General features: G+C 47.8%; 1 protein-coding gene across 2 annotated transcripts; it reads left to right on the forward strand.

The window, feature by feature from the left end:
* The first annotated feature begins 3,640 nt into the window (after positions 1-3,640).
* On the forward strand, positions 3,641-32,594 carry ILF3 (interleukin enhancer binding factor 3). Of its 2 annotated transcripts, XM_073654189.1 has the most exons (20): positions 3,641-3,807; positions 9,124-9,190; positions 9,277-9,506; positions 9,602-9,785; positions 9,877-10,024; positions 11,235-11,326; positions 11,772-11,867; positions 14,504-14,615; positions 14,710-14,807; positions 14,929-15,040; positions 15,196-15,306; positions 15,923-16,122; positions 16,225-16,368; positions 16,450-16,587; positions 17,047-17,220; positions 17,305-17,431; positions 17,519-17,578; positions 28,328-28,735; positions 31,959-32,081; positions 32,163-32,594. In XM_073654189.1, the coding sequence occupies exons 2-20, from the start codon at positions 9,188-9,190 to the stop codon at positions 32,297-32,299; spliced, it is 2,697 nt and encodes an 898-aa protein (XP_073510290.1). In that variant the 5' UTR covers positions 3,641-3,807; positions 9,124-9,187; the 3' UTR covers positions 32,300-32,594. The 2 variants fall into 2 exon arrangements, with proteins under 2 accessions (XP_073510290.1, XP_073510291.1); XM_073654190.1 differs by lacking the exons at positions 28,328-28,735; positions 31,959-32,081; positions 32,163-32,594 and adding an exon at positions 18,781-19,299 and having other exon boundaries at positions 3,642-3,807.
* Positions 32,595-71,310: the final 38,716 nt, after the last annotated feature.

Raw genomic sequence — 71,310 nt, forward strand, 5'->3', positions numbered from 1 at the left:
ATCAATTACTTTTATATTGATGGCCTATATTTACTTTTATATCAATCATGTGCTGCCAGTCAGTGGCGTCACAGGAGTCCAATGGCCCTGGTGTAAAATTTGGACCTGGGCCCCCCGCATGTTGGTCAGATGTATGGGCCCTTGTAGCATTCTAAATCCTATAAGGACATACGAGTTGCACACCCTCCCCCATTATGTAGTAATGTCCCCCATCTTGGGCTCCTTCCTAGTATATATGTCCCCCATCCTGGGCCCATCCTAGTATATATGACCTCCATCCTGGTATATATATCCATGTCCTCCATCCTGGTATATATGCCCCTCATCCTGGCCCCATCCTGGTATACAGAGGAAAAATAAATCCTCCATCCAGGTATATATGTTCTCATCCTGGTATATATATCCCCCATCCTGGTATATATCCCCCATCTTGGTATACAGTACAGACCAAAAGTTTGGACACACCTCATTTAAAGATTTTTCTGTATTTTCTTGACTTTGAAAATTGTACATTCACACTGAAGGCATCAAAACTATGAATTAACACATGTGGAATTATATACTTAACAAAAAAAGTGTGAACCAACTGAAAACATGTCTTATATTCTAGGTTCTTCAAAGTAGCCACCTTTTGCTTTGATGACTGCTTTGCACACTCTTGGCATTCTCTTGATGAGCTTCAAGAGGTAGTCACCGGAAATGGTCTTCCAACAATCTTGAAGGAGTTCCCAGAGATGCTTAGCACTTGTTGGCCCTTTTGCCTTCACTCTGCGGTCCAGCTCACCCCAAACCATCTCGATTGGGTTCAGGTCTGGTGACTGTGGAGGCCAGATCATCTGGCGTAGCACCCCATCACTCTCTTTCTTGAATATAAATTCCCCACCCTGGTATATATGTCCCTCATCCTGGCATATATATATATATATATATATATATATATATATATATATATATGTCGTCCATCCTGGTATATATCCCTCATCTTGGTATATATATCCCCCATCCTGGTATATATATCCCCCATTCTGGTATATATGTCACTCATACTGCCGCTGTTCTTTAAAGGGGTTGTCCACTACTAGGACAACCCCTTCTTGATCTAAATGTTTGGCCCTGATAAAATAAAAAAGCTTATATTCACCTCCCGTGCTGGCGCTGTTCCAGCGGTGTCAGCACTCACGGTCCCGGGACTCCCATGTTGTTGTTATGACATGCGACCCTGGCGCCCCAATCAGCTGCTGGCCTCTGATTGGCCGGCAGTGTGTATTGCCGTGCACGGACCAGACGGGTCTCTGCGCCACATTACACTTCAGCTGAATGTGCGCCTGAGGAAGTACATCCAGTTGAAGTTTGTGTTGGCGTCGGACGGCCCCACACCCGCTCGGGCCTGGTTGTGACCTCTACAACAGACCGCGGTCGTTCCGCCACTGTTGGCAGTAACCAGATGTGCTCAGCTGCAGAACTGTACAGCACAGCTCAGCTGTATATTGGCCGCGGCAGGGAGCTGCATATCATCCCCTATTCAAAATTAATAAAAAAAAAATGGCGGAATTCCAGTTTTTTTCACCATTTCGCCGCACTGACGATTTTTTCCCCTTTTTTCTGTATATTATATTGTAAAATGAATGGTGTCATCCAAAGCTACAAAAAAAGAGTCCTCAGACGCATATAGGAAAGGGGGGTAAAAATGGAAGCGCAAAAATGGAAGGTACAGGGGTCAAAGCTGTTGCTTAGTAACGAAGAATGTATGTTGTGGGTGACAACCCCCAGAGATTTTGCTCTTGTGGAGATCTTAGTGTTTTTCCTTTATAATAATTAAAAAAAGAACATACTGGGACTTGTAATGCTACAATCACAGTGTAATCCATTGTCTAATTATTACAGCGCCATTTATTACATGGCGCTTTACATGTGAAAGGGGTATACATACAAAAATAATTGCAATAATCTTGAACAAAACGTGACGGCGGCTGGTACAGGAGGAGCGAGGACCCTGCCCGCGAGGGCTCACAGTCTACAAGGGATGGGTGAGGATACAGTAGGTGAGGGTAGAGCTGGTCGTGCAGCGTTACGGTCGAGCGAGGGTTACTGCAGGTTGTAGGGTTGTCAGAAGAGGTGGGTCTTCAGGCTCCTTTTGAAGGCTTCCATGGTAGGAGACAGTCTGTTATGTTGGGGTAGAGAGTTCCAGAGTAGGGGAATGCACAGGAGAAATCTTGTATGTGATTGTGGGAAGAGGAGATAAGAAGGGACTAGAGAAGGCGATCTTGTGAGAATCAGAGGTTGCATGTGGGTATGTACCGGGAGACTAGGTCACAGATATATGGAGGAGACAGTTTGTGGATGGCTTTGTATGCTGTGGTTAGGGTTTTGAACTGGAGTCTCTGGGTAACGGGGAGCCAGTGAAGAGATTGACAGAGGAGAGACCGGAGAATAGCGGGGGGACAGGTGGATTAGTCGGACAGCAGAGTTTAGGATAGATTTGAGGGGTAAGAGAGTGTTAGAGGGGAGGCCACAGAGCAGGAGGTTGCAGTAGTCCAGGCGGGAGATGATGAGGGCGTGCACTAGTGTTTTTGCAGATTCATGTTTGAGGAATGTGCGAATCCAGGAGATATTTTTGAGTTGGAGTCGGCAGCAAGTGGAAAGGGCTTGGATATGTGGTTTGAAGGAGAAATTAGAGTCCAGAGCTTGTGGGACTGGGAGAGTGGGCAGCCATTGACGTTGAATGATAGCTCAGATGGGGGGGTTGAATGAGATGGTGGAAAGATTATGAATTCTGTTTTGTCCATGTTAAGTTTTAGAAATCTAGCAGAGAAGAAAGATGTGATAGCGGACAGACATTGTGGGATTTTGGTTAGTAGGGAGGAGATATCAGGTCCAGAGAAGTAGATCTGTGTGTCATCAGCATAGAGGTGATAATGAAAACCATGAGACTCTATGAGCTGTCCCAGGCCTAAGGTGTAGATGGAGTAGAGCAGGGGTCCTAGCACTGAACCTTGGGGGACACCGACAGATAGGGGGTGAGGTGAGGAGGTGGTGTGTGAGTGGGAGACACTGAATGTCCTGTCTGTTAGGTATGAGGAGATCCATGATAGGGTCAAGTCTGTGATGCCGAGAGATGAGAGAGTCTGTAGTAAGAGGGAATGGTCCACTGTGTGGAAGGCAGATGACAGGTCCAGGAGGAGGAGGACAGTGTAGAGTCGCTTGGATTTGGCGGTTAGTAGGTCGTTGGTGACTTTGGTCAGGGCAGTTTCAGTGGAGTGGTGCGGTCGGAAGCCAGATTGTAAGCAGTGGAAGAGGGAGCAGGAGAAGAGGTGGGAAGACCATTCAGTCTAATACAAATCATCCAAACAAAAGCCATTTTTGACCTAATTTATTGTGTTTTCTGATTTCTCACACATATCCCACATAACACAGCTTTTTCCGTTGAGAATTCAGTAAATCCTCAGCGATCACTGTGGGAGCCTCCATTGTTCTCTCAGCCGCACATCGTGATTATACGCCGCCATCTTGGCAGCAGCATCACTAATCCTCTCAGCCAATCACGATCCTCCATGCGTTGCACGCCTCGACTGTGATTTCTTACCTACCAATAGAATTTGCCGACGTCATCGCTGAGGGGGCGGTGGCCTGACCCTGTACTATATATGCACTTGCAGTCTGCCGCTTTCGGTCTAACCCACATTGCCGGGCGCTTCCATTCTTTCGCGCCAGTCGCTGGTGTCACGTGAGTGGGATTGGCCAATCACGCTTCAGCTCCGCCTCCTTCCACCGACCGTTTAGCTGCGCAGTCAGGCCGCACATCGCCGGGTAAGTCGGAGCTGTTGTTCCGGTATTTTCTGACGGTAATTCACGAATTCCTGAGGTAACTATCAGCGTGTTCTACATGAGGGAGCAGTGTGTGTAGTCAGGCTTCCAGAGAGAAAGAAAAATGCTTATAAAATGGCTGCCGCCATTTTCTCTTGTGAGGGGATCGGCGCCATTTTGTTTTGTTCCGCCGGCATTGTTATCACCGGTGCCGGTTTAATCACGGTGTTCTCTCCGTGCTCTGGTATATTTAACCACTTATAATCTGTTTTTATCTGTAGACTGGCTGAGGGGGAAGGGGGTGGCGGTGCGGGGTTTCCGGCCCAGTCTGGCAGGGGCTTTGTCTCATTAGCTTCCTGTTCACACGTGCGGCTCTTTTGTGCGAGCTCTTAAAGGGGCACACCAATTTTCTTTCCCCATCTCCCACTGCAGTTATTAATAGTAATGATCCCTGCCTGTCTCCACAACCTGGGGGGGGGGGGGGAGGGTTGTATTAATGCAATTTATTATTATTTTTTTTTTTCGAAAGGCCTTTGTGCCTCCACTATCTTTCTGGGTCTGCAGCCCCTCTCCCCCACACTAAAGAAAATAAAAATTTTTTTTTTTTTCCTGGGTCCATTGATTGCTGCAGTCAATCACAGAGATCGACGACTTGTTAATTCTACATCAGAGCTCTGGGATTGTCTGCAGTGGTCAATATTACGCAGCAGTCAATCACCTGACTACTGGTGCAATAAATGGTCCCCTCATATAGTAATTAAGTGGAGGGATTGAGCCTCTTGTGGTGATGTCCCAGCACTGCAGTCATCACCAGTGTCAGAGGTGGGGTATCACCGCATCTTGGGCAGGGAACGTCCACAGATCCGTCTCCCCCTGCCAAGAAAGCGGTGGGCTACACCTGTGTTGTGGTCGGAGGGTTTATTCCTGACTGTGTCCATGGGATGGGAGGAGGCGCTGCTCTTCATTGTCTATAGGGTTGCACTGTCTGGCGGTTCTATAGTCAATGAAGGAGCTGATGAGCTGCCCTCCTTCCCCACGTACAGGGGGGCCGCGGTGTCCGTTGTGTGGAACAGTCGCCATGTTGGGTGCCCAATCACCTATTTTTCTGGGTTTTCAGCAGTCGAATATAGTGAGATGAGAATCCTGTGTAAGATGGTTGGACCAGGTATAGTCTGTATTGTGACGGGGGTTAAGTTGTACTGATTGCTGGGGGTCCGACCTCTGATCCTGACCCTCTGGGCTTGGATTGAGCTGAAGAGACCCCCCCCCCTCCGTGCTCCTCCTCTTCCGCTCCGACTGTGGCAGAGAAAACAAAGCGCTGTACTTGCTATATTGGGACTGGTCCTTCAAAGATGTGCCCCCAGCAAAAATGTTAATTGATAATTCATTAAAGGGGTTGTCTGCTACTTTTTATTGATGGGTTATCAGTGTCCAATCGGCCGGGGTCACACACTAGGCACCCCCACTGATTAGCTGTGTCATCGGTTGGATTGCGGAGCTGCGCAGTCTTCTGATAGTGGTAGCGGCTGGTACTGCACATCTGCCTCCTAATCAATTCTATGCAGGGCGGAAGTGTAGTACCCTGATGTGGCCACTATTAGAGGTAGGAGCAGCTCTGCAATCAAGCCTTTCCGGTCGAGAACCGCTGATCGGCAGGCATGCCAGCCCCCAATTTGTCAGACTTTGGTTACATATCAGTGAAAAGTAGTGGACAACCTCTTTAAAGCACCACTCCAGCAGGTTTTTTTCAGCTCTGGAGTGGCGTTTTCCATGTAAGTCCCCTGCCCCCGTTCATATACTTGCCTTCCGGTGGCTTCACCTTTTGCCGATGCCGCTCTGGTCCTGCGGTGCCATCTTGTACCCATAACGTCTGACTGGCTGGAAGTTAGAAGTTATGTCACAAGCGCAGTGCCAGTCTTGGAGCCAGAACCAGGGTCTCATGGAGATGTATTGAAAAGCGACCTTCCTGAAACACTGGAGCTGCCGGCAGGTCACTTCTCGCCTGATGCTGACGGGAGTGATACTGGGAAAGGATGAAGGTGCGGCAGGGGAATTGCATTTAAAGCGACACTCCAGTGGTGCAATAAGAAACCCGCTGGAGTGATGCCTGAAATGGGTTGTCCACTACTTGAACAGCTCCTTGTCGTGCCCCTGCTAAAATAAAAGCCTATACTTTCAACCTGTGAAGGCGCTGCTCCTTTGATGTCGGCACTCGCTCTTCCAGAGCTCCTGTACGCTTGTTGTGACGCCAAGGGCCTCCTGTTGAATTGAACATGAGAAGGAAGTTGGAGCAGTCGTAGCCTTCATGTTTGTTTTGTCCAAAGGCCAAGACACTGACTCCAACGCTGATTGGGTGCAGGGGTCATGTGTCAAAACAACCGCACGGCAGCCCCGGGACCGCGAGTGCTGACACTGCCGGAACGGCACCAGCACGGGAGGTGAGTATAAGCTTTTTTTTTTTTATCTGGGCAAAGCCTTTAGTTCAAGAAGGGGCTGTCTGGGTAGCGGACAAGCCCTTTAATGTCAGCAACTTACTGTAGTTGTACTGGCATACTTAGCCGTCGCCATTGTCTGCTTACCAGCATCGCTGGTCTTTCTGGGTCATGTGATCGCTTCTCCTCATCAATGTAACTGAGGCTCCATAGACTTACACAGTGTAAGTGACTCCAGTCTACACACAACCCCCTGCTGAGCTGCTGTCTAATGTCTAGTTCTGTGGGTCAGAAGACGAGCTGGAAACGAATACTTGACAAACACTTGTGATATAATTGGCAGTTTTTTTTTTTTTGCTAGCAATCTTTAAGGGACTTATTCAGCCGATGTGTTCACCAGTCCTGATCTGCAGTAATGGGCACCATATAAAGAGGCTCTTACGGAGTATAAAAAAAGCATCTGGGCTGCCCAGGTGTGGATGGGGAGGCGCACCTTACTCCACCAGCAGCAGCTTCCTCACTAGTGAATCTGCCCCTAAGCGTCTGATCGCTGTGTAATGCCTGGGGCGTCCTCTACAGCAAAACTCACTTGTAACACGTGCAGTTCTTGTGAGTCATAACTTCCAACTTTGTAGTAAGCTGACCACATCTTCTATGGACTGCCCCCTCAACCACTAAGGGCTGAGACCTATTGCTCTAAACACTTGCATAGGGTTGGCTCCTGCCACAAAAAAAGCCAATTGTCCATGGAGTTGGTGCTGATTATAACCCTCTTCATTTGTATTAGAAAGCACACGAATCTGCACATTACACATCCTGGGGGCTAGACCAGGCAGCAAAAGATGGGGCACACTTGCATGGAAACAATTGTTTTATTCTCCCACCTTAATCTCTGCTTTAGTGTAGTCATGTGCCACCTAACTTGGTGCCTATTGGGGGGGGGGGTATCCTCAGTTGTACAGACAGCGATCTGAGCTGGCATACTTATTCTATAATTTACATCAATTTTTGTTACCAGCTTGAGAATGTGAAAGGGGCATGGCTACTGATCCCTGCACAAAGTGGCTTGCTCAAAAATACATGGTCCTCTATTACCCCCCCCTCTCTTTTTGGGATCCATACACTGTACCGCAGTTTGATTCGCAACTGATCCTGTGATCAGGTAGGTCATAGGAGTATGAGTTGTGCCCCATCAATGTTGGGGAAAGCAGGGGTTGGGTATACTGTTATATCTTGCCCAATTGTTCTGTTCCTGTGAGATGGGCAGTTATAGTCTGGCAGCTGCTTTATTCTGTGTATAGACCGTTCAGCTGTGCGTACGTGTTTAGTGGTGGGGGGACAGGAATTTTGTGCTGCAGATATGTAGAGTCCGGTCTTGCCCTAAATCCCTGCAGTTTTTTCCTTTTACTTGCTGATGGGGTGTTGTATAATCTGAATGTCACGGCCCTTGTTCTGTGAGGTTAGTGAGGATGAACAGACCTTGACAGTGTCCTGTCCTGGTATCTCTCCCCTGCAGTGTGCACTGCAGTATGGAGGCTGTGTGAACAGGGGGGTCTATAAGACCCTGCACATCAGCCCGGCCCCAGCGCTTTGCCTGTCCCTGGCTGCTCATCTTGTCTGGCTCCCCAGTGAGTAGATTAATTTCTTCACCTTCATGATCGTCCTACAGATAAATGCGTCCGATCCTGGTAATCACCTTATATTCTAGTAGGGTATTATTTTTACTGGCGCAGACAGCTCTGGAGGTCATAGCAGCTGTGAAGTGTGTGTGTGTACACCAATGGATTACCGCATAGTAACAAATGTTTCAGAACAAAGACGTCACCTCTTAGACATACAGCGGCAGTGGTGCATTGCTAGGCTGCTGAACAGTTGTTGGTCAGAGGGGTTCTGCTGCCAGTTTCCAAATTGTCATTGGGTTGAAATGTATCTGACTATCTTATGTGCCACCTATTATGCAGGTTGATTGTTAATAGTATCTTTAACCAAATAAATTGAAGCCTTGTACAGTCCCTCTATTGCCTGACATTGTGGTGCTGACTAAGGCTTTGTTCACACTAGATATATTTTCAACTTTTTTTTTTTTCTGCAGCAAAGAAGCAGTGTCAAACTCAGGATTTTCTTGCAACATTTTTTTTTTTTTTTTGCTGCATCTTTGGTGTTTCAGGATCCCAAAGTTCAGCTTTGCGTCCACCACGGAAGCATGTAAACAGGTCACCAATGCAAGGCATGTTCATGAAAAATACTCATTGCAAATGTAGTAATTTACTTACTTGGCAGTGCATTTAGTTTGTAGGGCAATGTTTACTTTCACACTTTGAACAATGCCTGACAACTCAATGGCAGACAAATTTCACACCTTGGTCGACCACGGTATTGTTCAATCTGACACCTTGGTCGGCCAATGCTTACTTTGTACACATAGCTAATTTAATTAAACTGTAGTAATCCAAACTGCCATCTCAAGTGAACAAAACAAGTTGGTGAACTTGGGGAAAATACCAAAAATAAACGTGTTGCACATACGGCAGTACTTGCTTGTTTAGTGAAAAAAAGCAGTAAAACGTTCTGCTTTTTCAGGAATTTTTTGCATCACTCAGCGCTTTTTAAATCTATTGAAAGCAATGTAAGTGACATGCTCTATTGTGCAGAAAACACAAAGTATGAAAAAACAAGCTGTGTGCATGAGATTTCTGAAATCTCTGACTTTGCTGGTACTGTAAAACACAGCTGAAGAACTGCATAAAAAATGCAGAAAAAACCCAATGCTAGTGTGAACATGGCCTTATAGTGCATAACTCGCTTGGCGGCTAGAACAATCCCTATGGAAGTATAATAAATGGATCTTTCCCTGCTCCTATTTAGAGATTGCATTTGATCATTTCAGATCTGTGAACCCCCCTGTTAAGGATCCTGTAATCTCATCTTTCCCATCTACAAAGGCTGCCACTATGGTAAGTGGTCATACACGGCAGCGACTTGTGGTAAGGATCTGTAACACCCGGGATGTGCTCCTAACTTCTCGCCTCCACACTTCCAGCGTCCCATGCGCATCTTTATGAATGATGACCGCCATGTCATGGCCAAGCACTCTGTGGTGTATCCAACCCAAGAGGAGCTGGAGGCGGTCCAGAACATGGTGTCTCACACCGAGAGGGCTCTGAAGGCTGTGTCAGACTGGATCGACCAGCAAGAAAAGGTGAACACTGGCGAATCTGTCCAGCCAGAACCTGTCGTCGCTGAGGAACCTACAGAAGAGGGCAAGGAAGGGTAAATATCCTCTCCCACTGTGTATCTTCTGACCAAAGCAGGATCAGTTGTGGTCATATATATTTTATCATTAAACTTATTTCCCCTTCCCCCAGCAATGAATCTAAAGCTGCTGAGAACTCCACGAGGACTCTTCGCGGTGTGATGAGGGTAGGACTTGTTGCCAAAGGCCTACTCTTGAAGGGGGATCTCGATCTGGAACTGGTTCTCCTATGCAAGGACAAGCCCACCATCTCTCTCCTGAAGAAAGTCGCGGACAACCTTGTTGTGCAGTTTGCTGTAAGCCAGTCTATTGTGTCCTTGGAAACGTAAGTCCTTTATCTCCGCTGAAGATCGGGGGGGGCTGATCTGTGGTCTTATATACTTCTAGACGGTTTCTGAGGAGAAATATGACGTTCTACCCAACATCCGAGAGGCTTCTATTGTCATAAAGAACACCAAGGAGCCGCAGCTGACGCTCAACATCCGCCTGACGTCCACTCTGGTCCGTGAGGAGGTGGAGAAGCTGAGTGCAGGAGGTACGAATGGTAGAGAAATGGCTGTAACCCAACACTTATCCCCCTCCCAACCCCACACCCTTCCTTTCCTGTCAAGCCCATCCTCCTCTCACCTCTACAGACCCATGTAACGTGTTTTACCCTCCCACATAATCCGTTTTGATTGCACCTGATTGATTTATAACAGCATTAGCTGATCAGCATCTATACTGTAATAACCCCCCCCCTCTTCTGGGCCTTGCTGTAAGTGTGTTGTAACTTGGTGGCGCCCTCTGCCAGAGACTGTAATATCCACATACAGTGGTGACGGGGCCTGCCTTAATTTATGATCTGTATGCCCGGTTGATGCTGTAGTTGAGGATGTATTTCTAGTTGTTGCATGTGGTTTTTTTTTTTTTTTTTTATATATATACAGGCCGTGTGTGTTGCTGCAAGAATACCCAAAGGAGTCTCTTTAGCTGGAGAAACTACTTGGGGTGTTTAATTCCAGCAGGTTTTTTCATTTTTGCTAAAGTTAGAAAGAGAAAATAATGTATGGGTCCTATATGAAGACGTTGCCAGTAAATGGGCGAGCCTTATCTAAACCCTGGTGTTGTGACATGGTCTTGCTGCAGCACAGACGGCTTCCGACATGTTGTTGTTCTTCTGATATGTTGCTATTTGGTTCTGACATGTGATCACGTATCAAGACTTCTAGTTTGTCGATTTTTAGGGACGCTGGACCTTTGACCAACAGGACTCTCTCTGTCATGGGCTGTGGCCAGGGCAGTCGAGCTGGGTGGAAGGTTTAATTTAGTTCCTGCAGTCAGCCAGCAGCCGAAATCATTATTTTTTAATCTCTTATGTTCTTGATCTATCCCTCTCTTTGCTTTAAAGCAGCATTCTGACATTGTTGCCTTTTCAGCACCAAACTAAACTGCAAATGTGTCGTGTGAAAAACTCAGATTTGACTTTGCTCTTATGATTCTCTGTGATTTTCAGTCGTGTTTTTTAGCTTTTGCTGCGATCATATGCAGACTGCTGCTTTATTGCATTAGGCATGTTATTAGATAGTTGAAAAGCAGGAGACGAGGGATGCCCGAACTCCTCTTCTGTTAGCGCAGGTCATAGGGTATTATGTCAGCAGTAGTACAGAGAAGCCCCACTGCCCTCTGGAAGCTGCCTCATCCCCTGTCCGCCTGACAGACAACCCCTTGGTCAAACCGTGCCTTGTCTTCTTATCCATGAATAGAGACGCTATCAATCAGCGATCCTCCGGACGTTCTGGACAGGCAGAAATGCCTTGCTGCATTGGCGTCACTCCGACACGCCAAGTGGTTCCAGGTTTGCATTTTATTATTTCTGTCTTTAAAAGTAGTAACTTGCCATTTTTTTTATTTTTGTATATTTATTTTTTTACGTAAAGCAGCTCACATGTTTGTTTTTTTTAGACGATAATATAAGCAAACACCAGAGCAGTAGCTGTGCCGAAATGGCTCCTGTCACCTCACGGGCAGCCATCCAGGAGCGCAGTGACCACTACTACACCTTATCACAAGGATACATAATGCTTAGATATTAGTTGCTGCTTTGTTCTAAGAGTAATCCTACCATAGCTACACCGTAATTGCTAATGTAACATACATAAGGCTTATCCTTTTTTAAACATAGCTTACATTTACCCTTGACAAAGTAGCACTATATGTCTTTAATATATTTTTATTTTTTTATTTTTTCTGGCTTGTGCTGGTGTAACTTTGAATACTAATCGGCATCTTCCTTGTCCCAGGCTAGGGCAAATGGGCTTAAATCCTGCGTCGTTGTAATCCGTGTGCTGAGAGACTTGTGCACTCGTGTACCAACCTGGGAGCCTTTAAGAGGATGGGTATGTATCCTAATGTTTAGTTAAATATGTACGGTGCAAGTCTGTAGTGGGTGTAATGGGGTGGTCCCTGCCCATATCCAGCAGGTGATAGCCTGTATTACAGGCAGGACCTGCTTGTTAAACTTAAACAGTGCAATATCCTAGGGGAGCATAATTTCATGTGCAATCGAAGGGCACGGATGGATTGCGGAGACAGCCGGGGTTTTGCTGAAGACCTCCTTGTTTGTCATTCTGGAGCTCCCTTGTAACCCGGGTGGGCAGGCTTAAAGGAGACTGACTATTACTATGTGCAGCAATACTGTGGTACTGCTTTATAAAGCACAGGCCATCAGCTGATAATTGCTTCAAATCCCCTAAAGGGACTAACAAACACAGAAAAGTGAGGGGGAAAAAGTTCTAATATATCTATAGATCTCATGGCCCTCCACTTTTCCTCGTATTAAACAAATAACAGTGTGGTATTGCTGCATTCAAAACAGTTCAATCTATTAATACTTAACACTATTCATTAACGCCGTAAACAGAATTAAAAATCAAATTTGCGTTTTTGTCGCTGTAACAAGCGATCAAAATGTCTTGTCTGTCCTAACATTCAGGCCATATTTGGCCTTTCTGAAATCTTATTTGAGAATACGAGCAGCCCGAGTTCCAAAACAAATACGTTTCGGAAGCTAAAAAAGTGCTCTACATAATAAAAACTAACTCCAATCACCCATGTCTATTTACTTTCAGCATTTCTACACTATAAACAACAAAGTTGTCATAATTTATAAACAGCTGTGGAGTCAGTAAGCCAAACCTCAAACTCCTCAATGTCCCTGACTCCACAACTCCCTCATACACGGCTCATGTTTAAGTGCTAGATTTACTGTAGTGCAGATTAATCTCAGCTAAAAGTCTAGACCCCTAGATCAGGAATAGGACAGACATTTATAGGACGTTTCATACTCTTCCAAAATACTTATGAAAAAAAATATTCCCCAAACTGCATTGAACTACTGTACCCAATTTATTTATTTTAGGAGTTGGTCTATTTTATACAGACTCCACCAAAATGGACACAGACTCCACGACTGACTCCATAGCCGTGATAATTAGTAAATGGCATTATGGGAAACAAAAATAAAATTTAGACTATTAGTCGTTCGCCAATTCAAAAAGCGAATTGCCCAGGGCAGATCGCTTGGAAATCTCTGTATGCCAGATCACCTTCAGTTGATCCTGTTAAAATCTCTGCCTCAAGAACTTTTCTATTCAATGTTACAACTAATAGAGTACCATTGCAGAGTCCTCATTTTGTATTCAAATTTCTCTACATAATAATGCTGCCCACCTTAAAGGGCACCGGTCACATCCTAGCTACCCCCTACACTGCCTCCATAGTGTTAGTGATGCCATGTGCATCACTAACAAGCTTTTTATCATTAAAATTGGTGCAGCTATAATTTTTTAACATTTAATATATTTAGATCCTACCTGCTCATTCAGTTATAGGGGTGTGATTCTCGCGTTCAGTCATGGCCGGGCGCCGCATTCAGTCACTGCTGGCGCTGCCCATGTATTTGAATATTGCTCCCGGCACATGCCCCACAATAATAGCGCCTGTACAGTGAGACTCTGTGACTACCAGCTTCACTGTGCATGTGCTGTGACTATCTGTTCCCTGCGCTTGCACAGTGAAGCTGCAAGCTAAACAGACTCGCTGTACATGCGTGAAAATATAGCATGTGCTCAGTGAAGTTGGTAATCACACAATGTTCCTGCCCAGTGAGGCCGTGTAGCTCGCAGCTTAACTGCACACGCATGGGGAACAGAGCGTCATAACGCATGCAGTGAAGCTGCGAACTACACAGCCTCACTGCGCAGACGGCCACACATGTACAAATGCACCTGCGCCCCACAATATCAGTGCTTGCCGGGAGCAATATTCAGATACATGGGCGGCGCCAGCAGTGACTGATTGCTGCGCCCACCCCTGACTGAATGTGAGAATCACACCCCTATGACTGAAAACAAGCTGGTAGGACTAAGTGTATCAAAGGTTATAAAATCATATTACCAACAATTTTAATGAAAAAAGCTTGTTAGTGATGCACATTGCATCATTAACACTATTGGGGCAGTGTGGGCGGTAGCTAGGACATGACAGGTTCCCTTTTAAGTCTAAGGCTATGACTTGGCATGCCTGATGGGGTTCATCTACAACAGAGTTGTCGCTCCAACGTCAGCTGAAGTTTTCCCGGGACTCACCTCAAGATTAAGCTCTTTATGTTGTAAGATACGCCAAGGTCATTTTTACCACAAAATCTCTGCAATGGAGTGACTCTGCCCAAAACTGAGACAGCTCTGATCTTTTGGCCCTGCCAAAGTATTACAGGTCCTGCTATAAAAATAAGCCTTCCCCTTAAAATTATATATATATATATATATATATATATATATATATATATATATATATATATATATATATATATATATATATATATATATATATATATATATATATATATATATATATATATATATTGTGTCGCACTTAGATTTTGTAATGCCTGCATGTAATATTTTTGTCCACACTGGTTTTGCTAAATAGCAAGGTTTTATGTAACCTGACTCTTATAAACATTATATTTTAGCCTCTTGAGTTGCTTTGTGAAAAAGCTATTGGAACAGCCAACCGGCCAATGGGTGCAGGTGAAGCCTTCAGGAGGGTCCTTGAATGCCTTAGCTCTGGAATATTGATGCCAGGTTAGTTTTATATTTTTTTTTCCCCCAATGCTTGCTGAACAGCACATATTTTAAATGATTGTGACCAAACCCATAAATGACCCTGTGTCTACAGATGGTCCTGGATTACACGATCCCTGTGAAAAAGAATCTACAGATGCTCTTGGACACCTAGAAAGACAGCAACGAGAGGACATAACCCACAGTGCTCAGGTATGGTGGCTGCTTTCTTTGGAGCATCAGTCCTTGGCTACTGTAGTGGAGGATGAGTTTTCCTACAGAAGTTTTTTGCTTTGTCATTAACACTTGTATCCATCTTACTCTTCCACTACAGCATGCGCTCAGACTCTCAGCATTTGGTCAATTGCACAAAGTTCTGGGGATGGACTCTCTGCCATCAAAGGCGCCTAAAAAGTTAAAACCAGAGCCTACCATTGACTACACAGGTATGTAACTAGTAATTACAGCCTAGACTCGCCCGCAGGTTGTCCCATACCACTTGGCCTTGGCTTAAACTGCAGACGACTCCCATAATTTCATTGCTTTTCAATAGGCTTTGCCATCATCTTTTATTGACCTCATTTCATCCTTTACTTTACAGTCCAGATTCCTCCCAGCACCACTTATGTTATACCAGCCCTGAAACGACCCATGGAGGAGGACGGAGAGGACAAATCGCCAAGTAAGAAGAAAAAGAAGATTCAGCGGAAAGGTATTTGAGGGGTGTTAGGCAGGGTGCTACCGGTTATGTAACTTATAACTCTCGGGTCAGGAGATTTCAGCTCCACACCTCACTCACTCCAGCAGGAAGCTTAGTATTAAGATCTAGGAAGTACATTAGCTTTTTCTTGGAAGGCTTACAGTATAAAATTGCCTTTTTTTTTCTTGGAACGCAAGGGCATCTCATTGGTATGTACATGCATAGCCCCCTAGAACTAAGGTTGCCACAGTACCTTCATTTTAATATTAAACCAGTGTCCAGCTCTTGAGATGCACCCACTAATCCCAGGTGATCTTGTAACCCAGTTATACAGCAGCTTTTAAGACGAGGGTGTGCCTTTAATCAATTGGCCTTCCTTTTTAATATAGGTAATGAAAAGTGGTGGTTCACTGTAGTATTTTGCTGAAGAGACCATATCGCTCTGTAGAGATGTCTGATTGATCCATTGAAGGGGATCTGTATGAGGATTAGGCTGTTGTGTATATGGAGAACCTGTAGTGTTTCATGGTTAGAGCAGATGGAAATGGTGGTCCATCAGACATAGGGAGCGATGCCGGGAGGTGGGCATTGTGGTGAGAAGCTGAGGTAAACATTTCCTTCTGTACAGACGAGAAGAGCGAGCCACCACAAGCCATGAATGCCCTGATGAGACTCAACCAGCTGAAGCCAGGCCTCCAGTACAAACTCATCTCCCAAACCGGCCCTGTCCACGCGCCCGTCTTCACCATGTCTGTGGAAGTGGACGACAAGAACTTTGAGGCTTCAGGGCCGTCTAAGAAGACTGCAAAGCTTCATGTAGCGGTGAAGGTATGTGCAGGCATCTTGAGGCCTCTGGGCAGTTGTTTCTACCTCGTGGGTGGGCCGGTGTAAATCATCCCGAGTAACTTTTCTTTTTTTTTTTTCTTTAAGGTTTTGCAAGACATGGGACTTCCTACAGGGATTGAAGAAAAGGAGGAAGGATCTGAGGAGACTGAGCAAAAGCCAGTGGTCCAGACCCAGGCTCAGAATGACTCTGCTCAGGGGGATGGTGCTTCCCCTACAGACCAAAGCGAGGTAAAGAGGGTCATGGCTGTAAGCCTCTTTTACTTGAGGCTTTGCTGTTTGGATGCTGAGCTGTATCTGATGCTTTTTTAGAGTGCGAAACAGCAAGGACCTATACTCACAAAGCATGGCAAGAATCCAGTCATGGAGCTTAATGAAAAGAGACGTGGTCTGAAGTATGAGCTTATATCGGAGACTGGAGGCAGCCACGACAAGCGATTTGTCATGGAGGTAACAAGCGTATAATTATGGTGGTTAATAAAGGATAGAATGTCTACATAACATGGATTATGGATTAACTTTTAGTTGCTTCTAGTGAAAATCGTGTATGTAAAATATATATTTACATGTTTTTCACTTAAAGCAATAATTATATGAATTTGACAATACTTTTCTTGAGTTGTTTGTTGAACCATGGACTGCAGCCATGGTGGCTAATATAGCCTAGGAATAACTAGCAGAATAGGTAGGATTTATTAACTTGGTAATCAGAGTGCATATATAATACAGGATCACTTGTGATAGACCTTTTTATTTAAAGAAGTCCTGTTTTTATAGTCTCTTAAATTTTCATCCCTAAAGGGTTGTTTACACCTATTGGTTAGCTGCACAAGGCCTTGTTGTAGTGGCATCTATACATTTTTTTTTTTTTTTTTTTTTTTTTTAAACCAATTTTGTTCTCGTTTAAAGGTAGAAGTAGATAGCGCGAAATTCCAAGGATCCGGCTCCAACAAGAAGGTGGCCAAAGCCTACGCTGCCCTGGCCGCTCTAGACAAACTCTTCCCTGACTACAATACATACCCCGAAGCTCCCAAGAAGAAGCGGCCCCCAATGATGCCCAGGGGCGGCCCCAGAGGAGGAAAGGTAAGATGCACAGGCTTAATGGAAGCTTTGTGCATAGGGTTAATATAGCTCCTTTCTAAACTCTTTTACCACCCTCGTAACCAGGGCTTTAACATGATGTACACTGAAGTGCCCCCACCTCAGGGCATGCGCGGACGAGGCAGAGGAGGGATGAATCGCGGACGAGGAAGGGGACGTGGCTTCGGAGGCAATCATGGCTATATGAATTCAGGTAATTGAGGCTACCTTCAGATAACCTTATGCTGGTGATGTGTCTGCAGATGACAACTGCTTACTATATAAAATCTGTCATTTTCAGGTGGTTATGGCGGTTACGGCGGAAACTACAACTATCAGACTTCTGCAACAGCCGGATACAGTAAGTGTCTTGTGAATACCAAACCGGCAGATCTTTAATGCCTAGTGCAAAATGTTTACTTTCCTGTGAAGATGCGTGAGTGGCATTGCCACTGTATGCCATGCTGAGTCCCAATCATCTGCTTCATGTGAACAATGGTATGGGGTTTGTTTATTCTTCCTGCTGCTCTTCATATTGGGAAAGTTTCTCAGTAGCTCTCCTTACACTTCCCATACTGACTCATGAGCTTGGCAGAAAGTAGGATCTGGCTCTCCTGTGTACCTGTCAATCCCAGAGGATATTTTTATTTTTATTTTTTTTCTCCCTATATAGTCCTCAAATTCAAGAGGGCAGGAATCCTTCTGGAAAGGCCACTTCTGTCATGGCATTCAGAGCCTATGTTTTGTCCTGAAAGTAGACGCGTTACTGCACTTTATTACACCGGATGTTTTATGGCTACTCGATTAAACCTCCTGTTTTCCCTTTGCATATTTGGCTGCACTAAAACTCTGCCCTTTATGCAAAGTGTAAAACTGGCTAAAAATAAGCTGCTTTTACTGTGAACGGTTTGACATTTTTTGGCAGAACCTTCTGATATGTCGTCATTATGGTGGTGGCTTTGTTTGCATTTGACCGTTCCCGTTGTCCTCTGTAGGGCACAACATGGCTTCACTGCAAATGCTACCGCCATACTGTGACATATGAAGCTCCTGTCACCATATCCATGTCTTACAAATGCTACAGAAATCATATAAGGAGCAGCTTATGTGTAGGTTGGCTCAGTCTGCCTTCACATCTCAGAAGCAGTCCTAGATGGTAGCTTGTCCATCCACCAGTGATTGCTAGTGGCCTGCATCATGTTCACACTGGTGCAGCCCTCTTCACAACTGCTTCTCCAATGTGCAGGCGCGGGCCATATTCAGTAATAATGTGCGTTAATTCTGTCAAACCTCTTGTTCCTTTTTTTACATTTCTCTGCTTTGGTTTAACAGTGTGAGAAATCTCTCCTCACACCCACAATGTAGAAAGGCAATGCGCTTTCCTCCATACCCCTGTGACCCCCTGGAGGAGCCCCCCACATAAGACTTTTTCTTTTCTTGTGGTGGGGGGGAGACAGGAGCAGAGAAATCTAAAAGAAATGAATACATAATTTATCTGGCACAATGGCCGATCTACAGAGGATTCTAATTTTATTTCTCTCTGCTGTCTCCCCCTTTTTGTAGGTGACTTTTTCACAGACTGCTACGGTTATCATGATTTTGCATCTGCTTAGACCATCTATAGCGTATTGCACCCACCCTCTCAAATACCCACAAACCAGCTCATTATTCCCGACCGTCTTGAGCTCCGTGATGAAAAGCTCTGCTGTTATGTTTTTTTTTCCTCTAATTTTCACACGAAAATATTTTGGGAACTGTTCACTTCAAGCTTACAGACCGTAGCCTGCGACCTCTTAAAATTGTGCCGTTTTGAGCCTTTTTTTTTTTTTTTTTCTTGAACTTTTTTCACAAGTGGAACTTGCTTTGTTCAAGTCAACGGCTGAAGTGTCACTTGGCCAGTCATTTCTCTGTACCTTCATGATCGGATGTTGCCCCCACATAATTACTGAAGATCTCCTCAGCCCCCCTCCCAATTCCTTGCCCCAGGCAAATATAATTTTTACTTAGTGGTTTTTATTGTCAGAAATTTGCAGTTTTTATTTTGCGTGTTCATAATGTTTTAATAAATCTTGTATAAACTAGTGTCAGAGCTGCCATGTCATTAAGATGAAGTGATGTGAGATCAATTGACACTAATCTGTGACTTTATTGGGAAAATCTCCTATAAGTAAGAATGCAGCTCCATAGGTCTGGCCAAAGGCCCTGTGTCCTGCTGCCGGACTGCTGGCATCAATGTGTGGCAGGAGGGTGTCATACAGCTGAAGCCTTCTCCCTCCATCTAAAAGGATTCCTAGATTTTATTATAGTGCCAATTATTCCATGGCGCTTCACATGTGAAAGGGGTATACAAGGCAAAAGCAATTACAATAATTTTGAACAATACAAGTCTGTAACTGGTACAGGAGGAGCGAGGACCCTGCCCGTGAGGGCTCAGTCTAAAAGGGATGGGTGAGGATACAGTAGATGAGGGTAGAGCTGGTCAAGCGGTGGTTACTGCAGGTTGTAGGCTTGTCGGAAGAGGTGGGTCTTCAGGTTCCTTTTGAAGGTTTCCACGGTAGGCGAGAGGCTATGTTGGGGTAGGGGGGGATGCACGAGAGAAATCCTGTATGCAATTGTGGGAAGAGGAGATGAGAGGGGAGTAGAGAAGGAGATCTTGTGAGGATCGCAGGTTACACGCAGGTATGTATCGGGAGACTAGGTCACAGATATATGGAGGAGACAGGTTGTGAATGGCTTTGTATGCCATGGTTAGGGTTGTGAACTTGAGTTTCTGGGTAATGGGGAGCCAGTGAAGGGATTGACAGGGGGAATAGCTGGGGGGCGGATTAGTCAGGCAGCAGCGTTTAGGATGGATTGGAGGGGGGCGAGAGTGTTAGAAGGGAGCCCACAGAGCAGGAGGCTGCAGTAGTTGAGACGGGAGATGAGGGCATGCAGTATTGTTTTTGCAGATTTGTGGTTGAATGTATGGATCCTGGAGATATTTTTGAGTCGGCAGGAAGAGGAATGGGCTTGGATATGAGGTCTGAAGGAGAGATTGGAGTCCAGGGTTACCCCAAGGCAGCGAGCTTGGGGGACTGGGGAGAACTGGCAGCTGTTAACTTTGATCGATAGCTCAGATGGGGGAGATGAATGAGAAGGTGGAAAAATGAATTCTGTTTTATCCATATTAAGTTTTCATAATCTGGCAGAAAAGAAAGATGAAATAGCGGATATACTTTGTGGGATTCTGAGTAGTAGGGAGGAGACATCAGGTTCACAGAGGTAGATCTGTGTGTCATCAACATAGAGGTGATAATGAAAGTCATGAGACTCTTATGAGCTGTCCCAGGCCGAAGGTGTAGATGGAGAAGAGCAGGGGTCCTAGAACTGAACCTTGGGGGACACTGACAGATAGGGGGGAAATCATGATGAGGAGGTGGTGTGTGAGTGGGAGACACAATGTCCTGTTGGGTATGAAGAAGATCCAGGATAGGGCCAAGTCTGTGATGCCAGAGATGAGTCTGTAGTAAGAGGGAATGGTCCACGGTGTCAAAGGCAGATGACAGGTCCAGGAGGAGAAGGACAGAGTAGTGTTGTTTTGACTTGGCGGTTAGTAGGTCGTTGGTGACTTTAGTTGGGGCAGTTTCAGTGCCGTGGTGCGGTCCGAAGCCAGATTCTATATTCGACAGAATGAGAAACCGGCGACCACTGAAGAAATCGCCTGTTCTTCCCACCCAATGTTGATGCCAGCTGTCCAGTGAGTAACGCAACTGAGGGTGGTGGTGCCTTTTTCTGTTCAAAAGCAAAAGTAGAGGGGTGTCTAATTTTAGATTAAATATATACTGTGTTTTTTGAACCATGAGACTCTCCCCAAATTTTCAGGAGGAGAATAGGGGAAAAAAATTGAATGAATGCGTCAAATGAGGGTCAGTCTCGTGGTCAGAGTTCAGCTTGCCGGCAGCAGTGGTGGACCGGAGGTGTGATGCTGGTCCCATCTGTGGCCGTGGTGCAGGGGCTCTGCCTGCATTTGTGAAAGCCTGGAGCCCCTGTTCTTGCATGGTTTCAATGCAGCAGTCTCTGGGGAAAATGGCCACCGGAGGCAGTGGTGCATGCGCAGATAGAGATCTTATTGCCAAAAACTCAATCTGTACATGCGCCGCCTCCAGCAACCATTTTTACTGGAGACTACCGCATTGAAACCATGTAAGTGCAGGGCTCTTGGCTCTAACAAAATGTCGGCAGAGCCCTGCACCGCCGAACACCCTCCTTCTACCAACCTGTGATGGGACTCGAATCATAGCCCCACTGCGTTGCACCTCCGAACACACCCTTCTCGCAGCCCAGGGCCCTCAGTCTCGCCCGACTCCTCCCGCTGCCCTTCACCTAAGGGAAAGCTACATTTGGTCTATAAGACTCGCTCCCATTTTTCCCCCAAATTTGGGGGGTGGAAGTAGATCTCATAGTCTGAAATATGGTGGTTCTTTTTTTTGGGACCCACCCTTTTTAAGTACACCCTTTGAGCCCATGGAACTTCATTCTTGATGTGGTGGGAAGACTTTTGCAGAAGTCAATTGCACAAGTGGAAATGAACTTCCTTTCATTCCAGCATTGATCATTTTATTCTCAATTCACAGGTAAAATCTGTAGTCACTGAAGACAGATGTTTACCTGACAGAGCAAATGTTATCAGCATCTGTCATCTCCAATGTAGAGGGGAGAAAAAAGGGCACTCGGTCTGCCCCTCTTTCTCCCCTCTACACAATAATCTATGTAGAGGGGAGGAGAGAAGGGAGGTGCTAGACAGAGCTCCTCCTGTCTTTAAAAAAAAAAATACCCATTTTACCCATGAAATAAAAAAAAATTGAGTGATCAGTTCTGGTAGAGAATGAAGCAGATTTCCCTGATGAGATATTACACATGAAAATAGGAAACTTTGTAATATATTGATTTTATGAAATTGAAACTACAATTACTCTAAATTTAGACATAAATTGGAAATCTAGTAATTTAAACAAAACCGACAACTTAAATTAACCACCTTTTTGTGACAGTTTCCTCTGCCAATCCATAATCTAAATATTTTTGCCATTTTGACTTATTCCCTTCATATTGAACATTATCATCTGTGGTCCTATATCAGCCGAGGAGCTCAGAAAGCGGTAACCTTTTCAGTTGGTGTGATAACGAGCTCAGAGTATTCTCGGGTAGGTCAGCTGCCGTCTGTTGGCGCAGCTTTCATCTTACACCGACCAGCACTTGGTCATACAGTGGCCCCTGTGGGTTGGTGGGTCATGTGACTAGACATGTACTATTGGTCTGGTCACATGCTCCTTATCAGCAGCCAATGTATGGTCACAGGGCTAGTCAGTTTGAGGAGAGCTGCACTAACCAGAGGCAGTAGCCGACCTCTACGTGAGAATCAGTGAGCTCGTTCTGGTAGGGTAACAAGAACGTTTGTATCTCGTGTCCTGTTGAGCGTCTTGGCTGAGACACATGCAGGTGGTCTGCGATCTAATCTGCAGTGATCAGTCACTGCACAGCAGCTATGATTGTACCGCTGCGGGAGGCGGCTGTCGCCTGCATTTCTGCTTTAACTGGGGCTAATATACCAGTTACAGGGGAAATCTGGTAGTGTTTACATACATATGTCCCCCCCCCCCCCCCATCTCCTGTGATACAACGTGTAAGATGGTCACTGTCAAATCCCTTACTAGCTCCACCCCTGTCACATAGCTGTCATAAATTGTTATAGACGAGAAAAAAAACTTACATTTTAATGATCCTTTGGTTTTATATGAAAAAGTGAAAACCAGGCACTAATTTCCTTTGTCCCACCTATATCTGCAAAGAAAGTGAGTGATACGAAAAAAATGCAGAAATTATATGTAGGAGAGAAAAATGTACAGCTTTTAAACTAAAAGTATAAATCTCCCCTTAAATAAATATGAGGAGTTGAATGTTCAGGGAAGCAATACTTGTAATAAACAAAAATGAATTTTAGTGCCAAATACACGAGTATCTTCTGACTCCCATTAGGTAAGTACTTTTCTTGCGTCACCATAACTCTTGTGTTCATTGATAGAATGGGCTTTTGATGGTGCAGGGATTGGGGAGCATAGATTTGGGGTGTGTAGGGCACTGGCTTGCTTTCCAGAAGCTTATTAATGGGGTACAGTACACTGAGCTTCATATCATCTTTCCTTTTATGATGCAGAACACAAAGTATTGGCACAGCCATGGATTTATTCCCGGCCTTTAGAGTAAAATACTCTTCTTCCGCTTGGTCTGATAATATCAAGCTATAGAGCACTATTTCCTTTCTAGCTTGAGTACATGGTTATTGGACATATTGTGGGGACAGTGTCCTATCCTTTTTGGCTATAGAGGCTCCTTGATAAAAGGCACTTGGTTTGCTGCCTTGGGCAATCTCTGAAGATGGCCAGGATCTGTTGTATCAAAAGTGATGTAAAAGGGGATATTCCTATCTCCAAGATCCTATCCCAAAATGTAGTAGGAATAATCATAGAAATAATCAAGTACCTCCAATTAGATATGTAGTATAGTTGTTTTTATTTGTCTTTCCTCATGTGCGGGGCATTGCAGCAGCTTAGGTATCCATGGTTACAACCACTAGTAACTAGCTAACTGTTGGTGGTAACCATGGATACTGCTGCAGTGCCCTGCATGGGGAGAATGACGTGGTGAATCCAAAGAATTATACTAGATTCCTAATTTGATGTCTAATATTAGCAAATGAATCCAAAGAGTTGTAAACCCAGGTAGGAATAAGGTGTCCCAAAAGGCACTGATGGCCATAACAATCCCAAAAACAGAAGGAGCCAGGACTAGAATAACATGGATTAAAATTGAATGTAGTTTATAAAACTCAAATAGGTAAAAACATCAAAATCCCAAATTAGACACTGACAAATTGGATGAGTGACTATAGGAACCCACCACAGTAATATAAAAAATATTCTCAATTACAGAGGGACATGATGTATTAATTGCGTATGGTATACAAATAGTCACCCAATAACTGACCATATGTAAGTGGACCGTTATAAACCGTGCAGCTGGCAGATACATATAGTAAACCGTATCTAATACAAAGTGTAATAAGTGGTAACTATGTTCACCCACCAAATACCCCACTCGTGTTTCACAAATGCCTTTGACGAAGCGTCTGGTGTTTGGGTGAGGATTGTTACTAGTTATTACACTTTGCATTAGATGCTGTTTACTATATGTATCTGTAGACTGCACGGTTTATAATGGTCCATGGTCAAATGGTCAGTTATTGGGTGACTATTCGTATGCCATATACCTTACCCAATTATATCATGTTCCCCTGTAATTGAGACTTTCATTTTGCTGGGGTTCCTACAGTTAGTCATCTGCCAATTTGACTGTCAATCTGAGACTTTGTTTTTATCTTTTGCATTTAATAAAGTTCATTAATTAAAAATTAATCATGTTCTAGTCCTGGTCCATTCTTGTTTTTACTACACCCACTATATATTGGTATGATATTGAAGATGGTAATACCCAATTACGTTTTAAAGGTGTTTCCCCTCTCGTACCCCCACCCTCCTGCCTTTGTTGCAGAAATATTGGTAATAAAATATTAGGCACTTGAGTTAACGTTTAGTTAAAAGGGTTGTCCAGTCCAAATCAATAAAGACTTGTTAATCTTTCCCCCCAGGCACTGTGCACTGCTGGGATTTGCCAGTTTCTGACCTGGGACCAGAGGGTATGCTTGAGTTATACATATTCCCAGCCAGGACCTCTCTAGTGGACATGGCCTCTCTCCATACACTTTGTGAGGCTGCCCTGTCTAGTGATCTGACTACAGCCTGCAGCCTCTTTCCATACTGTGCCCATTGCCCAGGAGTATGTATAACGCATCCATACCCTCCAGTCCTGGGTCAGAAACCAGTCAATCCCCACAGTATGTGTGCTTGGGGATTCACAGGTCTGCAGTCAGTGACTGCAGACTTGTTGCTGTGGACCAGAGTACAGTAGTTAAATGCAGGATGTGCTGCAAATGTTTTCATAAGAATTTGGGTAAGTTGTGAAATGTCCTATAAATGTCTGTCCTGTTGCTAATCTAGGCTTTTAGTTGAGATGAATCTGTGCTGCACTGTGTACTCAGTAGTGAGGCAGAGCGGAAGTCAGGGAAATTTGAGGCGTTGAAGTCAGTGGTTTGGTTTGGACTCCACAGCTCTGCGGACAATTCCTTTAAATCCAATGTGAGTGGTGGTAGATGTATTCCACTGGGGTCATGTACTTCTGCCTCCTTTCTATGACACTGACCAATCCTAAGCAGGCGGCAACATAGAAGTGCATAAGGACCTAGGATATCAGCAATGTCACATCACTGGAGTTCACAGGTCCTGGCAGGCAGAGTATAAATTAGGACTGAAGACATACTCCACACCTCTCTGCTGTGTAATTAAATTGCACAGAAGTGTGGAAATTTTATCTTCAGTGCTAATTTAGTCTTATACTCTGGCAGGACAAGTTTACTCTGGTCATGTGACCCTGATGACATCGCTGGTCCTTCTGCACTTGTGTGTGTTGCTGCCTGCTTATGATTGGTGATTGTCATACAGGAGGCAGAAGAACACTCCCCAGTGAATAATATCCAAGTCCAAGTGTGGGTGTTGACTCATTAGATGCCAAACTTGATTAATCTCCAACAGAGGCATAAAATTCTGCTCTGCAGTTCTACTTAAAGTTTGAGAGGTCCTCATAAATCTTTAATCACTACTTTGAGTATGTTAAATTGACAATGTAATGGTATAGCGGCTCCAGAGCTGCATAAATATTTCTCATCTGCAGATATATTAGCTTGTAAAAATTTTGTTATAATTTGTTGCCCACAACTGGTTACTAGAGATTTCTTGGGCTCTTTGTACTGTAGTCAACATCATACAGAAGGGAAAAACGCACTGATCTGTGTAGTATAGAGCCGTTATGAGGGATTGTGTGTAGGCAGAGGTTGATCATACACAGGTTGTCTTGTGATGGGGTGTAGGGAGACTATAGCATTGCTGAATGCCGTTACAGACTTGTCTGTTACTGCAGCTCTGTCCTCTCCGTACTGACTGCTAGGAAAGGAGATTTGGGAAGTGTTTCTAATCAGCCTCAGCTCTGCTCTATACAGCTCAGACTGTAGAAATCAGGAAGTGAAGGTGTTTGTGGAGTGAAGTTTTTTTTTTTTCTTTTTTTACAGCATTGAGGTATATTGACTTTGGAGACAACATCTTTCTGGATTGCAGGCATTAAATGCTGCTGTAAGGCTGTGTGCCCACGATGCGTTTCTGCAACGTTTTTGCAGGCAGGAAAACGCATGTACAATCCGCATGCGTTTTTTTTCTGCCAGGGAGATGCAGAAACACTCAGGAATAAATCCTGAGCATTTCTGCATCGTGGGCTCATAGCCTTAGTGTAGTTTTAAAGGGAATCTGTCCCCAGGTTTTTGCTACCTCATCTGAGAGCAGCATGATGTAGGAGCAGAGACCCTAATTCCAGCAATGTATTATGTGGAGGTCAGCAGAGCTCCAAAAGCAACCCCCACCAACATCACAGCTCTGTGTACATTGTCTATTGACTGGTGAGCTGCTTATCACAGGAGTGGGCAGACCAGGGCTGTGTGCCCTGTAGTCTGGGCAATAATGTGTCAGTGATAAAACCTTCATTTTAAGTAAACATCACCCATCCTGATGAGTGACACATCGCTGAATTCAGTGTTTAAACTCCTACATCATGTTGCCCTCTAGATAACATGACAGAAACAGGATCGCTACAGCTGGCAAAGTTTGGCTGCAGAAAAAGTAAACAAAGATATATAAAACTTCACCAATTTATATTCATGCAGTTTAAAAGGTTCCAGGTACATAAATATTGCATCAAGGAAATAAACTTGCTTCTTGTATAAAGGGTGGTGGACGTGGCTGGACTTGGAGGCACGTGGCACCTAGTCCTGTAGAGATAATGTCCTGCTGATAAAACACTGATTTGTATTAAAATGGATAAACATAGCCCAGTAAGTGACACATCCCTACAATTTGGGTCTCTGCTCACTCTGATTACATGATTACATAAAGGGTGGCCTTTTCCTCCATGAATGGCAGATGATTAAGAGAACTATAAAGTACAGCCCCATCTCTGCTATAACACAGCAATCAGCGGTTTGTGTAACAATAGTGATATCAGACTCAGAATATGGAGAGAACGAGGCATTTGAACAAACAGCTCAGACATTGAGAGCAGTGATTAAACCTCTTGAAAGCTGTGGTCTAGTGATATGGCAGGTGGTCAGATTACTGCAGTGTAGAGATCGATGGGTTGGAGAGCGCTGACTGGGATGTTAATCCCTGAGCAAGCGGGGCATGATGCCACAGCTGTGACCTTCCCTACTCCAGAAATCTTACTCCAGTCATTGCCAAGAGTAAGATTTCTTGTGTGGTGCAACACCACTGATCAGATGTTCCTGTATCTTCATAAACCCAGAGTGTCTGACTTCTCCTCTATGATCCCTCACAAACACCGGCCAGAAAATCGCCGGTCTTAATGAATCTTGATGGCGGTAGGGAAAAAAAGCCAGTCAATTACTTTTAGTTGGGTTCTCTAATTGCAAACTTGTTCTGTTTTTTTCAATTTTGTCTGAACACTTTTCCAAGCTCCACTTGTGTATCCAATTGAGCACTCAAAAGTAGAAAGCGTTTACCTTGTGTTACTAGGTTACAACTTGCTGCAACACATTGGAATATATATTAAAGGGACATACCAATCCAAAAATGGACAGGGTGAGTGGCCAATACGCCCCACATTGATTAAAATGCAGTTAGTCTTGGGTGATGTGTAACTCCGGGAAGTCATTCATACAGACAGGTTTCTCCTCCAGTTATCCTGCCCCTCAGCTCTAGCTTCTGATCCTAGTACCTGCAGCAATTTGGAGGTGCCACCTTTTGGCTGGACCTGTGCCTGTTTAAAGTTTAGGCACTTGTGTGTTTGTAAGTATATTTTTCTTTACTATGCACGCTCGTATGGAGGATTGATGATATTGTGTTGTACCGTCAGACATTTTACCTCTTAAGCATTTAATAATTTTTACTCTCTGCAGGCCAGTTCTACAGCAATGGAAGTAACTCTGGTAATACCGGCGGCAGCGGTGCTGGCTCTGGTGGCTACAGCTCCTATTACCAAGGAGAAAGTTACTCTGCACCCGCTCCCTCCAAACCCTTTGTGCCCAAGAAACCTCCAGCGCAGCAGCAACATCAGCAGCAACCACCACCCCAACAGCAGCCACCACAGCAACAAACGCAACCACCACCACCGCAGACCAAGCAGTCGTATAACCAGGGCTATCAGTCACACCAGCCGCAGTCTCAGCAGAGCTACAACCAGGGCCAGTATGGAGGCTACGGCACGCCACCCAAGCCAAAGGGAGGCTACAACCAAGCGTCCCAGGGAGGTGGCAGCAGCTCTTATTCAGCTTACTCAAACTCTTATAGTGGTGGAGCGGCCTCAGGTACGTAAAGCGGCCTTCTAAATGTGCTTTTCTAATGCTGCGGCACTTTGCCCACTTCCTCACACAAGCATATTGAGTCCTAGGCATGCAGTGCGCCCTTCTCTAATGATACGTGTTGTTAGGCTACGTGCCCACGATGCAGAAATGCTGCTGATTTTTTTTTTTTTTTTTTTTTTTTTCTTTCTTTCTGCATCTCCCTTGCAGGAAAAACTCGTGTGGATTTTACATGCGTTTTTCCTGCCAGGGTGAAGCGTTTCAAACGTTGTTGCATGCATTTCTGCATGCGGGTTATCAAGCTCTTCTCCAAGCGATTTTAGCATCACTTAGAAAAGTGCTTGACAACTTGATCACACTATATAAATCCATGCAACCGGCGTATATAGTGTGACCAAGTTAATACACTGCTCACAAAATAAAGGGAACACTGAAATAACACATCCTAAATCAAAGTGAATGAAATATTCTCATTGAATACTTTGTTCTGTACAAAGCTGAATGTGCTGACAACAAAATCACACAAAAATCATCAATGGAAATCAAATTTATTAACCAATGGAGGCCTGGATTTGGAGTCACCCCCAAAATTAAAGTGGAAAAACACACTACAGGCTGATCCAACTTTGATGTAAAGTCCTTAAAACAAGTCAAAATGAGGCTCAGTATTGTGTGGCCTCCACGTACCTGTATGACCTCCCTACAACGCCTGGGCATGCTCCTGATGAGGCTGAGTATTGTGTGTGGCCTCCACGTGCCTGTATGACCTCCCTACAACGCCTGGGCATGCTCCTGATGAGGCTGAGTATTGTGTGTGTGGCCTCCACGTGCCTGTATGACCTCCCTACAACGCCTGGGCATGCTCCTGATGAGGCTGAGTATTGTGTGTGGCCTCCACATGCTTGTATGACCTCCCTACGCCTGGGCATGCTCCTGATGAGGCTGAGTATTGTGTGTGGCCTCCACGTGCCTGTATGACCTCCCTACAACGCCTGGGCATGCTCCTGATGAGACTGAGTATTGTGTGTGTGTGTGTGGCCTCCACGTGCCTGTATGACCTCCCTACAATGCCTGGGCATGCTCCTGATGAGGCTGAGTATTGTGTGTGGCCTCCACGTGCCTGTATGACCTCCCTACAATGCCTGGGCATGCTCCTGATGAGGCTGAGTATGGTGTGTGGCCTCCACGTGCCTGTATGACCTCCCTACGCCTGGGCATGCTCCTGATGAGGCTGAGTATTGTGTGTGGCCTCCACGTGCCTGTATGACCTCCCTACAATGCCTGGGCATGCTCCTGATGAGGCTGAGTATTGTGTGTGGCCTCCACATGCCTGTATGACCTCCCTATGCCTGGGCATGCTCCTGATGAGGTTGTGGATGGTCTCCTGTGGGATCTCCTCCCAGACCTGGACTAAAGCATCCGCCAACTCCTGGACAGTCTGTGGTGCAACGTGACGTTGGTGGATGGAGAGAGACATGATGTCCCAGATGTGCTCAATCTGATTCAGGTCTGGGGAATGAGCGGGCCAGTCCATAGCTTCTATGCCTTCATCTTGCAGGAACTGCTGACACACTCCAGCCACATGAGGTCTGGCATTGTCCAACCGCACCAGCATATGGTCTCACAAGGGGTCTGAGGATCTCATCTCGGTACCTAATGGCAGTCGGGCTACCTCTGGCGAGCACATGGAGGGCTGTGCGGCCCTCCAAAGAAATGCCACCCCACACCATTACTGTCCCACTGCCAAACCGGTCATGCTGAAGGATGTTCCTGGCAGCAGATCGCTCTCCACGGCGTCTCCAGACTCTGTCACGTCTGTCACATGTGCTCAGTGTGAACCTGCTTTCATCTGTGAAGAGCACAGGGCGCCAGTGGTGACTTTGCCAATCCTGGTGTTCTGTGGCAAATGCCAAGCGTCCTGCACGGTGTTGGACTGTGAGCACAACCCCCATGTGTGGACGTCGGGCCCTCATACCACCCTCATGGAGTCGGTTTCTAACAGTTTGTGCAGACACATGCACATTTGTGGCCTGCTGGAGGTCATTTTGCAGGGCTCTGGCAGTGCTCCTCCTGTTCATCCTTGCACAAAGGCGGAGGTAGCGGTCCTGCGGCTGGGTTGTTGCTCTCTTACGGCCCCCTCTACGTCTCCTGGTAGCGCCTCCAGCCTCTGGACACTACGCTGACAGACACAGCAAACCTTGCCACTGCTCGCACTGATGTGCCATCCTGGATGAACGGCACTACCTGAGCAACTTCTGTGGGTTGTACTGTAGACACCGCCTCATGCTACTGTACCTCTAGGGGTGGGAGCTATGGCAAAATGAAAGTGACAAAAACAGCCAAAAAGGATGAGAACAGATATGGTCTGGTCACCACTTGCAGAACCGCTCCTTTATAGGGGGCATCTTGCTGATTGCTGATCATTTCTACCAGTTGTCTGTTCCATTTGCACAACAGCAGGAGAAATTGATTCACAATCAGTGTTGCTTCATAACTGGACAGGTAGATTTCACAGAAGTGTTATTGACTTGGAGTTACATTGTGTTGTTTAAGTGTTCCCTTTATTTTTTGAGCAGTGTAGTTTAAAGAATAAAAATGGTAAAAAATAAATCATAAAAAAACACCACTCCTTCCGATGGCCCCCGGTCTTCTCTCTGGTGCATCCTGGCTCCCCGGCGGCTCGTGATGGTGTAATAGGACCTTCCATGACGTCATTTAGTCGTGTGACAGGTCGCGTGACTAAATGACGTCATGGAAGGTTAAGCCGCTGGGGAGCCAGGACATGCCATACAGGAGACCGGGGGAAGGTGAGTACTGTTTTTATTTTTTATTTTAAATTCTTTTTTTTTTTTTTAACAGGTTCTATGGTACCTGGGTCTGGATGAGTCTCCTCTTTTCCAGACCCGGGTACCATCCGCATATTGAGTCGCTTAATATCCGCATGTGCATATGTAGTCATGCTGATATTAAGCGATTCAATGCAGAGTCAATGGCGGTGATTGCGCCACATTTCCGCAAAAATAATGGACATGCTGCATATTTTTCCGCAATAATCCGCAGCGGAAATTTTCGCAGCATGTGCATAGCGCATGCGGATTATCAGTGGGGACCATGGGGCACGGATTACCAAACGTTTAAGCGTTTTCGCTGCGGAAATTCCGCAGCAAAAACACTTGAAAAAAACGCATAGTGGGCACGCAGCCTTAATGTTTTAAATCTTTTTCCCCAGGCTATTCCAGCGGAGATGGCAGTGGGAGTGGGGGTAGAGGTGGCAGTTCCTACACACCTCAGAGTACCGGTGGCTACAACACAGGAGCGAGCTATGCTGGTGCCAACAATGCCTCATACCAAGGTATGACAGCCTTACCCTAATATATAGCTACATTAATGGGGGTAAAAGGACGGGATAACCCATAGCTGTTTCTCTTCTTAGGATACACACAGACCAGTTACAATCAAGGTCCTGGACAGAGCTACAGCGCTCCTGGCTCCTACCAGCAGCAACCCCAAGGAGGTGCCGGCAGCTACGGCAGGGGTGCGGATCACAGCATGAATTACCAGTACAGATAGACTTTCCCCCCTCTAAACAGCCCCCTAGCCCTAATTCTGTGAAGTGACTTAACAAGCTTTATGTATTTTAATGAGTTAGTGTTTTCAACTTCATGTTGCATTTTTTTTTTTTCCTCCATTTTTTTTTTTTTATGTTTGTTCCTATTTTTATTTTTTGGTTCCTGTTTTATAAGTGAAGATTTTATTTTAAGACTGTGGGATGTGTCCAAGAGGGTTTTTGGTATGTCTCGTTTCATTCAGGTGTTATCTAGAGTGAGCCGACACATAATTAAAATAAAAACAAACTTTAAACTAGTTTCAAGTTACTGGTGGTATCAATTTGCTTCCCCAGGATCTATTTACTTTTGACTTTTTGTTGTCCCACAACTCCTAGCATGTCCTGACAGGTTTCATGGTATGCTGGGAGTTGTGGTTTGTGACTTACGACTGTGTGTCCCAGTTGCATCACTCTTGCAGTGGCCGTGAGTGCCTGTCCATCAGCACACAATGTTCACCACCCCTGAAAACGGAACTGGGGTCAACAAAGATGTCATACCTTTGAGATATAATGGTTACTTCATAGAATCATAGAATCATAGAATGGTAGAGTTGGAAGGGACCTCCTGGGTCATCTGGTCCAACCCCCTGCTCAAAGCAGGATTCACTAGATCATCTCAGACAGATGTCTGTCCAGCCTCTGTTTGAAGACGTCCATTGAAGGGGAACTCACCACCTCTCGTGGCAGCCTGTTCCACTCATTAATCACCCTAACTGTCAAAAAGTTTTTTCTAATATCTAATCTGTGTCTCCTCCCATTTAGTTTCATCCCATTGCTTCTAGTCTTTCCTTGTGCAAATGAGAATAAAGATGATCCTTCTACAATGTGACAGCCCTTGACATATTTGTAGACAGCTATTAAGTCTCCTCTCAGTCTTCTTTTTTGCAAGCTAAACATTCCCAAATCCTGCAACCGTTCCTCATAGGACATGGTTTGCAGACCAGTCACCATTCTGGTCGCTCTTCTCTGAACTTGCTCCAGTTTGTCTATGTCTTTTTTAAAATGTGGTGCCCAAAACTGTACACAGTATTCCAGATGAGGTCTGACCAAAGAGGAGTAAAGACCGATAATGACTTCACGTGATCTAGACTTTATGCTTCTGTTAATACATCCCAGAATTGTATTTGCCTTTTTTGCTGCTGCATCACACTGTTGACTCATGTTCAGTCTATGATCTATTAGTATACCTAAGTCTTTTTCACATGTACTGTTGCTTAGCTCTATTCCTCCCATTCTGTATATGCTTTTTTCATTTTTATTGCCCAGATGTAGTACTTTGCATTTTTCCCTGTTAAAAACCATTCTGTTGGTTGCTGCCCACTGCTCCAGTTTATTTAGGTCTTTTTGAATCCTCTCTCTCTCTTCTCTAGTATTAGCTATCCCTCCTAGCTTTGTGTCATCAGCAAATTTAATCAGTTTACCCTCAATTCCTTCATCTAAATCATTGATAAAGATGTTGAACAATACAGGTCCCAGGACGGAGCCCTGTGGTACCCCACTTGAGACATTCATCCAGCTGGATGTGAAGCCATTTACAACCACCCTTTGAGTCCGATCACTAAGCCAGTTATGAATCCACCTAACAGTTGCCTGGTCCATTGCATACTTGGTCATTTTTTCAATAAAAATGGTGTGAGATACTTTGTCAAATGCTTTGCTGAAGTCAAGATATACTAGATCTACAGCATTTCCCTGATCCACCCAGTCAGTGATTCTGTCATAGAAGGAAATTAAGTTAGTCTGACATGACTTGTTAGTTACAAACCCATGCTGACTCTGGTTAATCACTTCATTCTTATCCATGTACTTACATACATGTTGTTTAATAATTTGTTCAAAGATCTTTCCTGGTATAGAAGTCAGACTCACCGGCCTATAGTTCCCTGGGTCCACCTTCTTCCCCTTTTTGAAGATAGGAACAACATTTGCTCTTCTCCAGTCTTCTGGGACTTCTCCTGTTCTCCAAGAATTTTCAAAGATTATGGAGAGTGGTTCTAAAATTTCTTCTACGATCTCCTTCAGTACTCTGGGGTGTAATTCATCTGGACCTGGAGACTTGAACTCATTTATGTTAGCTAAATATTCCCTCACAATCTTTCTGTTTACAGATAACTTGGATTCCTCTATTCCTTTAAAAGGACAGTGAAGATCAGTTGATGTTACATTTTCTTTCTGAGAGAAAACAGATGCAAAATAGGAATTAAAAAGTTTGGCCTTCTCAACATCCTCTCTTACCATTTCTCCATTTTCATCCTGTAAAAATCCTATAGCATCTTTGACTTTTCTTTTACTTTTGACATACCCCCAAAATCCTTTTTTATTGCTTTTGACATCTCTTGCAAGCCTTAATTCATTGTCAGCTTTAGCTAACCTGATACGTGCCCTGCAGGATCTGCAGACTGCATTATAATCTTCTTTAGATATGCCTCCCTCTTTCCATTTAATAAACATTTCTTTCTTTCTTTTTAGCATGTGTTTAAGTTCTGTGTTCATCCATCCTGGTTTCCTTAAATGCTTCCCATTCTTCCTACTTTTCGGGATTGTTAACGATTGTGCTTTGAGAATCTCATTTTTAAATATTTCCCATCCTTCCTGGACATTTTTGTCCTTAAGGACATCCAGCCATTGGATCCCTCCTATTCTCTTTCTGAGTCTCTTAAAATCTGCCTTTCTAAAATCTAACCTTGAAGTTTGAGTCTTCACATGTCTTCCTCCTCTAGTTATCCAAAATTCTATAATAGCATGATCGCTGCCTCCTAGGGTCCCAGCCACCTTTACCTCCTCAACCATTTCCTCCCTGTTTATAAGGATTAGATCCAAAGTAGCAGATCCCCTTGTTTTCTCCCCTACCTTTTGGAAGATAAAGTTGTCAGCAAGAGAGGATAAGAATTTGCTTGACCTGTTAGTTTTACTTGAGAGAGATTCCCAACAAATGTCTGGATAGTTGAAAACTCCCATGACCACTACGTCATATTTTTTGGAGAACTTGGTCATTTGATACATAAAGAGTTCATCCATATCTTCAGCTTGCCCAGGTGGCCTGTAGTAAATGCCTACAATGGTGTCCTTTCCGTTGTTCTCTCCTTGTATTCTTACCCAAACAGTTTCCACAGAACTCCCAGTCTCTGAAGCTTCAATCTCTGTGCAGATATACGCTTTTCTAACATACAATGCGACACCTCCTCCTCGTTTATCAAGTCTGTTTCTTGCAAATAAGTTGTATCCTTTTAGCCTTTTATTCCAATCATGTGTATCGTCCCACCAAGTTTCAGTGATTCCAATGACATCATATTTCTTTTCCTGCATTAGTAGTTCCAATCCTCCTTGTTTGTTGCCCATGCTTTGTGCATTTGTATAAAAACATTTTAGTTTGTGATTGGTTTCTCTTCCTCCCATATTTTTATTTAAATTGTTTTGTCTTTGTTCTTCCTTTCCACTTCCAGTAGCAGAGATCTCAATAGTATTTGTCAGCTGTATGGCTTTTTCTGGCCTTTTGCTTCCCTTCCCACATTGTTCTAGTTTAAAGCTCTCCTGATGAGTGTAGCAAGGCGACTTCCAAATACATGTTTTCCAGTCTTCGTAAGGTGCACCCCATCTCTAGCAAGTAGTCCATTGTATAGGTAATTCATTCCGTGATCCAGAAATCCAAATCCTTGTTGACGGCACCATCGACATAGCCAGTTGTTCACCTGTAGAATCTTATTCCACCTCATTGTTCCATGGCCATCCACTGGGAGGATGGATGAGAAGACCACCTGCGCTCCCAATTCTTTCACTTTCTTGCCTAAGTCTTCAAAGTCACTGCAGATGGTTTCCAGGTCCTTTCTTGCGGTGTCATTTGTCCCCACATGTATTAGCAGGAATGGGTAGTGATCTGTAGGTCTGAAGAGTCTTGATATCCTGTCAGACACATCTTTAATTTTTGCTCCTGGAAGACAGCACATTTCTCTTGAGGTTATGTCCGGTCTGCAGATAGCGGCCTCTGTTCCTCTTAACAGGGAATCCCCCATGACCACCACTCTCCGTTTTTTCTTCACAACATTCTTCTTTCTCCATCCAGGAGGATTCTGAGGGCTTACAAGGTTATTCATTGCTGGCAAAGTCTTATTTTGCTGTATTTCTTCATGGTTCTCCTGCGTGAGAGCCTGGTACAGGTTCCTGAGCAGTATGGGTGCTGACTGCCTCTCGATCCTCCTGCTTCTGTGGGTCACATGCTTCCATTCCTCTGTTTCATCAGGTGCAGTTTGAATTTCTTCTCTTTCTGAATCATGAAGAGATAATTCTGCTCTATGTAAGAACTCTTCACCTTCCTTAATGATTTTCAAGGTAGTTAACCTCTCTTCTAGATTTCACAACTTTTCCTCCAACAGGGACACAAGCTGCATTTCTGGCACGTGAAGTTTGGCTTTTCCACTGGCAAGTCTGTGAGCATATAGCAGGATATGCAGCTCACCAAATGGCTCCTGGACTCTTCCATGTTCTTACTGTTAATGTTCTGAAAACAGTGAAAAAAGCTTAAAAAAAAAGCTACCGATGTCCTCTTTTCAGCTCCAACAGCCAAAATCCAGTGTTCTTTGAGCTCGCGGAGACTCTTCACTTACCCCAAAATGCAGTGGAAATATGCAAATTATCTCCTCAGGACTCCTCCCCTGTATATATAGTGTATATAGTATATATATATAGTATATATTACTGCGGTTGTGAGGTAGCCAAATATTCTGACTAATGGAGTACCACAATTCAACAGAAGGGTCACACGGTCATATAATTCTGACAGGTATCTCAAAGCTTGGACTGACTGCCAGCTTTCCTAACCCAAGCGTGACCGCTTGTATTTCTATGCAGCTGTCATTCTCGGGAGAGTAAGTCTAAGCATGGTGTTGCCATCCTTGTCAAGCTATACAGCCATGTGACTTCCCTTGGGGACATCTTACTGTGACTACCTCGTCTTCCGATGATAAAGGTATGTCATCATTTCTTACTGGCATATGTACTGGCTAGTTAAATCAGTAAGATCCACAATAAAGAGAGGGCATATATTATTATAGCGCCATTTATTCCATGGCACTTTATATGTGAAAAAGGGGTATACATACAAGAACAATTACAATAATCTTGAACACAATGTGACAGCGACTGGTACAGGAGGAGCGAGGACCCTGCCCACGAGGGCTCACAGTCTACAAGGGATGGGTGAGGATACAGTAGGTGAGGGTAGAGCTGGTCGAGCGGTGGTTACTGCAGGTTGTAGGCTTGTCGGAAGAGGTGGATCTTCAGGCTCCTTTTTTCAGCAGCAGAAGGGAAGGAAGGGAGACACAGATCCATTACTAGTGGGTCGGCGGAGCCCCACAGGATAGTTCACCTCAGATTAGAAAAAAGTGACGAGCGGCTCCTCCTACTCCCATGTCCTTCAGTCTAAAATTTGAGGTCGCAGAGGATAGTTGCTGCCTTTGCAGCTCCTCAGAAAAAAAATTAGTATTTTATCATTTCTGGACCTGGACCCCCCATGGTCTAGAGGTCTCAGGGGGTCTCGACGCTGCTGGGACCCCTGACCCTCCCCTGGCAGATCTGCGTACACCCTAAGGAGGTCCCCGCAGAAGCTTGCCGGCCCCGGGGGATACAGGGCGCTCCCTGGCGGAGACGCACACCGCTTCTGTGGGGTCCCTGTGTGCTCTGCCGTGGGGGGGAGCAAAGGGCCACGGTGCCACACATCCCTGGGGGTCCCTGTGGCGCTCAGCTGGGTAAGTGCTCTCAAGGTCTGAGTGCTTCAGCGGCTGCGGCGGCAGCTGCTGTTACTGTTACAAGTGGTGACTGCTGTTTTGTCCTTGCAGGAAGGATATCACTGCTGCACACGGCATTTGTGTAATTCTGCTAGCAGGGGAGCAGGGACGGAGGAGCCGCGGGCTCCGTTAGTATGCGGCAGGGGGCATGGTTTCACGCCTCAGGCAGGAAGCGCCCGGAAAGCGCGCGCTGGAGCTGTCCGGCCCCTTCCGGGTCCTCCTGCTGGCGTCCATTACCTCGTGTAGCACCTCCTGCTCCCTGCTCGCTACACCACCAGACACCGGGAAGAGCAGTCACCGTGGCCAGCTGGTGAGTCACTTCTGCCTTTTAAGGCAGAAGATTCCTTTTTCACACTATTGCAGCGCAGAGCACCTTACTGCTGGCCTGTTAAGGCAGACAGGGTGTGCTATATACGGCGCTGCTACTTCCCCGCTGAGGAGGCTGTGGGACTCGCACACCTCTGTCCTTTTAAGGCGAAGGTGTATTGCGTGGTCAGCAGAATTAACCCCTTCTGAATGGGGTCTGGCCTCATCAGGGCAGTTAACCCTTTCTGGATGTGCATGCTTCTGGGATCAGAGGGTGCATCACCCTAGTCTTTTAGGTTAACTTTTGCTCTGCAGGCAGCTGGGGTAGCTCTTCTCCCTCTAAGGAGGAGCTTTAACCCTTCAGTGCTTGGTGATTTTTTTGTGTAGGAACAGGCTGTGGTAGCGGAATCGCACATCCTCGGTTACTGTACCCATTGTAAGGGGTTATTACCGCCTTATCCGCGACGCTCGCAACTGTGTGGGGGCATGTCGGATCAGGGACCAGGCGGCGCGGACCTCTCTCCCGGTCCGCTTCAGGATCGGTCACACGCTCCTGATATGCCGGGTGTCTTCGACAGGCGTCAGGTTAGACACCGGTCGGGGGTCTCAGTGATGTTAAAGTGGAGGTGCTCACTCGCTCCATTGACAGTGTGTCTGACCTTCTGGGTCATTGGGTATCAGCTAAGTCCCAACCGACGTCACGAAGCAAGAAGCGCCACAGGCCTGTGGTGGCGCTGTCTCCTCCGCGCAGTGCGTCGGAGGCTTCGGAATCACCGACAGACTCTGCTGGTGAGATCTCCGATTCTGATGAAGAGGATCGGCAGGGTCGCTCTGCTTTTCTTTCGGGCCGCGTGGAGCTTTTATTGGGGGCTATGCGGGAAGCGTTACAGCTGTCTGAAGAGGTGACTAGGCTCCCTGGCAAGTCGGCCCGGCTGTATCAGGAGTCGCGTCGGGCTCGTTCGACGCTGCCGGCGCACGATGAACTTAACGAGGCGGTGGAGAAAACGCCTGTGTCCGGATAAACGCTTCCAGGGGATGCGGTTTTTTGATGCCCTGTATCCCTGCTCCACGGAGACTATAGCTAATTGGGTCCCCTCTCCTGAAGTGGACGTGCCATTGTCTCAGCTGAGCAAATCTTCTTTGCTTCCTGTTAAAGGGAAGGCGAGTCTACAGGAACCGCTGGACAGAAGGACGGAGTTAGCGGCGAAGTCAATCTACGAGGCCGCGGGTCATGGATTCCGAGCGGCCTTGGGGGGCCACGTGGGCTGGTGAGGCTTCTCTGCGGTGGTTGGATCAGCTGCGGACGGCGTGGCAAGATGGGACTCCGCTATCTGAGGTAGAAAGGCTCTTCCAGCTGTTGGAAGAGGCGGCCCGATATGGCAGGGACGCAGTGCTGGATACTACTTCGGTTCTGTCCAGGGCTCAATCCTCGGCAGTCAGTCAGGAGAGCACTGTGGCTTAAACAGTGGACTGGAGACGCAGTATCCAAACAAGGTTTGCTGAGTCTGGCTTACAAGGGCGGTCAGCTTTTTGGTTCGGACCTCACGGAGCTGATGGCCAAGGCCAAGGATTCGGCTTTGCCGCAGCGGAAAGCAGCGGCTTCTACGTCTGGCAAGTCAAGTGCCGGTAGTGGTCGCCGATCCTTTCGGCCCAGGGAACGGTTCGGTCAGCCCTCTTGGAGATTGGGTCGTCCCTCGTCTTCCGGAAAGAAGACCACCCAGAAATCCCGTACACCCTGCAAACAACATTTCCGTCAGGACAAACGGGAGGTTGACAAAAAGCCCGCTAAAGCGCACTGACGCCAGGAACCCACTAGAGGGCTCTCGGGTGGGAGGTCGTCTGCTACAATTCGGGTCGATTTGGGCGTCCCACGTATCGGACGCCTGGATGATGCGGGTTATGTCGGCAGGCTATTTCATAGTTTCATTCTCGACCCCCGGACAGGTTTCGTCAGTCACTCATCCCGTCCGAGCCCAAGCTGGCTGCCGCACTGTTGCGGGAGGTCGACTCTCTTCTGCAGCAGGGTGTGGTGGTTCCGGTTCTGCTGGAGGACCGGGGAAGGTGGTTTTACTCCAACCTTTTTGTGGTCCCCAAAAAGGAGGACAAGTTTCGCCCCATTCTGGACCTCAAAGAGTTGAATTTTCCTGTCCGGACCCGTAAATTCCGTATGTAGTCTCTTCGCTCTGTTGTGGCGGCCCTGTCGCAGTACGATTTCTTGGTGTCGATCGACATCCGCGACGCCTATTTGCATGTCCCTAACGGCAGGTCTCACCAGCGCTTCCTGTGTTTTGCCATAGGTCAGGCCCATTACCAGTTTGTGGCCCTACCGTTCGGGTTGGCCAGGGCGCCCAGGGTTTTTACAAAGATTCTGGCGCCGCTCATGGCGCTCCTTCGAAGGCAAGGAGTTACGATTCTCCCCTACCTGGACGACCTGTTAATTATGTCGCCCACAGCGGAGGAGGCGGTGACAGCTCGCGATCTCTCCCTTCAGCACCTGGAGGACTTGGGGTGGCTGGTCAATTGGAAGAAGTAGTCATGGGAGCCGTCGCAGTCAATCCTGTTCTTGGGGATGCATTTGAACACGGTACGGGCAGTGGTGTCCTTGCCTCCGGACAAAGAAGCGAACCTTTGTCACCATGTCCAGGCTAGGAGGTTGGCGATGTCCCTTCGGAAGTGTATGCGCCTTCTGGGTCTGATGGTGGCGGCAATGGAAGCGGTACCATTTGCACAACTTCATTCCCGGGGTCTCCAAGATCTTATTCTGACCCGTTGGGATCGATCGCCGGCTTCGCTGGATCGCTGTGTCGGTATCTCCCGCAGGGTGCGAGAGTCTCTTGGATGGTGGTTACGTCCGGAGGCTTTATCCCTGGGGAAATCCTTCCTCCTCCCACGGTCGGTCATTACCACCGATGCCAGCCTGACTGGCTGGGGGGGGGGGGGGTTGGAACGATCTCTGGGTTCAGGGGGTCTGGTCTTCAGAGGAGTCGTCTCTGCCAATCAACATCCTGGAGTTGAGAGCAATATTTCTCTGCCTCCGACATTGGACGGTCCCTTTGAGCGGTCTGCCGGTCCGGATTCAGACGGACAACGCGACAGCTGTCGCGTATATCAACCATCAGGGCGGGACGAGGAGTTCCAGACTCATGATGGAGGTCTCCCGGATCCTGGTATGGGCCGAGTCCAGGGTTCCAGCCATCTCCGCGATTCACATCCCAGGAGTGCTGAATATCACGGTGGACTTCCTCCGTCGCGAGCAGGTGGATCCCGGAGAATGGAGTCTTCATCCGGACGTTTTTGCACTGCTGTGCTCCCGTTGGGGGACTCCCTAAGTGGACTTGATGGCATCCAGGCTGAACGCCAGGATTCCGACGTTCATGTCCAGGTACAGGGACCCGGAGGCTGTGGCGGTAGATGCTCTAGTGGCCCCGTGGGACCAGTTCGAGCTGATCTACGTGTTTCCGCCGGTATCCTTACTTCCTCTGGTGATCCGGCGGATCAAACTCGAACGAATTTCGGTGATTTTGGTGGCACCGGATTGGCCGCGGAGGGCGTGGTATTCAACGCTGGTGTCTCTTCTGGCGGCGCCTCCGTTTCCACTGCCTCTTCGCCCGGACCTGTTAGCCCAAGGGCCCATTCGCCATCCGGACCTGAAGTCACTTCGTTTGACGGCGCTGCACTTGAGACCGATATCTTGACCCGTCGTGGGTTTTCGGCCCGAGGTCATTGCCACCTTGCGGGCGGCCAGAGGTCCAGCTACGACTAGGATTTATCACAGAACTTGGGAGGCCTTCTATTCATGGTGTTCTGGATCGTCAAGGAACCCGAGGGTTTTTTCCATTCCCAACTTCTTGGCTTTTCTGCAATGTGGTTTGGCCAAGGGTCTGGCGGTTGATTCCTTGCAGGGTCAGGTATCCGCACTATCCGTGCTTTTTCAGAAGGCTATTGCCTCGCGCAGGGATGTGCGTTTGTTTTTTCGCAGGGTTGCACGTCAGTTTCCGCCTCGGAGGGCGTTTGTGGCTCCTTGGCGGCTCAATCTGGTCTTGGAGGCTCTTCAGCATGGGCCCTTTGAGCCTATGGATTAAGCTAATCTTTACTTGCTTTCTTGGAAGGTGGCCTTCCTGGTGACGGTCACCTCTTTGAGAAGGGTTTCTGAGTTGGCGGCACTGTATTGCTCGCCCCTTTTCTGGAGTTCCACTCGGATCGCGTGGTGCTTCGTACCCGTGGCGATTTTCTGCTTAAAGTGGTGTCGCTTTTCCACGTCAATCAGGACATTGTGTTGCCTTCCCTCTGTCCGAAACCGAAGAGTCCAAAGGAGCGGGCCTTGCACTCGTTGGATTGGGTGCGGGCATTGAAGTTCTATCTTACAATCATGCAAGGGTTTCGGAAGTCGGACTCTTTTTGTGATTCCTGCTGGTCGTCGGCGTGGTCAGCGGGCTTCCAAGGACACTATAGCTCGGTGGATACGTTCGGCTATCCTGAAGGCGTACCGGCTCAAGGGCGAGCCTTGTCCGGTTAAGGTTCGAGCTCATTCCATGAGAGCTGTTGGTTCGTCGTGGGCTTTTCATCAGGGGGCCTCGGCAGCGCAGCTCTGCCGGGCGGCTACCTGGCGCTCTGTTCACACTTGTACTAAATTTTATAAAGTGGACGTGAGTGCTTCCGCTGATGCGGCCTTGGGACGCAGGGTCCTGCAGGCGGCGGTGGTTTAGGTTATCTCTTTATCTAGTTTTGGCGCTTGTTGCGCTCTTGACTAAGTTGTTGGTGTGTTGGCGATTCTGCCACTGTTTCCCACCCTTGAGTTCTGGACTGCTTTGGGACGTCCCACTAGTAATGGATCTGTGTCTCCCTTCCTTCCCTTCTGCTGCTGAAAGACGGATTTTGGTAAGACCTTACCTGTAAAATCCTTTTCAGCGAAGGAAGGAAGGGAGACACAGCACCCTCCCATTGGCTGAAGTGCATTATTGTTTTCCAGATGCGGCGCGACTCCTCTCTGATGGCGGTCATCTGGGCGGGGGTCGGCGCGCTAGGGCTCTGTTCCAGCATTGCCAGCTCATCGCAGTTGTCAGGTCCAGTGAGTAGTGCCTGGGTCTGTGTGTTTTTTCTGTTATATGCATAACCTGTTCTTTCGCATTTCTGAATTTTTGGAAGGGGTTGTGTTGTTCCGCTGGTGTTGTCTGCTCTTCCTTAGCTTCTGTACGGACTGAAGGACATGGGAGTAGGAGGAGCCTAAGCTGGAGGGGCCGGTCGTCACTTTTTCTAATCTGAGGTGAACTGTCCTATGGGGCTCCGCCTTCCCACTAGTAATGGATCTGTGTCTCCCTTCCTTCCTTCGTAGAAAAGGATTTTACTGGTAAGGTCGTGCTAAAATCCGTCTTTTGAAGGTTTCCACTGTCGACGAGAGTCTGATCTGTTGGGGTAGAGTTCCAGAGTAGGGGGGAAGCACGGCAGAAATCTTGTATGCGATTGTGGGTAGAGGAGATAAGAGGGGAGTAGAGAAGGCGATCTTGTGAGGATCAGAGGTTGCGTGCGGGTATGTATTGGGAGACTAGGTCACAGATATATGGAGGAGACAGGTTGTGAATGGCTTTGTGTGCCATGGTTAGGGTTTTTAACTGGAGTCTCTGGGCAATGGGGAGCCAGTGAAGGGATTGACAGAGAGGAGAGGCCGGGGAATAGCGGGGGGACAGGTGCATTAGTCGGGCAGCAGAGTTTAGGATGGATTGGAGGGGGTGCGAGAGTGTTGGAAGGGAGGCCACAGAGCAGGAGGCTGCAGTAGTCAATATATAGGAACCTTTAAAATCATGCAAGGTATGTTCGGTGGTCTGTAAGCATAAGTATTTCCCTGTTAACAGAAATACAGGGTGGGCCATTTATATGGATACACCTAAATTTAAATGGGAATGGTTGGTGATATCAACTTCTTGTCTGTGGCACATTAGTATATGGGAGGGGGAAAACCTTCCAGATGGGTGGTGACCATGGTGGCCATTTTGAAGTTGGCCATTTTGGATCTAACTTTATTTTTTTCAATGGGAAGAGGGTCATGTGACACATCAAACTTAGGAAATTCTCAATAAGAAAAACAATGGTGTACTTGGTTTTAACATAACTTTATTCTTTCATGAGTTTTTTACAAGTTTATGACCACTTATAAAATGTGTTCAAAGTGCCGCCCATTGTGTTGGATTGTCAATGTAACCCTCTTCTCCCACTCTTGACACACTGATAGCAGCACCGCAGAAGAAATGCTAGCACAGGCTTCCAGTATCCGTTGTTTCAGATGCTGCACATCTCGTATCTTGATGGTATGGTGTGGTATATGGGGTACAAAGATAGTGGGGCCATTCTTCATCAATGGAAACCTCAATGCCACTGGATATCTGAAATTGCTACATGATGATGTGTTGCCCTCTTTATGCACTGAAGATGGCACGTTCCCTTAGTTTTTCCAACAAGATGGTGCACCACCACATTATGGTGTCAGGTCTGAGCATTCCTACATGAACAGTTTCCTGGAAAGTGGATTGGTCGTCATGGACCAGTTGAATGGCCACCAAGGTCTCCCGATCTGACCCCCTTAGACTTTTATCTTTGGGGTCATCTGAAGGCAATTGTCTCTGCTGTGAAGATACGAGATGTGCAGCATCTGAAAACGGATACTAGAAGCCTGTGCTCGCATCTCTTCTGCGGTGTTGCTATCAGTGTGTCAAAAGTGGGAGAAGAGGGCGGCATTGACAATCCAACACAATGGGCAGCACTTTAAACACATTTTATAAGTGGTCATAAACTTGTAAAAAACTCATGAAAGAATAAAGTTACGTTAAAACCAAGCACACCATTATTTTTCTTAGGAAATTCTCAATAGGTTTGTTTCACATGATCCTCTTCCTATTGAAAAAAATAAAGTTGGATCCAAAGTGGCCGACTTCAAAATGATCACCATGGTCACAACCCAGCTGGAAAAGTTTTCCCCCTCCCATATCAACTTCCTGTTTGTGGCACATTAGTAGATCACCAACCATTCCCATTTATTTTAGGTGTATCCATATAAATGGCCCACCCTGTAGATCAGGGGTCCTCAAACTTTTTAAACAGGGGGCCAGTTCACGGTCCCTCAGACCATTGGAGGGCCGGAATATAGTTTTTAAAAAAGCTATGAACAAATTCCTATGCACACTGCACATATCTTATTTTGAAGTAAAAAAAAAAAAAACAATACAGGAACAAATACAATATTTAAAATGAAGAACAAGTAAAGTTAAATCAACCGGTATTTCAATAGGTAGGTAACTGTACTCAATAGGCAGCATAGGTCCCAAATAGGCAGGTAAATGTCCCCCAATAGGCAGCATAGGTCCTCAATGGGCAGACTGTTTCCCCCTTATAATGCCATATGCAGGCTGTCCCCCCTCCCCCGTCCACCCCCTCCCCCGTCCACCCCCCATATAATGCCCCATGCAGGATATCACTCCCGTCTTTATAATGCCCCATGCAGCATGTCACCCCCCCCATATAATGCAGCATGTCACCCCCCATATAATGCCCCATGCAGGATATCACTCCCCTGTCTTTATAATGCCCCATGCAGCATGTCACCCCCCCATATAATGCAGCATGTCACCCCCCATATAATGCCCCATGCAGGATATCACTCCCCTGTCTTTATAATGCCCCATGCAGCATGTCACCCCCCCCCCCCCCATATAATGCAGCATGTCACCCCCCATATAATGGCCCATGCAGGATATCACTCCCCTGTCTTTATAATGCCCCATGCAGCATGTCACCCCCCCATATAATGCCCCATGCAGCATGTCACCCCCCCATATAACGCCCCATGCAGCATGTCACCCCCCCATATAATGCCCCATGCAGCATGTCACCCCCCCATATAATGCCCCATGCAGCATGTCACCCCCCCATATAATGCCCCATGCAGCATGTCACCCCCCCATATAATGCCCCATGCAGCATGTCACCCCCCCATATAATGCCCCATGCAGCATGTCACCCCCCCCATATAATGCCCCATGCAGCATGTCACCCCCCCATATAGTGCCCCATGCAGCATGTCACCCCCCCATATAGTGCCCCATGCAGCATGTCACCCCCCCCATATAATGCCCCATGCAGCATGTCACCCCCCCCATATAATGCCCCATGCAGCATGTCACCCCCCCATATAATGCCCCATGCAGCATGTCACCCCCCCATATAATGCCCCATGCAGCATGTCACCCCCCCATATAATGCCCCATGCAGCATGTCACCCCCCCATATAATGCCCCATGCAGCATGTCACCCCCCCATATAATGCCCCATGCAGCATGTCACCCCCCCATATAATGCCCCTTGCAGGATGTCACCCCCCCATATAATGCCCCTTGCAGGATGTCACCCCCCCATATAATGCCCCATGCAGGATGTCACCCCCCCCCCCATATTATACCCCATGCAGGATGTCATCCTCCATATAATGACCTATGCCTCAATACATTAAAAAAAAATAAAAATCCAATACTCGCCTCACTTCTCACTTGCTGCCGCTGCTCTACTCTGGTCTGGACTCCAGCGTCGCGGCGGCGTTATCCCGCTCTGTGCTGCCTGTGACAGCACTCGGGAGGGCGCGGTGTAAAGATGTCACCGCGCCCTCTGACCTGAGACGTCACAGGAAGCGCAGAGCAGGAAGACAGCGGATCTGTGGAGGCACAGGGAGAGGTAAGTATCCGCCTGCCGGGGCCCTGAGCAAGCGGGGGAGAAGGGCGGGCGCTGACACCGCTCCCCTCTCCTCCGCCCATAGCCCAGCGGACCGGATAAAAGTCCTCCGCGGGCCGTAGCTTGAGGACCCCTACTGTAGATCATTAAAAAGGAGAGGAAGAGGCAACACAAAAAGGTTTATGCCAAAGGGAGTTGGTTTTTGAGGTTTGGGACAAAGCACCAACGATCGATGTGGCAGTTTCTAAAGGTGTCTCGTAAGTATGCCTTGCCATTTGATGCAACTCTTCGAAGAAATCTCAGATAAAAAGGTGGCTAGCTGCTCAAGAAGAGCTTGGGAGTATGGATCGGCAACACTCAAGCCTAATAGCAGCTATGTGTACGGCAAGATCTTCAATCGTGTGTCTTAACTAGCTGGAGTCTGAGTAGGAATAAATGTCCTTCAGGCCAGGTGCTTTCAAACCTCCCAACTAACCTAAAGGCAGATTTTTTTTTTGGCTGATGCGTCAGTCGATGTGGTGAGACTTACAGCATGTACTTGTTGGGTGAAGAATTAGGAAATATTTTACTTGAAATCCAGACACTGGTATTCCTTGTCGGGGCAATATTATTTATTTTTTTTTTTGGTCTAGTCTTGGACTAGATTCTGGCTAAAGCATCTGATGGAGAGGATATGATTCCCAATTACAACCCTCTCGTAGTTTAAAAGACCCTTTTAGCAGGCAGTGCCACCAAAGCAAAGATTCTAGGTGGAAAGTCTCTAGGAATAAGGGAAAGCATTTTTTTTTAGGTGTCTAGTTTTCCTCTGATTTCCCCAACAGATCCAGAAGGCAATGAGGTCGGGCCCCAGGTAGGTGGAAGGTTAAGTTTCTATCTGACTGGGCAAGAGTATCAACAAGTGGGTGTATTTTAGACACTATAAATTAGGAATTCAAGAGTTCAGCTCTTCTTTCTTCCTGCTCTTAAATAACTGACTTAACTCTTAAGTTAAACCTTTCAAAATGGAAATTATAAGCTCAGGAGTGTAACTCCCCGTTTCTAGAGTGCTTCTTGGCCATATAAGATATCCAGAATGCCTACTGTGTGCCAATATTTTGGGGACCACCAAATATCTGTGGGTGGCAGTAAATTTTCAGGTTTTTTTTTTTACTTCATTTACAGTTTCATGCTGTATCCTTCATACTGTTACACCAAAGGCATTTCCAAAAGTAGTGGCAGAAATTCAGTTCATGTCAGGGGAAAAAGTAGGAATTAGTCCTACTGGTAATTGTACTTCCAGGAGTCAATCGTGACAGCACACCAGGAGGTAGTCCTTCTTACCCTCTAGGAACAGGAAACACACGAGAGGGTAAAAGCCCACCCGTTCCACCTCGTTTATCTGTGTTTTACCATTCACCACACCAGGATGGATGCAACTTAACATTTGTGTGAGAGGATTCAATAAAATTAACTGCACAGAAGTACAAGGAATTTGGGGAAAGGGATGTAAGGGTGCTGTCATGATGGACTCCTGGAAATACAATACTGGTAGGACTACGTCCTACTTTCCAAGGACGTCCCTTATGACGGCATACCAGGAGAAATGCCAAATTAATGGAGTTTAGGGCAGGACCACTGCTTGAAGGTCTTTCCTTCCTTAGGCCATCTGTTGGCCAGATATTTCCAGCTTGTAGTATTTACGGAAGGTATTTGAGCTGGACCAGGTTGCGGCTCTACAAATCTGGCCGACTGAGGCTCCTGCCCTTTCAGCCCAAGAAGCAGAGCTTGCTTGTGTTGCATAAGCCTTGCCACCCTCTGGTGCCCTCCCTTCTGATTCGTATGCCAGGGAAATGGTGGATGTGATTCATCTGGATAATTATTGCTTTCGATGTCTTCTTGCCTTTTTGTTTTTCACTGCGAACTGAATGAAGAGATTCGAATCTTTCCTCAAACCTTCTGTAGCCTCCACGTAACGTAGAACTGTCCGCTTTACATTCAGTGAAAGAAGAAAAAATGTTCTTTTTTTTTTTTTTGGGTGCTGGAAAAGGAGGGTAGAATAATCTCCTGGCTCCAAGTTTTACCCTGGACACTACCTTCGAAAGAAACGTGGGGTCAAGCTTAAGTATTATGCGATCTTCTAGTATACGAAGATAAGAAGCTCTCACTGAGGCTTGTGTTTCGCTAACTATTTTTTTGCTGAAATGGCCGCTGCTAAGAATCTTGTATTCATGGAAATCCTCTTGCTGTTAATGTCCTCCTGAGGTTCAATTGAAGACTTGCAGAAAGCATTCAGTACCAAGTTTAGATCCCATGGGGCACTGATTTCGATAACGGATTCCCCATAATGCGAGCAAAATTTTTTTTTCAGATTTTAGTATAAAAAAACAAGTTTCAGCAGCAGAAGGGAAGGAAGGGAGACAGATCCATTACTAGTGGGTAGGCGGAGCCCCACAGGATAGTTCACCTCAGATTAGAAAAAAGTGACGAGCGGCCCCTCCAGCTTAGGCTCCTCCTACTCCCATGTTCTTCAGTCTAAAATTTGAGGTCGCAGAGGATAGTCGCTGCCTTTGCAGCTCCTCAAGAAGAATTTTTTTATTTTACTCCGGAGACCTGGACCCCCCGTGGTCTAGAGGTCTCAGGGGGTCTCGGCGCTGCTGGGACCCCTGACCCTCCCCTGGCAGATCTGCTTACCCCCTAAGGAGGTCCCCGCAGAAGCCTGCCGGCCCCGGGGGATACAGGGCGCTCCCTGGCGGAGACGCACACCGCTTCTGTGGGGTCCCTGTGCGCTCCGCCGTGGGGGGGAGTGAAGGGCCACGGCGCCACACATCCCTGGGGGTCCCTGTGGCGCTCAGCTGGGTAAGTGCTCTCAAGTTTGAGTGCATCAGCGGCTGCGGCGGCAGCTGCTGTTACTGTTTCAAGTGGTGACTGCTTTTTTGTCCTTGCAGGAGGATATCTCCGCTGCAGGCGTTTGTATTATTCTCTGCTGGCAGGGGAGCAGGGACGGAGGAGCGCGGGCTCCGTCGGTAGCGGTAGCGGTGGCGGGGGGCGTGGCTTCGCGCCTCTCTGCTGCCTGTCATCATAGCCTCAGACAGGAAGTGCCAGGAAAGCGCGCGCTGGAGCTGACCCAGCCCCCTCTTCTTCTTCCGGCCATTACCTCATTGCAACCTCCTGCTCCCTGCTCCCCGCTCTCTACACCAGACACCGAGCACTCTGGCTTAAGGAAGAGCAGTAACCACGGCCAGCTGGTGAGTCACTTCTGCCTTTTAAGGTAGAAGATTCCTTTTTCACACTATTGCAGCGCAGAGCACCTTACTGCTGGCCTGTCAAGGCAGACAGGGTGTGCTATATACGGCGCTGCTACTTCCCCGCTGAGGAGGCTCTGGGACTTGCACACCGCTGTCCTTTTAAGGCAAAGGTGTATTGCGTGGTCAGCAGCATTAACCCCTTCGGAGGTGTCTGGCCTCATCAGGGCAGTTAACCCTTTCTGGACCCTAGTCGGTTAGGTTAACTTTTGCTCTGCAGGCAGCTGGGGTAGCTCTTCTCCCTCTAAGGAGGAGCTTTAACCCTTCAGTGCCTGTTTTTTTTTTGTGTAGGAACAGGCTGTGGTAGCAGAATCACACATCCTCGGTTCCTGTACCCATTGTAAGGGGTTATTACCGCCTTATCCGCGACGCTCACAACTGTGTGGGGGCATGTCGGATCAGGGGGCGCGGATCTCTCTCCCGGTCCGCTTCAGGATCGGTCACGCGCTTCTGAGACGCCGGCGTCAGGTTCGACACTGGTCGGGGGTCTCGGTGATGTTTAAGTGGAGGCGCTCACTTGCTCCATTGACAGTCTGTCTGACCTCCTGGGTCATTGGGTATCAGCTAAGTCCCAACCGACATCACGAGGCAAGAAGTGCCACAGGCCTGTGGTGGCGCTGTCTCCTCCGCGCAGTGCGTCGGAAGTTTGAGAATCACCGACAGACTCTGCTGGTGAGATCTCCGATTCTGATGAAGAGGATCGGCAGGGTCGATCTGCTTCGCTTTCGGGCCGTGTGGACGCTCTTATTGGGGCTATGCGGGAAGCGTTACAGCTGTCTGAAGAGGTGACGAGGCGCCCTGGCAAGTCGGCCCGGCTGTATCAGGAGTCACGTCGGGCTCGTTCGACGCTGCCGGCGCACGATGAACTTAACGAGGCGGTGGAGAAAACGCCTGTGTCCGGATAAACGCTTCCAGGGGATGCGGTTTTTTGATGCCCTGTATCCCTGCTCCACGGAGACGATCGCTAATTGGGTCCCCTCTCCTGAAGTGGACGTGCCATTGTCTCAGCTCTCTCTTCCTGTTAAAGGGAAGGCGAGTCTACAGGAAACGCTGGATAGAAGGACGGAGTTAGCGGCGAAGTCCATCTACGAGGCCGCGGGTCATGGATTCCGAGCGGCCTTGGGGGCCATGTGGGCGGGTGAGGCGTCTCTGCGGTGGTTGGATCAGCTGCGGACGGCGTGGCAAGATGGGACTCCGCTGTCTCAGGTGGAAAGGCTTTTCCAACTGTTGGAAGAGGCAGCCCGATATGGCAGGGACGCAGTGCTGGATACTACTTCGGTTCTGTCCAGGGCTCAATCCTCGGCCGTCACAGTCAGGAGAGCACTGTGGCTTAAACAGTGGACTGGAGACGCAGTATCCAAACAAGGTCTGCTGAGTCTGACGTACAAGGGCGGTCAGCTTTTTGGTTCGGACCTCACGGAGCTGATTGCTAAGGCCAAGGATTCGGCTTTGCCGCAGCGGTTTCTACGTCTGGCAAGTCAAGTGCCGGTAGTGGTCGTCGGTCCTTTCGGCCCAGGGGACGGTTCGGTCAGCCCTCTTGGAGATCGGGTCGTCCCTTGTCTTCCGGGAAAAAAAACACCCAGAAATCCCGTACTCCCTGGAAACAACATTTCCGTCAGGAACCCTCTCGAGGGCTCTCGGGTGGGAGGTCGTCTGCTACAATTCGGGTCGATTTGGCCGTCCCTCGTATCGGACGCCTGGGTGACGCGGGTTATGTCGGCCGGCTATTTCATAGTTTCATTCTCGACCCCCGGACAGGTTTCGTCAGTCACGCATCCCGTCCGAGCCCAAGCTGGCTGCCGCACTGCTGCGGGAGGTCGACTCTTCTGCAGCAGGGTGTGGTGGTTCCGCTTCCGCCGGAGGACCAGGGAAGGGGGTTTTATTCCAACCTTTTTGTGGTCCCCAAAAAGGAGGACAAGTTTCGCCCCATTCTGGACCTCAAAGAATTGAATTTTCCTTTCCGGACCCGGAAATTCCGTATGGAGTCTCCTCGCTCTGTCGTGGCGGCCCTGTCACAGTACGATTTCTTGGTGTCGAACGACATCCGCGACGCCTATTTGCATGTCCCTATCGGCAGGGCTCACCAGCGCTTCCTGCGTTTCGCCATATGTCAGGCCTATTACCAGTTTGTGGCCCTACCGTTCGGGTTGGCCAGGGCGCCCAGGGTTTTTACTAAGATTCTGGCGCCGCTCATGGCGCTCCTTCGAAGGCAAGGAGTTACGATTCTCCCCTACCTGGACGACCTGTTAATTGTGTCGCCCACAGCGGAGGAGGCGGTGACAGCTCGCGATCTCTCCCTTCAGCACCTGGAGGACTTGGGGTGGCTGGTCAATTGGAAGAAGTCGTCATTGGAGCCGTCGCAGTCAATCCTGTTCTTGGGGATGCATTTCGACACGGTACGGGCAGTGGTGTCCCTGCCTCCGGACAAACAAGCGAACCTTCGTCACCATGTCCAGGCTATGAGGTCGGCGATGGCGATGTCCCTTCGGAAGTGTATGCGCCTTGTGGGTCTGATGGTGGCGGCAATGGAAGCGGTACCGTTTGCACAATTTCATTCCCGGGGTCTCCAAGATCTTATTCTGACCCGTTGGGATCGATCGCTGGATCGCTGTATCGGTATCTCCCGCAGGGTGCGAGAGTCTCTTGGATGGTGGTTACATCCGGAGGCTTTATCCCTGGGGAAATCCTTTCTCCTCCCACGGTGGTCGGTCATTACCACCGATGCCAGCCTGACTGGCTGGGGGGGGAGTTTGGAATGATCTCTGGGTTCAGGGGGTCTGGTCGTCAGAGGAGTCTTCTCTGCCGATCAACATCCTGGAGTTGAGAGCGATATTTCTCTGCCTCCGACATTGGACGGTCCCTTTGAGCGGTCTGCCGGTCCGGATTCAGACGGACAATGCGACAGCTGTCGCGTATATCAACCATCAGGGCGGGATGAGGAGTTCCAGACTCATGATGGAGGTCTCTTGGATCCTGGTATAGGCAGAGTCCAGGGTTCCAGCCATCTCCGCGATTCACATCCCAGGAGTGCTGAATACCACGGCGGACTTCCTCAGTCGCGAGCAGGTGAATCCCGGAGAATGGAGTCTTCATCCGGAAGTTTTTGCACTGCTGTGCTCCTGTTGGGGGACTCCCCAAGTGGACTTGATGGCATCCAGGCTGAATGCCAGGATTCCGACGTTCATGTCCAGGTACAGAGACCCGGAGGCTGTGGCGGTAGATGCTCTAGTGGCCCCGTGGGACCAGTTCGAGCTGATCTACGTGTTTCCGCCGGTATCCTTACTTCCTCTGGTAATCTGGCGGATCAAACTCGAACGAATTCCGGCGATTTTGGTGGCGCCGGATTGGCCACGGAGGGCGTGGTATTCAACGCTGGTGTCTCTTCTGGCGGCGCCTCCGTTTCCACTGCCTCTTCGCCTGGACCTGTTAACCCAAGGGCCCATTCGTCATCCGGACCTGAAGTCGCTTCGTTTGACGGCGTTGCACTTGAGACCGAGATCTTGACCCATCGTGGGTTTTCGGCCGAGGTCATTGCCACCTTGCGGGCGACCAGAGGTCGAGCTACGACTAGGATTTATCACAGAACTTGGGAGGCCTTCTATTCATGGTGTTCTAGATCGTCAAGGAACCCGAGGGTTTTTTCCATTCACAACTTCTTGGCTTTTCTGCAATGTGGTTTGGCCAAGGGTCTGGCGGTTGGTACCTTGCGGGGTCAGGTATCTGCACTATCCGTGCTTTTTTGGAAGGCTATTGCCTCGCGCAGGGATGTGCGTTTGTTTTTTCGCAGGGTTGCACGTCAGTTTCCGCCTCGGGGGGCGTTTGTGGCTCCTTAGCGGCTCAATCTAGTCTTGAAGGCTCTTCAGCATGGGCCGTTTGAGCCTATGGATTCAGCTACGCTTTACTTGCTTTCTTCTAAGGTGGCCTTCCTGGTGGCAGTCACCTCTTTGAGAAGGGTTTCTGAGTTGGCGGCACTTTCTTGCTCGCCCCCTTTTCTGGAGTTCCACTCGGATCGCGTGGTGCTTCGTACCCGTGGCGATTTTCTGCCTAAAGTGGTGTCGCGTTTCCACTTCAATCAGGACATCGTGTTGCCCTCCCTCTGTCCGAATCCGAAAAGTCCAAAGGAGCGAGCCTTGCACTCGTTGGATTTGGTGCGGGCATTGAAGTTCTTTCTTAAAATCACGCAAGGGTTTCGGAAGTCGGACTCTCTTTTTGTGATTCCTGCTGGTCGTTGGCGTGGTCAGCGGGCTTCCAAGGACACTATAGCTCGGTGGATACGTTCGGCTATCCTGGAGGCATACCGGCTCAAGGGCGAGCCTTGTCCGGTTAAGGTTCGAGCTCATTCCATGAGAGCTGTTGGTTCGTCGTGGGCTTTTCATCAGGGGGCCTCGGCAGCGCAGCTCTGCCGGGCGGCTACCTGGCGCTCTGTTCACACTTGTACTAAATTTTATAAAGTGGACGTGAGTGCTTCCGCCGATGCGGCCTTGGGACGCAGGGTCCTGCAGGCGGCGGTGGTTTAGGTTATCTCTTTATCTAGTTTTGGCGCTTGTTGCGCTCTTGACTAAATTGTTGGTGTGTTGGCGATTCTGCCACTGTTTCCCACCCTTGAGTTCTGGACTGCTTTGGGACGTCCCACTAGTAATGGATCTGTGTCTCCCTTCCTTCCCTTCTGCTGCTGAAAGACGGATTTTGGTAAGACCTTACCTGTAAAATCCTTTTCAGCGAAGGAAGGAAGGGAGACACAGCACCCTCCCATTGGCTGAAGTGCATTATTGTTTTCCAGATGCGGCGCGACTCCTCTCTGATGGCGGTCATCTGGGCGGGGGTCGGCGCGCTAGGGCTCTGTTCCAGCATTGCCAGCTCATCGCAGTTGTCAGGTCCAGTGAGTAGTGCCTGGGTCTGTGTGTTTTTTCTGTTATATGCATAACCTGTTCTTTCGCATTTCTGAATTTTCGGAAGGGGTTGTGTTGTTCCGCTGGTGTTGTCTGCTCTTCCTTAGCTTGTGTACGGACTGAAGGACATGGGAGTAGGAGGAGCCTAAGCTGGAGGGGCCGGTCGTCACTTTTTCTAATCTGAGATGAACTATCCTGTGGGGCTCTGCCTACCCACTAGTAATGGATCTGTGTCTCCCTTCCTTCCTTCGCTGAAAAGGATTTTACCGGTAAGATCTTACCAAAATCCGTCTTTCTTGCTTGCAATAGTAGGGACTATTCGCTCCGACAGACCCTGGGATATTAAGATCTACCTCTCAGGATCCAAGCTGTCAAATGCAATATGTGTATATTGTGATGTAGGAAAGGACCTTGAGAGAGAGAGAAGGTTGTCCCTTTCTGGAAGGGGAAGTGGATCTTCTAGAGCCATATGATTTAATAGAAGAAACCAGCTCCTTTTTGGCTAAAAGTGGGCGGCCCGCATTACTGTAGCCTGATCTTCATTGCTTTTCCTCAGGACTCTTGGAATTAATGGAAAAGGCGGGAAGGCATATAGTAGATTTGTCCCATTTTTGGGACAAGGCGTCTACCCCCTCTGGGTTGTCCTCTGGATTGAGGGAGAAGAAACTTTCCATCTTTTTTTTTTTTTTTTTTGCTTTTTTTCAGGTTGCGAACAGGTCTACTCGGACACCTTAACGTTGGGTCAGCAGTTGAAACATGTCTGTGTTTAATTGCCATTCTGAGGACCATACTGTTTCCCTGCTGAAGAAGTCTGCCACCTTGTTTTGAGAGCCTTGCAGGTGAACTGCTGAACTAGAAAGAACATTTCTCTCTGCCCACTGAAAGATCTAATGCTAATGCTAGAGCCCGCAGAGGATGACCTTTCGGGCCCCTCTGATGACGAACTAAGGAAACCGCTTTGATATCCGATAGGATTTTTACATGTCGACCTCTGAGATGATCATGGCACCCCTGGAGCGCCTCCCATACTGCTTGTAGTTGTTTGATCTTGCTCTGATCTCGGGCGACCATGTATCTTGAAGGTATTGACCTTCCACTTCGGTACCCCAACGTTGGTGATTTGCGTCGGTAGTAACCTAGACGCGTGGGGAAAGGATCCAAGATACCCCTTTTTAGAGCTTTCTTAGAGATGTCCACCATGTTAGTGATATCTTCACCCTCGTAGATATTTGTTATAGATATTTTATTTTCAGGTCTAGTCTGATCTTGGCTCCATCGCCCACTTGAGATGCAGGATGTTATTAAACCCAATATTCTCATTGCGTACCTGATTGACACCTGCTTTTTACCCTGGAAGGATTCTCACGTTTTTCTGACCTCTACTAGTTTTTATAGAGGGCAGAAAGGATGTTCTAAGATGGGCGTCGAGGAGAACCCCCCCCCCCCCCCCCCAGAAACACCTTCCACGTAACTGGCTCTAAATTTGATTTTTCCCAATTGATGAACCAACCCAGGTTTGTTTTTTTTTTTTTTTTTTGATGCACCGAGTAGATTGTCCCAGTATGGGACGATTATTATCCCTTTCCTCCTCAAAAAGGCCACAACCTCTGTCATTCATTTTGTAAATATCCATGGGCCGAGGATAGGCCGAAGAGAAGGCACTGGAATTGGAAGTGCTTGATTATCCCCTGATATTTTAGTGCAATCCTCAGGAACCACTGACAAGCAGGATGGATGGCCACGTGGTAATATGCATCGTTTAGATTTAAGGTGCACATTACCGAATCTTTCCCTATTAACGGGATAGTTGATCTTCTAGTCTCCATTCTGAACTTTCTGTACCTCACCCACTGGTTTAGGAGCTGTAGATTTATAATGGTACGATACTTTCCCTAGGGTTTCTTTGTAGAAAAGAGACTTTAATAGTGGCCATGGTAAACCTCCGAGTGAGGTACTGGAAAAACCGCTCTGGATGATATCCGATCCCTGACATCCCTTGAGTGTCTTTGTAGGGAGGTAGAGGGATGGTTAGGTGAAATTTTTCTGGAGGATACTGAGTAAATTCTATCTTGTAGCCTTCACCTACAACTTGCAGAATCCACTGGTTGTGTGTGATTGCCTGCCATACTTCCAAAAAGAACCAAAGCCTCCCGCCACCTCCCGTGGCGTCAAGGTCTCCCTGCTGGACCTGAACTGAATGGGGCATCCCTACCTTAACCAAAGGGAGGTAAACTCCATCTTCCTGTTTTACCCTTCCCTTTAAGTTCTTATCTCTGGGACGAGCGGTACCTTTGAAAGGAAGTTTAACTCCTAGGCCTTTCTTCTGGGAACCCTTTTTTTGCAGTCGGAAGCTCTCTCTAGTATCTCATCCAACACCGGGCCGAACAACTGTAAACCTGAAAACGGGATGGAGCATAGCTTGCTTTTTGAATGACTATCTCCCGACCAAGTTTTTAACCAGATGGTCCGCCTAGCTGAGTTAGAAAGGATGTTGCTGCTGGTTGGAAACCTTACTGATTCTGCATCAGCCATAAACCCCGTCTCCAGTTTTAGCATGGGAAGGGACTCTTGTACGATCTCCCTGGGAGCACTGGATTTCAGCTGAGCAGTTAATTTGTCAATCCACAAACAAATGGTCCTAGTTCCAGAGGTAGCGGGTATATTGGCCCTATGATGGTGGCTGAGGCCTCCCAAGCCCTTCTTAGTAACCTCTCTGCCTTCCTATCCATCTCATCACAGAGACAGAAAGAGTCTTCAAAGGGGATTGAAGTCTTTTTTGCCACTCTGGCAATTGGGATGTCAATTTTTGAGATTTCTTACCCAACCTTAACCTCTGGATCAAAGAGAATACGGGCTTTGAAATATACATCTTCCATAATCATGGCTTTGATATGTTTAACTGGGAAAACTCTGATCCTCTGAGTTCAGTCCTCCAAACATCTCCTCTTGTATTAAGTGAGCCTCAGATGAGAAATAATACTTCTTCCTTTCTTCTGAGGGGTATCCTTCTCACCCTTTCAGATGCTGGTCAGAATAATTGGAACACTCTTCCTCTTCAGACTGCCCCTCCGTTTCCCATCTAGCTCTTTAATGACATGGCCTGAATCGCTTTAGGGGGAACTAGGCTGGAGACCTTGCTTTGCACCTCCTCTCTAATCATGGATCTCATGTCAGCCATAAATGAGGTCTATACCGCTTTTAGAATTTTCATGATGCACTCTGCACACAACTGCTTCTTATGTGTCTCTGGTACTTTGGCGTTACATGTCTCACATCTTCTGGTTTTCTTCCTGGAGGAAGAACCAGATCCTATAGGGGCTCCTCTATCCTAAATTTAAACAAGATAGAAACTTAAGGCTTAAGAGATCCTGATCTTATCCAAGAAAGTTTTGGGGCCTGCATATCATAAAGCCTTACAATGCCCAGGGACTGTTCGGGAGGTGTCTCTGAATGTGTCGGGTCAACATCCATGGTCAGACTGTGCACACCAGAATCCCATCCAGAATAGCTTTTTTTGTTTTCCTTTTTATAGAGTCCTACCTTGTCTTCTTGGTGTATGCCCCAGCACCACCGTTGCACCCTGGAATGCACACAGCGCCGACAGAGCGTCCTATGTCCCGCATGTCTCTGTAATCCGGAAGAGCGGTCCACCCAGGAACTCTCGCTGCGGGCGTCATTGGATGTGTGCCTGGGGAAAACTGCAGTGTGTGACCTCCACAGAGTGAAGCGGTGAAAGCCAGGAGCCACTTCCCGCTCTTTTGACCAGGCTGAGGAAACCCTACCCAGTGAGGTATGAGCCACTTCACAGGAGGAAGGGAAAAGATTGATTCCCCCTGAGCTCACCAGGTAATCCTTGCGCTTATGTGCTTCCCCTCCTGCGTCGGTCCTGCTAGGGACAGGAAAAACACTGAGGGTGAGGTGGAGGTGGGAGGGGGATATGTTTCTTGGCCCTAGAGGATGAGATGGGCTACCTCCTAGTGTGCTGTCTTGAGGGACGTCCTGGAGAAAGCCATTTTATTCATACCTTTTTAATCTAGATGATTTTTCGATAGTGTGTAAAACCGAATGAAGTTGGGCGGTGAACCAGGTCTGTGATATTCGAACATCTGTTGGTTGGCTGATTTAAAAAAAAAAAACAACAAAAAAAACCAATCCATTATTCCAGAGAAAACCTATTTTCCTGGGTATCTTCTTTCAGAAGAGAAGATAATCAACGCTGTATCTGATCTTTGATCTTATACAGTAGTTACATAGGTTGAAAAAAGATCTAGTTCAACCTTCCTCCATCAATTGTACATTTTGTTACTAAATTATAACCCACAATGTTGTGTATTGAGGAAATCATCTAGCCCTTTTTTATAAGCTGTTATAGTGCCTGCCATTACTACCTCTTGTGGTCTATATCAACAAACCGATGTAGAAGAGGAAAGGTGTCTAAATGTCCGCGCTCCTCCGCATGCAATGATGATCTCGTGTCCGATGGATAGATGTAAGAATTTTATTAGGTAAATGCAAATGGAATCTTTCTCTGGGAGTTCGCTGGGAAATCTTTAACCTTTTGTTATCACTACAGATGCAAGCTCTTAGGTTGGGGGCTCAACTAGGGCATTGCTGGCGAACGCAGAGCCCTCCCTTTGGGCACGCGCGCCATCGCCGCAGCACTTGCGCTACTGGATCGGGCCCGGCGGGTGCTTACTCTGAGCCCGCCGAGTGCCGACACCAGCACCGCTACTTCAGCTAGATGTGGGTTCTCGGATGCACATCTAGCTGAAGTGTATTGCAGCGCACGAACTTGCCAGGCCTGTGCAACCTATACATGCTGCTGGCCCATCAGAGGCCAGCAGCTGACGTCAGCGTACAAGCGACTGGGCGCATGGCAGTGACGTCATGCACCTCCGTCACTAGGACGCTGGAGTCAGCTGCCAGCTGCAGGAGAGGATGCGGCGCGGGACAAGAAACGAAGGTGAGTAGGAGTGTTTGTTTTCAGCAGCAGAAGGGAAGGAAGGGAGACACAGACCCATTACTAGTGGGTAGGCGGAGCCCCACAGGATAGTTCACCTCAGATTTATAAAAAGTGACGACCGGTCCCTCCAGCCTAGGCTCCTCCTACTCCCATGATTCTCCAGTCTAAAATTTGAGGTCGCAGAGGATAGTCGCTGCCTTTGCAGCTCCTCAGAAGATTTTTTTATTTTTATCCTGGAGACCTGGACCCCCCGTGGTCTAGAGGTCTCAGGGGGTCTCAGCGCTGCTGGGACCCCCACCCCTCCCCTGGCGGATCTGCGTACCCCCTAAGGCGGTCCCCGCAGAACCCTGCCGGCCCCGGGGGATACAGGGCGCTTCCTGGCGGAGACGCAAACCGCGCCTGTGGGGTCCCTGCGCGCTCCGCCGTGGGGGGGAGTGAAGGGCCACGGCGCCACACATCCCTGGGATCCCTGTGGCGCTCAGCTGGGTAAGTGCTCAGTATGTATGAGACCGTCAGCGGCTGCTGCGGCAGCCGCTGTTACTTTAATCAATGCGGTGACTGCTGTTTTTTTTTTTTTTCTTTTTATCCACAGGTGGAATCCCTGCAGTGAGGTGTCAGACGAGCGGGAGCGGAGGACGGAGAAGCCGCGCGCTTTTTTGAACAGCGGCGGGGGGCGTGGCCTCGCGTCCCCTCGGCTGCCTGTCTTTCGCGGGCAGGGAGCGCCCTAAGCGCGCGCTGGAGCGGTTCCCGCCCCTTCCTCTTCCGGCTTCTTCATGCGCGGTGGCCATACCGAGCGGCGTCCTCCTGCTCCTAGCTCGTCTCTCTTTCCCTCTCTCTCTTTCCCTCTCTCTCTTTCCCTCTCTCTCTCTCCCTCTCTCTCTCTCCCTCTCTCTCTTTCCCTCTCTCTCTCTCCCTCTCTCTCTTTCCCTCTCTCCATCTCTCTCTCCATCTCTCCCTCTCTCTCCCTCTCTCTCCCTCTCTCTCCCTCTCTCTCCCTCTCTCTCCCTCTCTCTCCCTCTCTCTCCCTCTCTCTCCCTCTCTCTCCCTCTCTCTCCCTCTCTCTCCCTCTCTCTCCCTCTCTCTCCCTCTCTCTCCCTCTCTCTCCCTCTCTCTCCCTCTCTCTCCCTCTCTCTCCCTCTCTCTCCCTCTCTCTCCCTCTCTCTCCCTCTCTCTCCCTCTCTCTCCCTCTCTCTCCCTCTCTCTCCCTCTCTCTCCCTCTCTCTCCCTCTCTCCCCCTCTCTCCCCCTCTCTCTCCCTCTCTGTCTCCCTCTCTGTCTCCCTCTCTGTCTCCCTCTCTGTCTCCCTCTCTGTCTCCCTCTCTGTCCCTCTCTCTGTCCCTCTCTCTGTCCCTCTCTCTGTCCCTCTCTCTGTCCCTCTCTCTGTCCCTCTCTCTGTCCCTCTCTCTGTCCCTCTCTCTGTCCCTCTCTCCGCGGCCAGCTGGGTGAGTCGCTTCTGTCTTTAAGGCAGAAGGTTCCTCTCTCACCTCCGCAGCGCGGGGCACATCTCTGCAACCCTGTTAAGGTAGTCAGACTGTGCTGTACCTGCCGCTGTTACCTCTCAGCTGAGGTATTTCTGGGGCTTGCACACCTCTTTTAAAAAGAGCAGAGGTTGTCCGCAGTCTGCAGCTTTAACCCCTCGAAGGCAGTTAACCCTTAAACCTTGCTCTGTCGGGCAGCTGGGGTAGCTTTCTCTCCTAGAGGAGCTGTAACCCTTCAGCGCTTGGTTTCCCCTGGGAAGAACAGGCTGTGGTACGGGATCACTGTCCTAGTTACTGACCACACCTTTAAGGGGTTATTCAGCCTTTCAGATTTCTGTGTGAGGGCATGTCGGATCAGGGTCCCGAAGGCGCGGACCGCCTCCCAGGTCCGCTTCAGGATCTGTCTCGCGTATCTGACACGCAGGAGTCCTCGACGGCGTCAAGTTTAACGCTGGTCGGGGGGCTCAGTGATGTTAAAGTGGAGGAGCTCACTCGCTCCATTGATAGCCTGTCTGGCCTTCTAGGTCATTGGGTATCAGCTAAATCCCAACAGACTTTTCGTGGCAAGAAGCGCCACAAGCCGGTACTGTCCCCTCCACACAGCGAGATGGAGGCCTCAAAAACTCCGACAAGCTCTGCTGGGGAGATCTCTGATTCTGACGAAGAAGATCGTCAGGGGCGCTCTGCTTCGCTTTTGGGCCGCGTGGATGCCTTTTTTGTGGCTATTAGAGAGGCGTTACAGTTGCCTGATGAGGTATCGAGACGCCCTGGTAAGTCAGCCCGGCTGTTTCAGGAGTCGCGACGGACTCTGTCGACTCTGCCATCACTCGATGATCTTAGCGAGGCGGTGGAGAAAGAACGCCTGTGTCCAGATAAGCGTTTTCAGGGGACACGGATTTTTGATGCTCTGTACCCCTGTTCCACGGAGACGGTCGCTAATTGGGTTCCCTCTCCTGAGGTGGACGTTCCTTTATCTCAGCTGAGCAAATCTTCTCTGCTTCCTGTTAAAGGGAAGGCGAGTCTGCAGGATCCGCTAGACAGAAAGACAGAGTTAGCGGCGAAATCCATCTACGAGGCTGCGGGTCATGGATTCCGAGCGTCTTTAGGAGCCATGTGTGCTGGTGAGGCGTCTCTGCGGTGGTTGGATCAGCTACGGACGACGTGGCAAGATGGGACCCCGTTATCGGAGGTAGAAAGGCTCATCCAGTTGTTGGAAGAGGCGGCCCGATATGGCAGAGACGCAGTTCTGGATACTACTTCGGTTCTGTCCAGAGCGCAATCCTCGGCCGTCACAGTCAGAAGAGCGCTGTGGCTTAAGCAGTGGACTGGAGACGCTGTATCCAAGCAAGGTTTGCTGAGTCTGGCGTACAAGGGTGGCCAGCTTTTTGGTTCTGACCTCACGGAGCTGATTGCTAAGGCCAAAGCAAAGGATACGGCTTTGCCGCAGCGGAGAGCAGCGGCGTCTACGTCTGGCAAGTCTAGTGTCGGTGGTGGTCATCGGTCCTTTCGGCCCAGGGGACGGTTCGGTCAGCCCTCTTGGGGATCGGGTCGTCCCTCGTCTTTCTGAAAGAAGACCTCTCAAAAATCCCGTACTCCCTGGAAACAGAATTTCCGTCAAGACAAACGGGAAACTGACAAAAAGCCCGCTAAGGTGGACTGACGCCAGGTGCTCACCCGAGGGTTCCCGGGTGGGGGGTCGTCTGCTCCAATTCGAGTCGACTTGGGCATTCCACGTATCGGACGCCTGGGTGACGCGGGTTATGTCGGCAGGCTATTTCATAGAGTTTCATTCTCGACCCCCAGACAGGTTTTGCCAGTCTCGCATCCCGTCCAAGCCCAAGCTGGCAGCTGCACTGCTGTGGGAGGTCGATTCTCTTCTGCAGAACGGCGTCATGGTTACGGTTCCACCGGAGGACCGGGGAAGGGGGTTTTACTCCAACCTCTTTGTGGTTCCCAAAAAGGAGGACAAGTTTCGCCCCATTCTGGATCTCAAACAGTTGAATCTTCATGTCCGGACCCAGAAGTTCCGCATGGAATCTCTTCGCTCTGTTGTGGCGGCCCTGTCACAGTACGATTTTTTGGTGTCAATCGACATCCGCGACGCCTATTTGCATGTCCCCATTGGAAGGGCCCACCAGCGCTTCCTGCGTTTTGCCATAGGTCAGGCTCATTATCAGTTTGTGGCCCTGCCGTTCGGGTTGGCCTTGGCGCCCAGGGTTTTTACAAAAATTCTGGCGCCACTTATGGCGATTCTCCGAAGACAAGGGGTTACGATTCTTCCCTACCTGGACGACCTGTTGATAGTGTCATCCACAGCGGAGGAGGCGGTGACAGCTCGTGATCTATCCCTTCAGCACCTGGAAGACTTCGGGTGGCTGGTCAATTGGAAGAAGTCATCTCTGGAGCCGTCACAGTCAATCCTGTTCCTGGGAGTGCATTTCGACACCTTACGGGCAGTGGTGTCTCTGCCTCCGGACAAACAAGCGAACCTTCGTCACCAGGTTCAAGCCATGAGGTCGATGACTGCAATGTCCCTTCGAAGGTGTATGCGCCTTCTGGGTCTGATGGTGGCGACAATGGAGGCTGTACTGTTTGCTCAATTTCATTTCAGGGGTCTCCAAGATCTCATTCTGACCCGTTGGGATCAATCGCCAGCTTCGCTGGATCGGAGTGTCATTATCTCCCGCAGGGTGCGAGAGTCTCTCGGATGGTGGTTACGTCCGGAGGTGTTATCCCTGGGGAAATCTTTCCTCCTTCCACGGTGGTCGGTCATAACCACCGATGCCAGCCTGACGGGCTGGGGGGGAGTTTGGAACGATCTCTGGATTCAGGGAGTCTGGTCGTCAGAAGAGTCTTCTCTGCCGATCAATATCCTGGAGTTGAGGGTGATTTTTCTCTGCCTCCGCCATTGGACGGTCCCTTTGAGCGGTCTGCCAGTCCGAGTTCAGACGGACAATGCGACAGCAGTCGCATATATCAACCATCAGGGCGGGACGAGGAGTTCCAGACTCATGATGGAGGTCTCTCGGATCATGTTATGGGCCGAGTCCAGGGTTCCAATCATCTCCGCGATTCACATTCCAGGAGTGCGGAATATCACAGCGGATTTTCTCAGTCGTGAGCAAGTGGATCCGGGAGAATGGAGTCTTCATCTGGAAGTGTTTGCACTGCTGTGCTCCCTTTGGGGAACTCCCGAAGTGGATTTGATGGCATCCAGGCTGAACGCCAGGATTCCGACGTTCATGTCCAGGTACAAGGACCCGGAGGCCGTGGCGGTGGATGCTCTAGTAGCCCCGTGGGACCAGTTCGAGCTGATCTACGTATTTCCACCGGTATCTTTACTACCTCTGGTGATCAGATGAATCAAACTCGAGCGAATCTCGGCAATTTTGGTGGCGCCAGATTGGCCGAGGAGGGCGTGGTTTTCAACGCTGGTGTTGCTTCTGGCAGCACCTCCGTTTCCACTACCTCTTCGCCCGGACTTGTTAACCCAAGGACCCATTCGTCATCCGGGCCTGAAGTCTCTTCGTTTGACGGCGTGGCTATTGAGACTGAAATCTTGACCCGTCAAGGGTTTTCAGCCGAGGTCATTGCCACTCTGCGAGCGGCCAGAGGGCCTGCTACGACTAGGGTTTATCACAAAACTTGGGAGGCCTTCTTTTCGTGGTGTTCTGGATCTTCAAGAAACCCGAGGGTTTTTTCCATTTCCAACTTATTGGCCTTCCTGCAATATGGATTGGACAAGGGTCTGGCAGTCAGTACCTTGCGGGGTCAGGTATCTGCTCTATCCTTGCTTTTTCGGAAGGCTGTTGCCTCGCGCAGGGATGTGCGTTCCTTTTTTCGCGGGGTAACACGTCAGTTTCCGCCTCGGAAGAAGTTTGTGGCTCCTTGGCGGCTTAATCTAGTCTTGGAGGCTCTTCAACACAGACCTTTTGAGCCTATGGATTCTGCTACGCTTTTTTTTGCTTTCTTGGAAGGTGGCCTTTCTGGTGGCGGTCACCTCTTTGAGAAGGGTTTCTGAATTGGCGGCACTGTCTTGCTCGCCCCCTTTTCTGGAATTCCACTCGGATCGTGTGGTGCTTCGCACCCGTTGTGACTTTCTGCCTAAAGTGGTGTCACGTTTCCATGTTAATCAGGACATCGTGTTGCCCTCACTCTGTCCAGAACCGAGGAATTCAAAGGAGCGGGCCTTGCACTCGTTGGATTTAGTGCGGGCTTTGAAGTTTTATCTTTCAATCACGCAAGGGTTTCGGAAGTCGGACTCTCTTTTTGTGATTCCTGCTGGTCGTCGGCGTGGTCAGCGGGCTTCCAAAGACACTATAGCTTGGTGGATACGGTCGGCTATCCTAGAGGCGTACCGGCTCAGAGGCGAGCCTTGCCCTATTAAGGTTCGAGCTCACTCTACTAGAGCTGTGGGGTCGTCGTGGGCCTTTCATCAAGGGGCCTCGGCAGCTCAACTCTGCCGGGCAGCTACCTGGCATTCCGTTCACACTTTTACAAAATTTTATAAGGTGGATGTCAGTGCTTCCGCTGATGCGGCCCTAGGACGCAGGGTCCTGCAGGCGGCGGTGGTTTAGGTTATCTCTTTAACTTCAGTTTAGCGCTGGTTGCGCGTTTATCTAAGTTGTTGGGGTGTTGGCGATTCTGCCACAGTTTCCCACCCTTAAGTTCTGGACTGCTTTGGGACGTCCCACTAGTAATGATCCTGTGTCTCCCTTCCTTCCCTTCTGCTGCTGAAAGATGGATTTTGGTAAGACCTTGCCTGTAAAATCGTTTTCAGCGAAGGAAGGGAGACACAGCACCCTCCCATGGCAGAAGTTTATTATAGTTTTTCAGATGCGGCGCGACCCCTCTCTGATGGCGGTTATCTGGGTTGGGGTTGGCGCGCAAAGGCTCTGTTCCAGCATTGCCAGCTCATCGCAGTTGTCTGGTCCAGTGAGTAGTATCTGGGACTGTGTGGTTTCTTCTACTATATGCATAACCTGTTCTCTCGTTTTTTCTGAGTTTTCAGAAGAGGTTGTGTTGCTCCGCTGGTGTTATCTGCTCTTCCTTAGCTTGTGTACGGACTGGAGAATCATGGGAGTAGGAGGAGCCTAGGCTGGAGGGGCCGGTCGTCACTTTTTATAAATCTGAGGTGAACTATCCTGTGGGGCTCTGCCTACCCACTAGTAATGATCCTGTGTCTCCCTTCCTTCCTTCGCTGAAAAGGATTTTACAGGTAAGGTCTTACCAAAATCCGTCTTTTTGTTTTTTTTTAAATATGCGACGAACAGGGGCGCCAGCAGGCTGGGGGGAGCATATATACATGGACTGGGGGAGGGCAGCATATATACATGGACTAAGGGGGAGCATATATACATGGACGGGGAGGGAGCATATATGCATGGACTAAGGGGGGAGCATGTATGCATGGACGGGGGAGGAGCATGTATGCATGGACTGGGGGAGGGAGCATATATGCATGGACTAAGGTAGGGAGCATATATACATGGACTGGGGGAGAGAGAATATGTACATGTACTGGGGGGAGAATATATACTTGGACTGGGGGGGCATATATACATGGATTGGGGAGGGCAGCATATATACAAGGATGGGGGCAGGGCAGCATATATACATGAACTGGGGGAGGGAGAATATATACATGGACTGGGGGGGAGAGAATATGTACATGTACTGGGGGGAGAATATATACTTGGACTTGTGGAGGGAGCATATATACATGGATTGGGGGGGCATATATACAAGAATGAGGGGAGGGCAGCATATATACAAGGATGGGGGGAGGGCAGCATATATACAAGGATGGGGGGAGGGCAGCATATATACAAGGATGGGGGGAGGGCAGCATATATACAAGGATGGGGGGAGGGCAGCATATATACAAGGATGGGGGCATATACCAAGATGGGGGTGAGCACATTCTTTATTTCTGCAGTCTCACACCCCTGCTCCTTCCTGTTGCTGCTCTATACTGCGCTCACCTGCTCTTTGTATCTGTTGTTTTTTCTAAACTAAAACCTCAATATTTAGGTTTAATTGCCGAGTTGGCACTTGGCGATAAATAAGTGGGTTTTGGATTGCAGTTTGGGCACTCGGTCTCTAAAAGGTTCGCCATCACTGACCTAGGGAATAGGGCTCTTTTAGGTCAGAGGCCACTAGATCTAGGAAGATCATCCAATCTGAAAGAGTTAGCAGCCATCAGGATGACTTTGCTGGAAGTCTTACCTTGGGTGAGAGGCCATAATGTGAAAATCCTTGCGAACATCAAGGCAGCAGTGTCTTATATAAATCGTCAGGGGGCACAAGGTCCAGAACCCTCAAACCGAAGCAAGGAAGATGATGACTTTACCAGAGAGGAGTTTCAGTCCTTGTTGGAAAGCTTCCTAAAAGCAAAAGAGAACTCAAAAGCGGACCAAGTCGCCATCAATTGAGCCAGGACGAGTGGTCAATAAATCCAGCAATCTTTTTTTGAAAATTGTTTGCAATTTTCTTCTCTCTTTGCAAATAGACGGAACAGAAAGGTCCAAGTATTCTTTTCCCGAGACACCTGGGAATCCCCTTATGGGATAGATGCCCTTTACCAGTGGCCCCATTGATCTATGCATTTCCACCAATCTCTATGATTCCAGCAGTACTGAGGAAAATTTGGACAGATCAGGCAAAGGTGACCCTGATGGCACCCTTCTGGACCAGGAGGACTTGCTTTACTTGGCTATGTCCAATGGCTGTGGGGGTTGCATGTGTCCTCCAAGAGATCCTGGACCCCCTTTCTCGGGGTCCAGTCCTTCATCCCAGTGAGAGGAGCCTTCACTTCATTCCGTGGCATTTGAGTGGTAGCTCCTTGGGGTTTAGGAGTTTAGGGTTTTCCAAAAATTTGATTTGCACCCTATTGAAGTTGAAGTGAAGGAAGAAAGTTACCACTAACATTTACAGCAAGGTATGATAGAGGTTTCAAAGTTTTTCAGAGATAAACTCCATTGAGGATACACCAGTGCATTGGTCTCAAATTTTGGAATTCTGTGAAAAGTTCCCCCTTTAATCCTTTCCACAAACCACTTTTTTTAAAGTTCAGATTTCAGCCCTGGGTGTTGTCTTTAACTTTAAAGTAGGAAATCGCCCTTGGGTAGTAAGATTCATCAAAGCCTTGACTCCCACCATGTGACCTCAATTTAGCCCTTGGGGCTCTGACTAGGGTCCTATTTGACTAGGGCATCACGGGCACTGACCTTTAAAACTTCAGTTAGAGGGATAGGAGAATTGCAGGCCCTTTCCTTAAACCAACCTTTTACTAATATTCTTCCCGGTTAGACTCCACAGTTAATTTTAGGAAGTCTACATCTTTTCTCTTTCAGGGTTTCGGTAAAGGCCAAGGGATCTTTCGCCATATGGGTAAAAGCAACAATTTCCTTAGCTTGCTTTTCAGGCAGTCATACCCCTTCTGAAAACATAAAAGCACACTCTACTAGAGCTCTATCTACCTCATGGGCAGAAAAAGCTAATGCCTCTCTTGAGCAGATCTGTAGAGCAGTTACTTGAGCTTCACCATCTACCTTTTTCCACCACTATCGGATGGACTTGAGTTCTTCTTATCCTTCTTTTTGGGAGGAATGTACTTCCGGTGGACCCTCCCTAGGGATTCCTTTGTAATCACTCTTCATGGTGCTGTTGTGGGGAAGGGAACAATGATAATTGCTTACTGGTAATTTTATTTTTCAGAACCCATAACAGCACCTTTCCAATTTCTACCAAATTAACTAAACTGAATGCTTCTCATGCTTTGTAAACCACAGAAGTGTGTAGAGATGCTCTGCCTTTTTTGAAACTCTAGGTTTCCTGTCCATGAGGGCAGATCCTCTCCATGGTGCTGTTGTGGGTTCAGGAAAATCAAAATACCGGTAACTAAATTATCATTATTCATTAGCTCTGTATAACCCCGCCCCACTACTGATTGGCAGCTTTCTGCATACACTGTACATGGGCTGTAAGCTGCCAATCATTGGTTTGGGCCGGGTTATTCTGAGCTCAACATTCGTAGATCTGCAGCAGAGAAAAGTCATCTTATCAAAATGACAGCAAGCAGTCCAGTAAGTGACACATCTCTGCAATCGGGGTTTTTGCACTTGCATCGTGCTGCTCTCAAATAGGGTAGCAAAAACATGATGACAGATTCTCTTTTAAAAACTTGTGTTGGCTCTACTGCTGACTTTATTTAGGCCGCCTTTTAAAAAGCGTTGAGATCTATGGGTGGGGTGAAGAAAAATTGGAAAATGCTGGTTGAAAGCCCTTTATACTTAAGCCTGAGATTTCTAGCCTAGTTTTTAAAATGAGCGGTCAATCAGCTCCCTTTTTTTCATTAATCATATTTTTTTCATTACTTTTTACATTTAAACAAGAACAAAAACAATATTACAAATACACAAAAAAAACAATATTAACCCACCTAGCCCACCTTCAACATTACCATTCTTTTCCATGCATCAAAAATATTGCTTATATTTCTTCTTCTAATATCCCTAAAGTTATTAAATATGAAGGCATCACTCTATCCTGTAACATAGAAAATGTTTCTACAAATCTTATTAATTTGAAATTAAAAAGGCATAACAGAGTGGATTTTGCTCACAGAATTAGGTGCCGAAACCCGGGATCAGACCTGCATTATTCCATTCAGATCTGGAGTGAGAATGGACTCTCCAGAAAAAGTAATGCTAAAATGCTGCAGCATAAGGTAACAAGCTTATTCTTATAACCTTGCTTTACTTTTACTGTGAGTTTGGTCCTACTACATTCCGGGTGAGTTAATTTGCATTAAATAGTCTGGTCCAAGAACTGAAGTTACCTATGCCTTTTTGGATCATGTGCATGTTATGAGGTTAGTGTATAAGTGAGAAATATAGGGGTACGCATACTTGGAGGATTACTAGTGTTGCTGTGTCTTGTTTGGCTGCTGAGAAGGATTGAAACAACGGGAGGGGGTATTTTGTTGTCCATTTACTGTTTTTTTTTTTGTAGGGTTTTAGGTTGCTTTCGTGATTACATAAAAATTGTAGGGTTTTAAGTGTCTTTGGTGCCTACCTACATAAAATTGTGACTGCAGTGATACAAGAATGCCCTTTAAATCTATATAGTACCATAAGGAGATGACATTGCACCTTCTTACTTTCATTTCCCCTCCCTACATTTGTCAACATGGAATGGGGAGGGGAGATGAAAATAACAGGTGGGGGGCTGATGGATATCACTTCCAAAAACTGACTGACAAAGAGAGCCATAGACTAGTTCTCAGACATGAGAGACTGCCGCTCCTAAAAGACTATAGCAGACTACAAGTCCTAGAGTTTGAGATCTGTTAATTATGCTGAAACAGTTGCTAACCCCAGTGAGAAGCCTTTTCATTTTTTCTTCAGACATCCAAAAGATGGAAGTCAGATATAACTGTATAGATATAAGACCTTGAGGCATCGGTGACTTCACGTATTATAAAGTAGGAAATGGAACAGACAAATAATATCGAATTAGTAGATTTGGGACTATTTGCAGATGTTGGACTCGGGGGAAGAGTA

Source organism: Phyllobates terribilis, unplaced genomic scaffold, assembly GCF_046119375.1.
Source record: "Phyllobates terribilis strain yellow unplaced genomic scaffold, ASM4611937v1 Scaffold_11__3_contigs__length_659146591, whole genome shotgun sequence".
NCBI lineage: Eukaryota > Metazoa > Chordata > Amphibia > Anura > Dendrobatidae > Phyllobates > Phyllobates terribilis.

Excerpts from the sequence above, each read along its gene's own strand:
- ILF3 (XM_073654189.1), top strand. Across the intron at positions 14,808-14,928 it reads ACATAACCCACAGTGCTCAG|CATGCGCTCAGACTCTCAGC; the intron begins GTATGGTGGCTG and ends CTTCCACTACAG. Across the intron at positions 16,588-17,046 it reads ACAAGCGATTTGTCATGGAG|GTAGAAGTAGATAGCGCGAA; the intron begins GTAACAAGCGTA and ends TCTCGTTTAAAG.